At 36.7% G+C, this 72089-nt stretch overlaps 3 protein-coding genes and 1 long non-coding RNA gene across 6 annotated transcripts in view; 2 read left to right on the top strand and 2 right to left on the bottom strand.

The window, feature by feature from the left end:
- LOC129447520 (uncharacterized) overlaps positions 1-8433 on the bottom strand; it is an 11708-nt gene extending 3275 nt beyond the window's left edge. Inside the window, exons 1-2 of one of the 2 annotated variants that reach the window (XM_073874700.1) lie at positions 8365-8409; positions 3584-3718 (exon numbers count right to left, since the gene is read on the bottom strand). The gene's annotated coding sequence lies outside the window, so the exon portion shown is untranslated. Of the gene's footprint in view, positions 1-3583; positions 3719-8364 lie in introns of both variants that reach the window. The other variant, XM_073874699.1, reaches the window with a different exon arrangement.
- A 28608-nt stretch (positions 8434-37041) lies between these two features.
- On the top strand, positions 37042-39415 carry LOC141369133 (uncharacterized). Its single transcript, XR_012372697.1, has 4 exons — positions 37042-37492; positions 37704-37807; positions 39125-39196; positions 39286-39415. It is a non-coding gene; the product is annotated as an uncharacterized lncRNA (long non-coding RNA).
- A 12746-nt stretch (positions 39416-52161) lies between these two features.
- LOC129422116 (G2/M phase-specific E3 ubiquitin-protein ligase) lies at positions 52162-61573 on the top strand. Of its 2 annotated transcripts, XM_073873796.1 has the most exons (10): positions 52163-53173; positions 55620-55667; positions 55758-55883; positions 56049-56214; positions 57052-57401; positions 57485-57795; positions 59150-59328; positions 59456-59628; positions 59738-59952; positions 60402-61573. In XM_073873796.1, exons 4-10 carry the CDS (start codon positions 56155-56157, stop codon positions 60653-60655), a joined length of 1542 nt encoding a protein of 513 aa, XP_073729897.1. In that variant the 5' UTR covers positions 52163-53173; positions 55620-55667; positions 55758-55883; positions 56049-56154; the 3' UTR covers positions 60656-61573. The 2 variants fall into 2 exon arrangements, with proteins under 2 accessions (XP_073729898.1, XP_073729897.1); XM_073873797.1 differs by lacking the exon at positions 55758-55883 and having other exon boundaries at positions 52162-53173.
- A 318-nt stretch (positions 61574-61891) lies between these two features.
- LOC129422463 (uncharacterized) lies at positions 61892-71433 on the bottom strand. The gene is made up of 4 exons (XM_055178409.2): positions 70469-71433; positions 66503-66738; positions 66235-66419; positions 61892-62899 (listed from the first exon to the last, which is right to left on the bottom strand). The coding sequence occupies exons 1-4, from the start codon at positions 70719-70721 to the stop codon at positions 62122-62124; spliced, it is 1452 nt and encodes a 483-aa protein (XP_055034384.2). The 5' UTR covers positions 70722-71433; the 3' UTR covers positions 61892-62121.
- Positions 71434-72089: the final 656 nt, after the last annotated feature.

The following is a 72089-nucleotide window of genomic DNA, read 5'->3' as shown; positions in this document are numbered from 1 at the left end:
TAGTCGAATCTACTGGTATGTTAACATCAGGCACCCAGCACTGACTCGGTTGGTACTATTTTCCACGCAACAACTCCTTGGCATTTTGACTTACAGACACCGCTACTAGCATACAACACAATGCACATCTCTTCTTTCTGCCTCTCGGTTGCGTGCGCAAACCAGTTAATGACGTCGCCGTGCAACCCGTCTATACACAGCAATGCACAGCAAATTCATCCAACACCCAAACATAAAAATATATCAATTTAACACCGCAAAGTAATAAATACACAATCAATTCAATAAATATCATTAATATCACTCAAGCTAAAGACACAGCCTTCGTCAATTACGGTAAAATTGATATACAAAATTGATGGAATAAACAACCTGCACGCAACCCCTGTTTACATACAAACAAACAATGAAATGAGCGCCGGGAGACCGTGGCATAACCTCACATTCATCAAGGTCTCCACGCCAAGAAAACCCACCGTAAATACACCACATTTTAATACAACATAAAAATTACTGCTGGCTTCCTTACCCGCTACCGGACACAGGGCACAGCGTTCGGAGAAACATTAAAGAGTGTGCACTTCACCGTCAAGTTATTTTCCTTCCGTTGAACATAATAAAAAAATGACTGAATCTCCACCCGTCGAAACTAGCTTTCTGTTGCTGGGAACCTTCCTCTGAAAAAGAGCTTGCCGTTGTTGACGCTTCCATTTCCCGATCTGTCTTTGAGTGTGCCGCTCTGTGCTGCTGGCTGCCGGGTGTCGACCAATCGGTGATGGTAAATGATACCTCGTACCAAACTTAGACCAATCACTGTTCCATTCACGCCCTCCTCCCCTTCCCTTTTGTTATCTGTGTTGTGTGCCTTGTGTGATGAATGTGCTACTGGCGAATGTAACGCAAGTAACTAGCTCGGGAAAACTGTAATAATATTACCATTTTCAGACGGGTAATGCGTTACACTACTAGTTACTGAAAAAAGTAATATTATTACAGTAACGCGTTACTTTGTACACCCAACACTGTCTAGTGGTGAAATTGTATTTTGCATTCAAACAAATAGTGCTGTCTAGCATCTCGTTTTTCCAAATGCGTCTTGCAACTACGGTAGCCATTACGTACTCACTGATCTCCTTGTCCATTTCAGCTGGTTCACGTGATGCTGCCTCTGAACGAAAACGCGTTGTGGAAATGCGTTGGGGTAGGCTAGTGATTTTTTAATTTTTTTTTTAATTTAATGTATACAAATGTGTGGGCAATATATTAATAATACAATTTGTATTGTTACGTCCCGTGGACGTATTTGTTCATTATGTAATATGGGGTTATGATGACATCTGTTAGGCATGTGTTTTTCTCTCGCGCTCTCTCTCTCTCTGTGTGTGTGTGTAGCAGGTTGCTAATTGGGCTCCAGCTGAAGGGCATCAGTGAGTAAACGCAACTCACCAAACTAGCATAAAATAGCAGTGAAACCAAGTTTGAGTGCTGACAGCAACGCTCCATTACAAAGACCAAATAACAGGTCACAAAAGTTAACGTTAACAACACAAGCCTCAAAGCAAGGCTTCATTTGGCACGGCCATTTATTCTCGACACGCACTCCAAAGCCTCTCCTCAAATAACCCATCACTACTGAGGACTTTCTTACTTTCTAAGAATGCATGTTGTTCTCAGTTTATGTAAATACTAAATTTCTTTATGTTGACGAGCGGTAAGGAGAAGGTGCCATTTAATTTGTAAACTTTTGTAGATGTTTATGTTAGTTAGGAAGGAAGGTAAGACTCCATTGTTTGTTTTGTTTTTTTTCTCTGGTAGTTATTTAGAGGTTATCTTTATTAGTTCAAACTGTTTTGTTTGTTATGTTGGCCTTGCCCTCTCCTGAAGCAAATAAACTATTAGTTCATTGGTTAACTTTGTGATGGTTATTTATCTTTCTGGATCAGAGGATTGATGTGACTGTCAGTCATTTAATATTTTTTATTATTATTTAATTGTTACAACCCCTCCTTTCCCTAGACTTAAAGAAAGGGACGTAACAGTATGTTATATTATTTATGTACTATAATTCAGGTATTGTCCTGCTCAATGAAACTCACGTATGTCCAAAACGGTTACTTTTCAGAAAGTTAAAAAAACACCGTATTTCAAAAGCAGTTGAATGTATCGTTGTCATACTTGGTACGGCATATTTACATGTAACCATATTCTTGCCAGTGTAATGATATAATCCACATTTAACCAAAATTGAGTTTAAATGGACATGCGTGCATATTTTACAGTAACTGTGGTCGATACACGTTCTTCCGATCATTAATTAGAAAGCCAAGTCACGTTTCATATTGACAGGTGAAAACGCTCAGTTTATTAAATAAACTAAGCGTATTTAATAAACTAAGATGTAGGCTATTTTATATTAATTATAAATGTGTTAAATGTCTCTTGCAAACTATGAAGGGACAATGAATCAATACACTGACATGGTAATGCTAGACAGATACTTTGTTTGCACAGTCCTACCGTAATTTTGTCACTCCTAGACGTATGTCTGGCGTCAGGGGGGAACGTTTACCTCGATGAAGAAAATCATTGTCTCACCAGGCTATGTTTATTCGGCTATCCAGTGCTGCGCTTCGATGAAACTTCACGATACCGCCGAGATGCTTCCACAATCCGCGGCGTGATTGACAGCTTTTACACCAAATGGATATACGTGAAAATAAGATGACATGATTTCACATCTTTTCATTGGCCATTTAGATATGTGAAGCATACTGTATACGGAAATGAAATGAAATCCATCTCAAAATCGGCAAAATGGACATACATGCTTTTCACCGAACAGCGACGGTATAATAAAAGTATATTTATAAATGTTTTAAAAGTGGGCTCAAGTGTGCTTCAAGTTGTAACTAAATATTTTAGAAAATAGCACAGTTGAGTACACTTAGATGGTCTTAAGAAGTACTAAATACTTAAGTAAATAAGTATAAATAAGTTTGCTTAGTAATTTCTATCTATTCTATCTTCAAAACTCTGTCTACAAAAATGTTACCCTGTCCCTTTCCTGAAAAAAATGCCAATAACCAAATAAGTTTTTTTCACATATTTTCACACATCTTTATCTTCTTTACTACACTTTGCTGTGCAGGCTCAGCAAATGCAGGACTTTCAGTTAATGTGAACTCCTGCTAATATTGTTGCAGTCAGAAATAAGTTATATAAGAATAATGCCGTTTGAAGTAAACTTATTTAGGCACTTGCAGGTAGGTATTCTAAAGGATTGTCATCTGAGAGGATTTCTTTGCTGTCTGTCCTGTGCATTGAAGATCAATGGCTATCAGAAGCAGTTGGACTTTATAATCTTTATAATATAATAACATTTACATTCATTTACTGCACATCATACTTCATTTACCACATTATTGGGAACTGCTGAAAGTGCAGGTGTATTATCCGCCATTCTTCCCGGACGCATCCTGGCCAGGATTTCGGATGCGTCCTCGGGAAGTCGTATTTGTCGACCGCATACGTCATAGAGGATTATTATTATTATTATTACAGAAAATTGTAGTTTCATTCTTACCTTAAAATGTAATGGTTGCTTTTATGTCTTATGTTTTTAACTGAATGGCGTATGCGGTCAACAAATACGACTTCCGGAAGACGCACCGAAATCCTGGCCAGGACGCGTCCGGGAAGAATGGCACGTATGGTCACCCTAACCAAAGAGGAAAAAACACCATCTTTTAATAAACTACAAACAAAAAAAGATAATTAATTTCAAGTTCATTTATCAATAATGAAAGTGTTGCATTGTCTGGGGTTTTAAGAAAAAGCAACTGCCTCCAGAGATGATCTGTACAAACAATCAGTTTAGAGACATCACTTTTGTAAGGACATCACATGAAGATCCAGGACCACCACCTGTTTTTTATTCTGCTTTTAAGGTTGCTGTTATAAACAGACAAAACAGCAATTTAACCGTTTAAGTTAAAGTTCTTTAGGAGCATCAACGTTTGATTACAATCATGATTTTAATCTTTGACATGAATATTAAAGATATCAAGATTATATTTTCACAGAATATGTTACATTATGTAGGGTGATTTTATGTACAAAATAGCTTTAGCTGCTTACAAATTCAGCATCATAAAAAGTGAAAGGGGTGGTTCAATGGTTTTTCAAGGATTCTGACTTATTAACACAGTTATAGAGTTGTTTCCTCATGCTAAACGTAGGCAAAGTGTCAAAAAAGCAGTTGGGCATATTACAGAGTATTTCTGGCCGAATGCACTTCGCCAGGGTTCGTACAAGTTTCAGAAAGTTTTTTTTTCGATTACAGGTCCAGCTGACGTTTCAGGGGTTTCTATACGTATCACTGCTTTATATGGGCACTACCCCCGGAAAACCCAGCCAACTCGTCAATCAGCGGGAGACGCTAGAACTTGTAAACATCACATCACTCGACACAGCTTTGTTTAATTTCAACAATGGCACAAAAGGAGAAGTGTGTTTTTGGATGCAATGAGAAGAAAGCCAGCCTTATGAAAATAATAAATATAGTTTATTATCCGGGGTAGCAGCGGAGTTTTGCTTGTGTGTTTGATACGCTGGATTTTCCCAACCAGGTCATGAGTTGCATGCGGTAAGTAAGACTTCTGTCTTATGTTGGAAATAGGCACTGTGCATATTATATAAATGACACAAACATGTAGTGAATCATAAGTTATAAGTGTTGTATAGTGTTGCATGACTCGTACTCACTCCTCCTGCGGTATAACTCCTCCTTTTTCATTTTTTCGTACGTTATCGGAAAGATTCAGTAAAGCTAATCTAACTATTATAAATCTGATTAAACTAAATACTCTTCAGAGATATAAAGGATGTAATACTTAGGGCTGACTTCTTATAGTGAACCTCAAAGTCGAATAGTAGGGAAGTAGTATGTAACCAATAAGCAGCAGCACTGAGAAGCTTAACCGCATGGATGACAAGTAACCGCAACAATTGCGCCTTTCACGTTAAATTCAAACATTTCTTTTCAAAATTTAATACTATGCAAAAGTGAAACTAAAATGACAGAATAACTGTAGCGTTGTCTGCATCTAGAGTAGAGTTTTTAAAGATTAAAAGTTTTAAAGATTAAAAGTACTTTAATTGAACTGATCAACACAAATACATAATATAACATAATATAAATTATTGCTTACCAGCATTAAAACCGCTTAAAATAAAAACCTTTATAGGTTTTTTCTTTGTATTCAGCGTCCACTCCGTGAATAAGGGAGCTGCAGCCAAAAACGCTGATGGCTTTATTATTAACTGACTGAACACTTGACTCTTACCTGGACATTTAGATATAAAAAGTTTTTCATCAACAGCATCTGCGTGAAACATTATAAACATTGAAAATCACCTGCGTCTCGAGTGTTTCAGCACGTCCACTATGTTGCAGAGAGTCCACTTAATTAACGGCTTTCCGTTCAGTCCACGTGAGCTAAACATTTTTGTTCTGTAATTTTTTACTCGCATAGGCTATATTTCTACATATTTTTGACCAAGTAACACTCTGATATAATGTAGGTTGTTTTGTAATGTAAGTTCATTTTAACTTGCTCTGAAATGATGACAAATCTTTCTGACAAAAAATGATCTATCCAGCTTAATTTAAGCAAAATAATGATTTATTTGTTTTCATACTTTATATATACACATTAATTTATCTACTAATATACTTGCCTTCTGTACAGGTGCATAAATACTGTCTTAATTTTAATTTCTTTAAGACATTGCTTTGTTCTGTATTTACCCATGCTTTGTAAGTTTGCACTTAAAAAGCCTTCTTGTTAAGAAATTTTTCTTTAATTTATTTTTGTTTTATATATATATATATATATATATATTTAGCTGTAGTATAACTTGTTAATCTTTTTCTCATAAGGGGAAAGACATGTAGCCAACCCTGCTTCTACACCGGTGCACCTCGTTGTTTTGGATTTAAATAATAATTTTATTTTAGTAAATGAAGGCAGTTAAACCGCATAGCGCTAGTGAGTCACGCAAAATCACCGCAAGGGAAATTCCTTCACCGCGACAGCCCTAGCTGCCATCTAAAAAAAAAAGGTTCGACTATCAGTCGACCAGTGGCAGCTGGTCACTGGGGGGCGCTGGGGCGAGTTAGCCAGAGAAGAAAGCTACTTCAACATGTTTCAAAAAAGTTAAATATATAATGCAAATTAATACAAATACAATCATTTAGTGGTACATTTCACTGTTAGTCATGTTATCATTCATTTAAAAAAATTAAAAATCAAATCTGAGTTCGCTGTGTGTGTGTGTCATGTTTGTGTGTCTGGGGTGCACCCCTAATGAGTGTCTATGTAGGTTAGGAAAAAGGGTAAAAACATGTGACCTGAGGCTGAGCTCTAATTGGCTGGTTTCTGATCCGCCATGGGGCGTAGGGCTGTGCGCCCCAAACCCTCCCACTGATGTTGTAAGCGAATTAGAATAGGTTTTTTTATGTCTTTGACCTCATGTGATTGGATTGTTTTCAGAGTCTCATAACCACGCTGCAGATTGCCATGTAACTGCTAGATACATTAATCAGTGAAAGCAAGTGAAATACCTTGAGATAAAAGAAAATATGTTTTTATGCTAACAAAACCACCCTTTACAAGACATTCAGTTGAAGAATAAATAAAGGATTAAGGAGCTTGGACCAGATTGACCAGCAGGAAATGATCATGGTCGAGTTTACATGCTTTTCCAGGACTTATGGCAAATGGAGTTGCTGGATACTATGTAAGTCAAATGCAAATTCAATTCAGAGTTTTACACGCCTGTTGCTATTTAAATCGCAATAGTATTTTGTGATTTGATTTATTCATATTTGCCTGTTCAGCACAAAGTGTGTTTTATCGCCTCAGCTGTGTGTCACTGCGAGAAAAAATTATTCATTAATCTGCTTCATGTGATGTTAAACATGTAAAGCACAATGTTCTTTTCACAAATAAATAAACACATTTGAACTTGAATGCTCGTCTTGTAAGTTCATGATTAGAAATGAACAGGTGAAGGAAAACAATTCCTATCATTAAAACATAAAATGAAAGATACTTGACTGTCGTTTTTTTCAAATGAAATAGTCTAACGCAAACTCTGGTGTGTGTGTGTGTGTGTGTGTGTTTGTGTGTGTGTTTGTGAGAATGATTACAATGATTAGTTCATTACTGATAATAAACCTACATTATACAATATTTGCACATTCATAGTAAATTTATTTCATGCTTTAGTTGACTTCAAGAGTAACATTTTCAGCATTTAAGCTAAGCAGTAATGACATTTATCACCTGATAAACAGCTATTTACAGACCTGCATTACCACAGTGAAAAGTTTAATGTCAAGTTTGTATCCCCCCCCCATTTTTTTAGCACTAGCCGCCACTGCAGTCGACTACGGCAAAATCTAACAAATCAGATTCGACTATGAAAATCCTTAATCGAAAACAGCCCTAGTAATACTACTCTATAGGTACTCCAGATTAACATCAGAAATGCAGAAACAGCATGTGTTACGTGAGTTTAACAATAACCTTCTATCAATAGCTCGCACACCACAGGGTTTAAAAAATGGAACAACCGGCCAATTACAGCGTCTTTGATCATTGTTTCTACTATCGATATGTATTGTCTTTTCATGCGGTACACGAACGCGCAATGATCTCGAATAATTCAATCTAGCTATACTAATCATAAGCGGCAGGAACCTAATTAGCCAGATCATGATGAGCATGATGATATTATTTTGGATGTCTCATTTGATCTTGGATGTTTTAAGCAACGTACGAATAACATGCCCCTTGTGTATGAATTAACCAGTTGTGAATATAGCCATTGATGCTGGAATGGCGTAAAGAATAAAGAAAGAAAGAATTTCAAACTGGAATAATTAAATACTACCTAACTTGCCACAGGCACCTTTAGTTTGTTCATTGGCTGATATTTTCTCATAACTTTTGATTTAAAAATATTTTTATATTACAGGGACGTGATCTGCCCTACAAAAGCAAAAGACCTTAACTCGCTAGAGTGTAGAACTGAGAAAAATGACTTTAAAGTTTAGTCTTTTAAGTGACTTTAGTTGTTAGTTATTTTCTTCTTTTTTTTTTTTTAAACTAAACAAAAAAATTGACTCAATATACTTATCCACATGATAAAGGAGGTCTTGAACTTCCAAAAATATCAATAACTAATTTTCAACCAAAAACAAAGTTACTGCCTTTTGCCTTTGTAGGGCAGTGTTTCTCTAAAGCTGATTTACAACAGCGAGCACTGGGAAAGAAGATATGAACATTCATTACTTACCTAGACAAGTGTAGATAACAGCACTGGTTCAGATCTTCTGCTCAGTCTGAGAGAGAGAAAGAGAAATACTTATCTGCCAGACTGACACTTTAAATACTCTAAAAACTCTAAAGAGGGCTGTAAAAACAGCCAAAACACACCCACAAACCTCAGGGCAGAGCTGTGTGTAACATGTTTATCAAGGTTTATTAACCCTCTGGTGTCTAAGAGGTTTTTAGGGCCCTGGAGAAGTTTTGACCTGCACTGACATTTGTGCTTTTATCAGTTGCTTATAAACATAATAATGGCAAAAGTCTCATAACACTGCTCAGCACAAACTGGGTTACAATATTATATGAGCAACATGTATGTACATGTTTGTATTATTGAGAAAAAAATGTTTATGCATGGTTTTTAAATTTTCTAAATTTCTAAGTCTGACTGATACAGATGTGGCCTTTAAAAATGCACGTCTCGGAGAGAAGAATGCCGCGAGCACTTCCGAAATTCTGCGGGATCCTGCAGAAGGAGGATCAGGGGTGTGACAAAGGAAATTCTAAAACCTGTAGACGGCATTCGTGTTTCATGTAGACAATACTGACGACAATATGTGTGCTCAAAGTCAAGCTGAGCATACTGTATAATATTGAAGTAACACCCTTACGAAAATTAACCATGGTTTTACTACAGTTAAGACCAAAAAACCATGGTTACTGTAGTAACACATCTGAAACCATGAGTCATCATGGATTATTCCTTTCATGGCTTTGACTATAATCACTGGTGGTTGCCAATTCACTCCCTAGCAACAATTGAGAATACCTTATCAACTGTTTTTGCAAAAGCTATATCTCTGCATCAGAACATGGTAGAGACACGGGATGGTCTCTTTTGACTAATTAAACTTGTTGAACATGATGTGACCCATGTTTTGCCACTGCAAACACCACTCACATGTCCTTCAGTGCTCTAATGTTCCATGATTGTCAATAACAGAAAGACGATTGCAGTAGACAAGAACTTCGATTATTTTTGTTGATAACTTTTTTGTTTTTTCATCTAAAATTATTAGGTTTACCTAGGTTCTTCAATCTGCTTTTCCAATCTCAATTTTACATCCTTTTGTGCCCTTTTCGGCTTGACCCCGGTATTGCTGCTTGCAGCTATATTTAGGGGTCAAGCCCCAAAGGGCCGTAGAACCCTATTGTTATTGTTAGTTTTCTTATTATTAGGGGTCAAGCCCAGAATGGGCGAAGACCCCTATTGTATCTGTTAGTTTTCTTTTTAGGGGTCAAGCCCAGAATGGGCGAAGACCCCTATTGTATCTGTTAGTTTGATTTTTTTTAGGGGTCAAGCCCAGAATGGGCGAAGACCCCTATTGTATCTGTTAGTTTTCTTTTTCTTCCTCTGCCATTGCGGTCTATGGCAGCCTATAGAACCGTACGTAGGAAAGTTATGAAATTTGGCACACTGATAGAGGACTGTCCAAAAAGTCTCCACGGCAAATTTGGAGTCTTAATCTCTAACCCGGTAGTGCCACCAACAGTCCAAAGTTGCACTTATGTTTTTGCTTATAACTTCTGATCCATAAGTCCTATAAACAAAAGTATTGCTTCCTCTGATTCCTTGGCTCAAGACGATTCGACTGGACCCTATGACGTCATTTTCTGCCATTTTGAATTATTCGTAAAACCTACTTTTGCGAACTCGTCCTAGAGCTTTTGCCCGATTGCCACGAAGATCAGTATGAAGCATCTATAGACACTCAAGGCAAAAAGTTATTAAAAGAATTTTGATAAACCAATCCGTTGTCATATAGCGCATCAACAAATTTTAAGTAGAGCGCAAAAAAAAACAGGTTTTAGTCTGTATCAATCTTATGCCTATTGACACGACACTTGTTAGTTGTGATGCCAGTCAGGAACTGAGTGTGCATGCACCGTTTCTTCGCAGCGCCACCTAGTGGTCATACTTATGTTTTACATGCCTATAACTATGGCTCTGATCGGTGTTTTTTCACGGGACTTGTTTCCCTGAAGTCCAGAACAGTTGCCGAGTCCAACGATACCAAACATGCCAGATTTCGCCTTAAGGTTAGCCCTGCGCAGCAAAACAGCACTTAAAAAAACATGCGCCAATATCTCCGCGAGCGTAATTCAGATCGACTGGAAAACACCATAGGAAGAAACTTACCTTACCTTCTGAACAAAAAGTTCTATTGGCATTATATTAAAATTTCCATCAAAAATGGCCAAAAATTGCAAAAAACTAAAAATTACCTTTAAATTTGGTGTTTTTTTTACACATAAATGGTTATAACTCTGCAACAAAATGAGATTTTTACACCAGATTTGATACACTGATGTATGAGCACATTCTGAGGCTACACAAAAAAAATTGTATGCTTGCACCACTAGTTGGCCTTATAATTGAACAAAACCTTTGAAATCAAGCCACCCTATGGTCATACAACTGTTTCTTCACTAAACTAAAGTGTATAGTCATAAAACTAGCTAGATGTAACACAGTTATGACCTGAGGTTGCATGCACAACTTTGTCATTGCGCCACCTAGTGGTTTTGAGATAGAAATATGGTATTTTTGCCTAAAACTACTCCAACAGTTTATCTAAAATCTTGGGTCATCATGTATTATTCCTTTCATGGCTTGGAGATCATTGGTCCATGCCAATTAACTCCTTAGCAACCAATTAGGATACCTTATCAACCCTTTTTACAAGAGCTATATCTCTGCATCAGAACATCGTAGAGACATGGGGGTGGTCTCTTTTGACTCATTAACACCACTGTAACATTTTGTGAGCTGAGAATTGCCATTGCAAGCACCACTCACATTTTCTTCAGTGTTCTAGTTGTCAATGCTCCTCGAGAAGAGAGGGAGAGATTACACTGAATGAAAACACAGCTTTTTTGCTGATGACTGTTTATATTATTTAGTCTGAAATCAAGAGATTTTCCTAGGTTCTTTAAACTGCTCATCCGAATTCAACTTTACTTTCTTCTGTGCCCTTTTTGGCTTGACCCCGGCATTGCTGCTTGCAGCGATATTTAGGGGTCAAGCCCCAAAGGGGCGAAGACCCCTATTGTATTTGTTAGTTTTCTTATTATAATTATTATTCTGCTTCTTCCGCCATTGCGGTCTATGGCAGCCCATAGAACCGTACGTAGGAAAGTTATGAAATTTGGCACACTGATAAAGGACAGTCCAATGTGTCCCCATAGTGAATTTGGAGTCTCTATGTCTAACCCGCTAGCGCCACCAACAGTCCAAATTTGCACTTATGTTTTTGCTTATAACTTCTGATGCGTAAGTCCTAGAAACGAAATTCTTGCTTCCTTTGATTCCTTGGCTCAAGACAATTCGACTGGACCCTATGTTGTCATTTTCCATCATGAAAATTTTTCTGCAATTTTGAATTATTCGTAAAACCTACTTTTTCGAACTCGTCCTAGAGCTTTTGTCTGATTGCCATGAAAATTGGTATGTATCATCTTGAGACACTAATGGCATAAAGTTATCAAAAGAATTTCGATACAGCAATCCTTTGTTGTATATCGCCTTAACGAACAGATTTTAGGCTGTATCTTCGTCAAACTTGTGCCTATTGACACGACCCTTGGTACTTGTGATGCCAGTCAGGAAACTGAAGGTTTCGTCACAGCGCCACCTAGTGGCCAGACAAATGATTTATGCACCTATAACTTTGGCTGCGATCAGCGTATTTTGACGGAACGTTTTAATAGTCATGTCATGATTAAATAAATGATCAATGTCCACATTTAAAAGCTGCAGTGCTTACCTGCAGTTCCACTGTGTTTCCGCGTTCTGAGAAAAGAGATCGCTCCAGAAAAAAAAGTATTGTTTACATCCCTCTTTCCAAGAGTTAATCGTCCACACGATGTGACAAGACATTACTCTTATTAAGTTTAACGTAACATCCAAGATTGTGATCTTTGACGGAATAATTACTTCCGATTGGGATTCACAGACTGGTTTACGAGCTAGTGAACTAATGAGACACACGGAGAGTGTTTAAAAACAGCGCGTCTCTGTGTGTCCGTGCAGTTTTTCCAATCAGAGAGCTCTTAGCCAATCAGATTTGAGAACCAGAAAGAACTGTTGTATAATTAAAGATAACGACCCCCGACTTTCAAAAATGTTAACACTAGCTGAATTTAATGTGGCGTTTGGGATTTACATAGACGTCATCTGCGAAATCTATCCATCTCGTAGAGCCGAGCTTGACACATAATTAGCAATCATTTCTGACTTGGCTTTGAACTCTCTTCTATGAATATCATAAATCATTCTCTGCAGAAGCTGCCATGTTCATTCAACGTTTTAATCAAAGATTGGACTGGTCTGTAGTTGACATAAGCAGACACTGGTTATCAAGCTCTCTCCTACTCGATCTGTGGCTCTCATTCTCACACTCTCAATCTATGCCCAAAGTCTGCATCTCCTCCATCTAAGCCTGGTTTTCAAACTGTTGACTCTAATTTGCTACTCCATTGTGTTATAATTTTAATAAACATTTTTGCAAATTCTATAATTGTAAATATGTTCATGCTTGTAGTTACTGCGGGGACGGCCACCCAAAATCTGTGTGCCCAAGATGAACCTGCTTTATGAAAAAGGACAAAAACAAATAAAGCCATCAATCCCAGTCAACAAAGCTGAGAAATCATCCTAACCGCTGCTTCATCAATTATTTAATAACTGGACTTATCCAAGATTTTTTTTCAGGATTGTCTTGGTTGCCTAATCAATCTTTTCTCTGCAATAGTTAGCTTTCTGCTGTAAAAGAACCTGAAATTATCGATTCTCTGTTGGAAAAAGAAGTTAAGAAAGGATTTCTTATTGGGCCTTTTGATAAATCTCCTTTCTCAATTTGTCGGATTAATCCTATAGGGATAGCTACTCAAAGATATTCAGGAAAGAAGCGCTTAATTTTTTACTTGTCCGCCCCTCATAATGACGCTGCTCAAAGTATTAACAGGCTCATTCCTCTATCTCCGTTTTCTCTGTTTTACACAAGTTGACGACGCAATTAAAATGATTAAAAAGGCATGTACGGGTGCATGGCTCGCAAAGGCAGATATTTCAGATGCCTTCAAAGTTATGCCTTTACATGAGGGGAATTATATTTTTCAGACAGGCTCACTTTTGGCTGTCGCAGTAGTCCAAAAATATCTGATGCACTATCAGAGGCGCTATGTTGGATCCTCCTTAATAACTGCAAATTACCGCATGTGATAAAATTGTGCCCGATGAAACCCTCACCATCTTGCGCCCGCCAGTTTGAGAAACGCTGCATGAGGTGAAGTCCGGTCAGTTTTATTATGCCAGTTCATAACTTAAATAAATCAATCTTTTTTATTCTGATCTCTGTTCAGTGCTTAGCTAATGTTATAGTTAATTACCTTACATGAAATTCTACCAGATTTTACTACAAAAACAAACAAAAAGACAATGTCAGATGTTATAGGATATAAGGGTGGTTTCCCGGACAGAGATTAGCTTATGCCAGGACCAATTAGGAAATATAACTAGTTTTTAACAAACATGCCTTACTAAAAACATTACTTGTGTAATTGTTTCGGTCGTGACATCAAATGTTCGGTAGTGACGACCATATTGGATTGTCCATATTTTGTGTAAAAAAAAGTAATTAGTTAGTCAAAAATGGTTGGCATTATGCAGTCAAAACATACAGCACAAAGAATATCTAACGCAACACCACATAAAAGCACTTTGCACTGAAATTACGCTGAAGAGATGGCGGATATAGTTCAGACCTTGAAGGGATGCAAGATGCTGTGTTGATTTTCACATGTCTTGAGAAAAAGATGACATAATGTATGTCCATATAAAACTTCAGGCCCACAGTATAAACTACAGAATTTGGTGTGTGTGCACCCATGTCCATCTGTAATGTTGGTGTACACATGTGTGCCTGTTTTTCCATTACACATTCTAACTTCTCTAAACCTCCTTAACTGATTCTCTTGTTGCTGGGTTTGACTTTTTTGAGTTTGAAGTAAACTTAATTTTTTATTTGATTTGAGGTTGGTTGAATCAATTTTCATATAAAAGAACCAGTGAACGACCGATATATCGGCCGATTTTAGCGAGTTTTATGTGTATTGGCCGATTTGTGGCTGCTGTGTTCAGTGAGTTTTTCCGGCATTATTTACAGACAGAAATATAGCTTTTTAAGTTCAATAAATGTTACTTTTTTAAATTGAGACTTCTAAAAATGACACAATGATGCCAAATGTTACAAGTAAACTGAGTGAGCAAAAGAAGTATCGGCTCAAGAAAATAGGCTCTCTCAGTCTGTCCGCTCTACTTTCATCTTTCCGTCTATGCATGTTGGTGATTCCTCTCTCTCTGTAGCTATCTCTACAAATTAACCAAAGATATTTACATTTACATTATTAGTGTGAGCCTGCCATGTCTACACTTAACAATGACATTTCAATTTACAATGATACTGATAAGTGCTATCTGTTATGTCAATTATATAAAGCAATCAGTCAAAGTCCCGCTTAATTAGCGCAGAAAGTTTTCCTAGAGACCAGAGGTAGAATCATATAGCCTTCATTTATATCAATAATGAGTCAAGCTACTATTGTATGAATTAATTAAATTAATCTAGCCTAGTTCATTTTATCTTAGTTTGTAGTCCTAGTCAAATCACGTACAACATTACAGAAATATGACTGACAAATTATTTGTACTGAAAAAGAATATATGTGCACTTGAAAGTTTCTATTTATTTATTAAAATAAAGAAATAAGTGTAATTTTGTCACTACCGAAACAATCACGTCACAACCGAAACGTCAACAAATGTTTCGGTTGTGACTGTTTCGGTAGTGACGATTTAAGCTAACTTTGATCCTACTGCTAAGATGCTAATCAGTATGTAGTTAGCTAGCACAGTTCTCAACATTGAAACATGAGTAAAACATAAATGAGCAGTAGAAAAAATAAAAAAATCTGAATTAATCATTGAAAATGTGTGATCGGTAGTGACATTCATAAATGTCACACACTGATTTCCAAACTTTTGATCACATTTACTTCAAAACCATGTGACTGATCTAATCACCATGTCACCACAAGGGAGAGAGGCACAGACAAAGTTTCTGGTTCAAAATGGAGGGGAGTGGCTTAAAGCAGTATTATATTATTGACCAAACTATGCAATGTTTCGGTAGTGACGTGAAAATGCGGGGTTTTTTTACATGATTTTACATGATTTTTACTGAAAATATCGAATAAATATATTTTTGGTTTTAATTAACAAAAGTATTCAAAATGATACTTCTTAAAACAATGATAAAAAAAATTAAAAATTATTTCATATTTTTTTTCCTATGGTGAAATTCAGACCTTGGGGTTTGGGACAACCACCTCTCAATTGAAAGCACCATATAAATGATGATATTGTATATATAAAACCTGACGCTACCTCAAATATTATTTTGGGTTTTGATTGCTATTTGCTTATATTTTTTTATTATCAAACATTTTCCTACATTTTCCTATATTAATACTTTTTAAATTAGTTTTTTGGTTCCGGGACAGCAATTTGCATGAATTCGGTAGAATGGCCCATATAGTTCAAAATCAGCAAATCAGGTACTGATGTTTTACAGTGAAACTGGGTGTGTGTGTCAGGGATATTTAACAGATTTCTGTGGAAGTTTCTGTTGTTCACAGGTCTTTCTTCTGCAGAAGCTATGTAGACAGCCTGGGGCTCAAAGTTATCTGTTAGATTATTGCGTGGTCAGATGTTTAATTCTCAGGGAACACACATACTGATAAAATATAAAAACAAATTGATGAATTGACTTCAGATGAATATATTAAATAGCCTACTGTGTATACACGGATAAGCCAAAACTGTATGACCACCTTCCTAATATGCACTCTAAAAAATATCATGCATGTTTTGCTAAAACAATTGAGGCATCTATTTGCATAAGCCTTTTGAGTATTTTAAACTATTTTTATTTTAGTTTGACCTGTAAGACGTGCGCTTTTAATTAATCGTAACATAGTTTTTTTCCAATTTATATAGTTTTAAGTTTGACAAACTTAGTTTTATAAGTTATATTTACTCATTTATCCTTATTGTAACGGATTTGCCAGGTTCTAGCCTCAATCATCACCCACGATCCAGAGTTTTTATCTCCGTCACCACTCACTATTTAAGTTACAGACAAACACACACTCTTCGTCCCATCTCATTAGTGCAAGCCAGTGTTGTAGTCGAGTCACCAACTGTCGAGTCCGAGTCGAGTCTCGAGTCCCAGTGTTCGAGTCCAAGTCCGAGTCACCATTACCAGAGTTCGAGTCCGAGTCGAGTCTCAAGTCCCCAGTGTTCAAGTCCGAGTCGAGTCTCGAGTCCCGTATTCGAGTCTGAGAGTGCCTACATGTCTCCACTCTGGGACCTTCAAAAAACTGATTAAATGTATTAAAGAGGTTCTACATTAAACAAAAATGTCACCACTGTCACGATTGCAAAGGGAGAGAGAGAGAGAGAGAGAGAGAGAGAGAGAGAGAGAGAGAGATTGTGTGGGTGACCTTGGCACAGTGACTAGCAACGTCTGTTGATAACTTAAAGCGTAACTATACCCCTGGTCAGAGCCTGACTCCACCCACTGGGAAAATTTGAAAAAAGCAAGAAAAGTGGGCAGATCCCAACGGAGATAGAGGAGACGAACTAAGCTCGTACCAAGTGTGTGGTGAGATCGTAACAAGGGTGTGGTAAGCTTGAACCTGCTTACGTCACGAGTCATTTTTTGGACCCAACATCCAATAGGAAAATTCAACTGCAGTAGCCACCGTTCAACCTGAAGAGGGCAGCACTCAGACGTTTTTAAACCATATATTGTAGTATTGAAAAACTTTATATCCAAATGTCAAAAAACGTACATCAGGATCAATGAACAGCACTAGTGGACCATCATTCTTGCTGATCAGTAACTGGAGAGACTTGGATTGGGGTTTGGTTGCTCTTTTTAAGTTATCAACAGACAAAAAAATGCTGTAATCTGAACCAGACATACATTAACCATAGCTTCTTCTGTTTGTTATATATTCATTAGTCAGTAATATTTTTTGAAAAAAGCTAACGTTAGGCACTGGAAAGCATTTTACTTACTTTTCTGGGTGCATCTGTGTCTGTTAAAGTTTGAGGTTGTCCCAGTCTTTTCCTCAATTGTGAGATTACACACACAACATTTAGCGCTGCTCTTTCCAGCATTAGAAGCAAAATTCGCGTAGGCAAACTTCACGATCCGGGGCACGTCTTTCTGCATTTTACAAATATGAACATTTAGCCCGCGAATCATGCATCATGCATTGCATGAGCGTAAAAGTGAGTGACGTCAGTGAGTGTGTTGTCAAGCAAAGAGAGCGAGAGGTAGCAGTGTCTGTGAAGGGAGATTGCGACCGGTCTTGGGCAGGAAACAGGAAAAGTGTAACACCTTATATAATTTTTTATAACATATTTAGTCAAAAACAAAGTGATGAATGCTCAAGTCCGATTGTATATATCCTCGAGTCCAAGTACAAGTCATCAATCCGCGAGTCCAAGTCGAGTCACAAGTCCAGAGAATGGATTCTCGAGTCGGACTCGAGTCCAAAGAATAGTGACATACTAAGACTGTTTAATAAACATCTCGGTTTTTGTATCTCTGTCTCCGCCGTCTTCTGTACTTGACACTCCTAAGCCACAGGTTACTTACTTAATAAATACAGTTACTATCAGAATTACTATTAGAACCCAATACAGTTTGAAATGATTTTAATCTCTTGCAAGAGGCATTACCGTCTGCACAATTCAAACTGGTCGGTCATCTGAACAACGCTTTAGGAAAGTCAAATATGTGTTAAGGGCTTTCGTGTATAAAGCGATGTGTGACAGAAGCTTAATATTTAAAGTCTTGAATGTTTTTAAGTGGTTTTACAAACATGCTGTTGGTGCATATTTCCGCAATTGTGACGCATATCAATCTAGAACAAAGTCAAAGTCGCATGAATTGCGATATGACTTTTCAGAATGATGTCGCATTGCAAAACATCTGACCTGTATCTGAATAAGAACCACCAGGGGCGATTCTAGGATTTTCATTTTAGGGGGGCTCAGCCCCGAGTAAGGGTATGATTAAAAAAAATATTATTTAACTATTAGGTTGTATACTACTAACCTTATTGCAATCCACTATTCCATTGTATTCCCTGTGTGTCATATATGGGACTAGAAATTTTTCATTTGGGAATGGAGATTTTTTACAATGAAGACTTACTGATTCATTATTCACTGTGCAAATACACGTACACATTTCCAGTACAAACACATCATTTTACTGTTTGCATTTCTATGCTCACATAGAAACCTTAGCCAAGGATTTTTTTGACAAAATAAACTTTTAACCAGAAAATAAGATAAATGTGTGTGTTAACATAAATGTAAACATAAACCGGATTTGCTAATCTTATAGGTTAATATTATTAGTTGATAGCCACTGTGTTAATCTGGGAATTATACAGATCTAAAATATAGAAAAGGGGAATGACCAACAAGTGATCTACCTTAATACTGAGTTGTCAAGATGCAGTATGATGTGGTTTTCAGGACAGGGTTTAGATTAAGCCAGGACAAGGCCCCAGTTCTATCAGGATGTTTATGTAGTTTTTACAAGCATACCTTACAAAAATATTACAGGTGTGCATCTTGAGACAAAACAATGTGACTGATGTATTTTAAGATATGTTAGTGCAAGCTACTTTTAGTTCAAACAGGCATTTTAGTCTTGAACTAGACTTAAGCCCTGTTTGGGAAACAGCCCCTATGTCTATACTGTAGGTCAGGGGTCTCCAACCTTTTTATAAGCAAGGGCTACCACAATGGATAAAACAATCTGGATGGGTACTTACTACTTTCTGATATAGTTTAATCAAAACTTTTTTCTTTTACTTGTTGTTTTATTTTATTTTACTTGTTGACGTTTTAGTATTGTTTAAAATGTTAAGATAGGTAAACCAAGCCAAGCTAATATTAAAAATACCACATTGAACCCTCAAAAACTTACTAGGAATACACAATGCCAAAGACAAATACAGGTGCCTTACACTTTTTAAAAGGAAGGAGTTCAAATGTTGAAATATTAATATTTTAAATGAAATGAAACAAACATATTAATTAAGCTATACTTTACTTATATTGTTAGATTTTAAAAAAGTTATTTTACTGCAAATATAACGTGAAATGCTCATTAAAAGCTCGATTTGCACGTTTGATCCAGTTTTTCCACACAAAAAAAAACTAGTTTTATAAAAGGATACACTTCACAATAACCTGGTATTTCGCTGCATGAAATTATCTGACTGATGCGTTCAGTACAACAACTGTAAAGCAATGCATCACGCCAGCACCTGACTTAAAAACCTGTAACGTTAATAAGCAATATAGATGCGTGCTTTTACTGGTAACTTGACTGACCTGCTCCCTTCTTGGCGAATATTTCTGTGATTGATTTTGCAGCATCTCGCTGCGTTTGTCTCTTTCTGCGTCTCCTTTGCGCTGCATATTTGTTAGATAAAGCCAAAAAGCAGTGGCTTGCCGCCGTTTGGTCATGTGGTGGCATTTTCTCACCGCGATTGACTGACTCGTAGATTTTAAGAGGTCCGTCATTCATTCATATCATATTATTTCACATGTCAACCTGAGCTGACTGCACTGCAGGTTATAACAGCCGCCAGGTCAATATGGACAGTCCGCCCTGTACTACTGATGTTCGCTCTGCTCGGCCCCCCTGCGGATTGAAAAACGCGCTAAATCCATGCTGACTCAGATCAGGGGAGGAGCCGAAACTTGACGCAGCATGCCGCCTTTTCTAAAGAGTTTTTATAGGGAACTGAAGCGATCACAAATTAATGAATCAAATATTTTTTTAGGGGGGCTGGACAGAATTTTAGGGGGGCTGAAGCCCCCCTAAAATGAGCCTAGTGACGCCCCTGAGAACCACATAGGGAAGTGGCTCAAATCAGAATCGAAAAGATCAGATTCCATGTTGTTTGTGCTGTTCACACTGTCGTACAAAGAGACAGACATGGGTCACATATGAGCAGAAAATCGGATTTTGATAGCATGGTGAACGTAGTCCTAAAGTGAGCGTGCGCGTGTGTCAGATGACCCTTCCCTCCTTTATTTGCGGCACCAGCTAAAGGATTTCACTTTAACAATAAGGATGATCTGAATAGATCATTTAACAAATATAATGTTCAGCATCAGTTCAGGCAGGCCGCGTAGTCAAGCTCGGCTACCAGCTGATTGTCAAAATTCTAACCCAGCCCTATAAGCTGATCCGAGTCCTAAGCATAAATTTGTCCCTTTCAAACAGGGCACCCTATTTATATGCAATTTCAGTCTGTCTGCTTGGCTGTTTCCACTGCAACGAGAGGAAGCCATTAAAGGGGTCATATTGAGATTTTTTTTAAGATGTAAACTAAATCTTTGGTGTCCCCAGAGCGCGTAGTTGTAGTTCTAGCTCAAAATATCCCACAGATAATTAATTACAGCATGTTAAAATTGCCACTTTGTAGGCCTGAGCAAAAGTGTGCTATTTTTGGGTGTCATTTAAACTGCAAATGAGCGGATGAAGTGCAAACACTGATCACAATGATGGTGCTTTGTCGCAATTGAAACTTTTAACAAAATTATTTTCTCTCTCTCTTTCTCTCTGTACTAAATAGCTGTGCCGTGGTTGGACAGTGCAGATAAAGGGAGCAGTATTATCCTATTCTGACATCACAATATGAGCCAAATTACTAGGGCTGTCCTTGACTAAGGATTTACATATTCGAATCAGAATTGTTGAATCTTTTCATAGTCGACCAATAGTCGAATCATCTATGTGTGTGTGCATGGGTTGGGAGGGGGTCAGACCAGGTACAAATTGATAACTTTTATTTTCTTTCACAAGCAGCACACATAAACAAGTTTCTGATAAAGTGACCTAAACTGTCTTTCAAGTGATGAACGAAGACAAAACTGACGATGCATTTATATATTTTTAATGTAAAATGTAAGGCAACATTTGTTTCAGTATTCCTCATAAATTTTTAAAGCCACGATCTACAGAACATTACACAAAAATACATTTTGATAACTAAACCTAAAAAAACAACAAATGTGATCCTGCCTTGGAAACCTCAGCTAATTCAGTGTTTTTATTTAATTTGGAGATTAAGCGCGTCAAAACAGTCATGACCAAAAAAAAAATGACAAATGAGAAATGACAAATAATTTGTGATTGTTACTGCAAATTATAAAAACTAAGCTTTGTATACGATTCATAAAAACACTGAAATTAATGATTTTATAGACACTACACGTTACTATTTAGCACAGAAATACCTGCTTGCATGCTTTCACTTTGATCATCTCCATTCACTTTAGTGATGTCCAGTTCGTGAACGAATCGTTCTTTTGAACCAGTTCTTTTCAGTGAACGTCTTGAATCAGTACACCTAATCGGACTGAATCGTTTAAAAAGTTTGTATCTCGAGACAGCAATGATCCACAAGTTACTCACTTTCAGATGTGCTCGACAGTCATTCCGATTCTAATTAAGAGAGAGTATTCCGTATCTTAACTCGTAGAAGCTCTCCCCAACAGTATCACTGACTGAACCGAGACATGGTGAACTTTGTTGATACTGAGCATGCGCAACAAACATACTGGTATTCCAGAGTCACCGATAAAATGAATACCTGAATCAAGAACGGTTTCTATTGGACGCGTCCGACTTGATGAGCCGTTAATACTGCGCATGTGTTACTGAAAAGCACGATACAGCGACTCTCGAGACAGGAACAGCTTGCTGCATTATGGAGTCACCAGTTCACTGATTTAACCCTCCTGGATGATAGAATTAGTTGCCAATGACGTCATTACGTAAAGTACGTTAAAGAACTGGTGAATCGGTTTTTTGAACCAGTTCTTTGAAACGAACTGTCCGAAAGAACTGATTCATAAAAAAGAGTCGGACTTCCCATCACTAATTCACTTTAGATACAGAAACAACTGATGATATTATTTATTTCAGGAATCTCTTTTCTATCATTTGAAAGTGAACCCCGACAATAATATTAAATCACAAGAAAGACAGTCGTGTCAGGCATAAATACAAATATTTTGCAGATATTTTCCGTTTCATCACCGAAATTTAAAGAAACGGCTTACCTGTTTTGTAGTTTAACTTTTGAAAAGATAACCACAATGTTTTAAATAAATTTTAAAAACTTATACCCGTCGAAAACATCCGTTTTTTAATGTTTTAGTTTGATGAACTTCTAAATATGAGACGAAGAGCACCTAGCACGTTCGGCTAAATTGCATGCGCAAGCAAGGCCAGCACGCAATAGCGCAACATCGATACAACGAAAAGCAATCCGAGTTAATCATGTATTCCTCCCAGCATCATTGACTGCCCGCTGCTGAAGTTACTGGAAACCTTGTACAGACACGAATTCCCGGCACCGACTGGAGCTACGCATAAGGAACTGTTTTTTTTTGCGCTGTGAAAAATTGGCATCCCAGCAGCAGATGTTCCTCCTCCTCCATTCTTCATCAAGAAACAGAAGCAGAAGAGAAAGAACCTCGAACCGGCTTCCATTTCGGCTGATGTTGCACCCAAGCGGGCAGGTGGATCTGAAGTCTCAACCTGAGCAATCTACCCTTCTTTAGTGCAAAGCAGCAACCCAGTGATGTCAGCTTTGTGTATCATTCAGTTTTCGCTTTCCGACATGATCTCAAGAATTCAAGCTCTTGAGTCCGGTTCAACATCTAAGTCCTCTGCAAAGTTTTCCATCTCTGGTCCGTCTTCCGAGAACTCCTCGCGCAGCTGCCCGTGTTTACTCCGCAGCAGGATGATGACGTCGTCAATTCAGTGAGTTTACCACAAAGAAACTATGGGAAGTGCAGTTTCTGTGACTACAGGTTCTCAATTCTTTCCTCCAGCTGCTGCGATTTCTCATCGGTTAAGAAGCCAAATCATTGCAGGTAATGATGTTAACCTCGTGAAAATATTGCTGTGCTCAAAAATGAGTGAGAAGCGTGTTGTTGTTTGCGGCGAGGTGTCTGTTATGCTTAAGCAATATCGCTCGAGTAGGAGTGTGATATAGCTCTATATCATCACGGCTGTGATTAGGCCAGAGGCATGAGGCCGTAGGCTGAGTGCCGGAGGCAATCACAGCCGTTATGATATAGAGCTATATCACACGACTCCGAGAGTGATATTGCTTTTATACAACAGTTCGACGGCACACGTTTGAAAAAAACCTAGAAAACAACAACAGAGTTATTTTAAAAGCCTCTTTGTTCTTCCGCCACGGATTTGAGAGCGGCCAGAATGACAGGTAAAACTTTCGGCTGCTTTGAATCTCATAATAACTCAATGGACGAAATAGACATTTCTTTATATTAACGTTTCTTGGTCACAAAGTGTAGTTTTAAGATTAGTTAAGTCGAGAATATATATTTATTATATCTAAATCTGCAGTCTATTAGTAAAGATAGCGCCTGTTTGAACGTTTGCTTAGCAAGATTCGGTACGAGAACCAGAGCAATGAGCGGACATCTGTGTTCAATCGCCCCGCTGACCACCGCCCTCTCTGGGCTACATCTCTGACAGGGATTCCCTGGCTCTGGTGTTGGCCTTGCCTGTGTCAAAATGGTCAAAAACGAGATCAAATCAGCACTATTTGGTGTCATGATGAAACTATTACTTAGTTTCTTATTCATATTTAGTGTCTTTTGTGTTGTTATTGTTTTGGCGCGAGGTAAAAGTAAAAAACGATACTTATATAATGTTACTATTGCTTTCCCATTTAATCTTAACGCGATACGAGCACTTGATTATTATTAGACTTTGCTCTGGTCAGTACTATATAAAACTGTTTTTTATAAGTGTCAGAGAGATGTTTTTGCATGCTGCTTATAAATATATCAGTGGCGATATCTCATAACATGTTTTAATAGTCACGTCACGATTAAATAAATGATCAATGTCCACATTTAAAAGCTGCGGTGCTTACCTGCAGATCCACTGTGTTTTCGCGTTCTGAGAAGAGAGATCGCTCCAGAAAAAAAGTATTGTTTACATCCCTCTTTCCAAGTGTTAATCGTCCACACGATGTGACAAGACATTATTCCCATTAAATTTATTGTAACATCCAAGAGCGCTGATCTTTGACGGAAAAATTTCTTCTGATTGGGATTCACAGACTGGTTTACGAGCTAGTGAACTAATGAGACACACGGAGAGTGTTTAAAAACAGCGCGTCTCTGTGTGTCTGTGCAGTTTTTCCAATCAGAGATGAGCCTGTTTAAAGGACCTCCATTCACTAGGTGGCGGAATGATACGAAAGGTGAAGTGGTTACTGTGCCGTTATCAGTAGAATATCGCATAGCTCTTAGCCAATCAGATTTGAGAACCAGAAAGAACTGTTGTATAATTAAAGATAACGACCCCCGACTTTCAAAAATGTTAACACTAGCTGAATTTAATGTGGCATTTGGGATTTACAGAGACGTCATCTGCGAAATCTATCCGTCTCATAGAGCCGAGCTTGACACATATTAAGCAATCATTTCTGACTTGGCTTTGAACTCTCTTCTATGAATATCATAAATCATTCTCTGCAGAAGCTGCCATGTTCATTCAACGTTTTAATCAAAGATTGGACTGGTCTGTAGTTGACATAAGCAGACACTGGTTATCAAGGTCTCTCCTACTCGATCTGTGGCTCTCATTCTCACACTCTCAATCTATGCCCAAAATCTGCGTCTCCTCCATCTAAGCCTGGTTTTCAAACTGTTGACTCTAATTTGCTACTCCATTGTGTTATAATTTGAATTAACATTTTTGCAAATTCTATAATTGTAAATATGTTCATGCTTGTAGTTACTCCGGGGGCGGCCACCCAAAATCTGTGTGCCCAAGATGAACCCGCTTTATGAAAAAGGACAAAAACAAATAAAGCCATCAACCCCAGTCAACAAAGCTGAGAAATCATCCTAACCGCTGCTTCGTCAATTATTTAATAACGGGACTTATCCAAGTTTTTTTTTCAGGATTGTCTTGGTTGCCTAATCAATCTTTTCTCTGCAATAGTTAGCTTTCTGCTGTAAAAGAACCTGAAATTATCGATTCTCTGTTGGAAAAAGAAGTTAAGAAAGGATTTCTTATTGGGCCTTTTGATAAATCTCCTTTCTCAATTTGTCGGATTAATCCTAAAGGGATAGCTACTCAAAGATATTCAGGAAAGAAGCGCTTAATTTTTTACTTGTCCGCCCCTCATAATGACGCTGCTCAAAGTATTAACAGGCTCATTCCTCTATCTCCGTTTTCTCTGTTTTACACAAGTTGACGACGCAATTAAAATGATTAAAAAAGCATGTACGGGTGCATGGCTCGCAAAGGCAGATATTTCAGATGCCTTCAAAGTTATGCCTTTACATGAGGGGTGGGGAACCCTGGTCCTGGAGAGCCACGGTCCTGCAGAGTTTAGTTCCAACCCTAATTAAACACACCTGAAAAACCTATTTAAATCTAAGTCTTCAGGGGTGTATTCCAGAAAGCAGGGTTAACTTACCATCAGATTAACCCTGAACTTTGGGTTGATCAACCCCAAACTTGCTTACTCTGGGTATGTTGGTTCTAAAAACACAGTTTAAGAGTTAGTTCAATCAACCCGCTGAAAGTAACCCAGAGTTAATGCGCGCTCATGGTAACAACATAAAGGCATTGTCAATGGATCACAGATTTCATGAGTCACCATGGAAACATCAGAGAACTTTAAAGTTTTTAAATGAGAAATAACATTATAAACCAATACTTTCTGTCAAAATCAACGTTTTATAACGTTATATAAGTGCGTGATTACAAAACAGATAAAATTAATTAATTAATACGAACCTATTTTACCCCATTTAAGTCCAATATTATATGTGTCTCAACGAAAATACACATAATATTATTTAAATATTATTTAAAAGCCTGTAAAAATAATCATAGATTGAATATATGATTTTAAATATATTAATTATATCTAATTAGATATAATTAGACATAATTAAGATTATCTTTTCTCTTATAAAAATTAAAAATGGTTTTACTACAGTTAAAACAAAAAACATGGTTACAGTAAAACCATTGTGACCACAAAATAACCATGGTTTTGACAACCATGGTTTTCAAAAACCTTAGTTAAACCATGGTTAGTGTAGTAAAACCATGGTTTTGCTGATCAATGCCCCCCCCCCAACAAAACATGGTTACCACAACTTTACACCAATAAAACCATGGTTAATTTTCGTAAAGGTTGTGGCACATCAAGTGCATAATCTGTCATAAGGCTTACAGTTTTTTTTTTAGATATGATTGTATTGTGTATGCATAAAATGCACTATGATTATATTCACTATATTGTACTTATTTCACTTCTGCTCCTTTGGGTGACCCTGTTTAGTTTTTGGACTTTCCAATGTATGACACTGTCACCTTGGAACTTTAGATTAATCTCAAATTATGTAGTAAGTGAAAGATGAGGTTATTTATGAATTGACAAAATTGATACGGAAATGTACTTTATTGTTAACATTAATTAACTGATGGAAATGTGTTTCATACATCCACTGATATTTGGAGATATATTAATAATGAACATAATTAAATGTATAGTATTTAGTCCGAACACAAATATGAATCAATTTTTATTAATAATGGACATAATTTAATGTATAGTAATTAGTCCAATCACAAATATCAATCCATGTTATTACAAAACTGTTTCTTTAAAGAAAATATCATAATTTTTTAAGAAAGCAATAAATATTTGCGGCTGTAAATGTAATAAAATAAATGCTTTAACATTGTAATATTATGCTTCCACGCCCACTGCACGCTCATCATATGTACACGCATGCGCAGACATCCTCCGGAGCCTCGTTTTATTAACTAAAATGAACTTACCCTGCAACATAACCTGGTCCGGAGCATGGTTCAGTTGCTATGGTTACTTACATAACCCGAAAGTTATTTCCGTTTTTGGAACCGAAAGCAGAGTTTATCCGCTTACTCCTAAACTTACCTAGGTAAGTCACATAACCTGCTTTCTGGAATACACCCCAGGATTACTCGGAAATGAAATTCAGGTGTGTTTGGTTAGGGTTGAAACTAAACTCTGCAGGACAGTGGCCCTGCAGGACTCCTGCTTTACATCCATCGCAATGGCATTTATTTGGCATTAATTGGATGGAAAAATTTTATTTTTCGGACAGGCTCACTTTTGGCTGTCGCAGTAGTCCAAAAATATCTGATGCACTATCAGAGGCGCTATGTTGGATCCTCCTTAATAACTGCAAATTACCGCATGTGATAAAATTGTGCCCGATGAAACCCTCACCATCTTGCGCCCACCAGTTTGAGAAACGCTGCATGAGGTGAAGTCCGGTCAGTTTTATTATGCCAGTTCATAACTTAAATAAATCAATCTTTTTTATTCTGATCTCTGTTCAGTGCTTAGCTAATGTTATAGTTAATTACCTTACATGAAATTCTACCAGATTTTACTACAAAAACAAACAAAAAGACAATGTCAGATGTTATAGGATATAAGGGTGGTTTCCCGGACAGAGATTAGCTTATGCCAGGACCAATTAGGAAATATAACTAGTTTTTAACAAACATGCCTTACTAAAAACATTACTTGTGTGCATTTTGAGCCAAAACAAAGGTCACTGATGTATTTTAAGATATGTCAGCACAAGTTGTTTTTAGTTTGGACAGCTCTTACATTTATTTTAGTCTAGGACTAGTCTAGTCCCGGTCCAGGAAACCGGCCCATAGAGTTTACAAAAAAATAGGACAATTTGGCTTTTGACATACATTTTATATATATAAGATGAATAGAGAAACAAATGAAACTCTGTTGTATGGTACCATTCTAAGATCCTTGGGACCTTGTGCTGTATATAGTTCTTAATCAGCAAATCAGGTACTGATGTTTTACAGTGAAACTGTGTGTGTGTGTGTGTGTGTCAGGGATATTTAACAGATTTCTGTGGAAGTTTCTGTTATTCACAGGTCTTTCTTCTGCAGAAGCTATGTAGACAGCCTGGGGCTCAAAGTTAGCTGTTAGATTATTGCGTGGTCACATGTTTAATTCTCAGGGAACACACATACTGATAAAATATAAAAACAAATTGATGAATTGACTTCAGATGAATATATTAAATAGCCTACTGTGTATACACTGATAAGCCAAAAGTGTATGACCACCTTCCTAATATGCACAGTAAAAAAATATTGTGCATGTTTTGCTAAAACAATTGAGGCATCTATTTGCATAAGCCTTTTGAGTATTTTAAACTATTTTTATTTTAGTTTGACCTGTAAGACGTGCGCTTTTAATTAATCGTAACATAGTTTTTTTCCAATTTATATAGTTTTAAGTTTGACAAACTTAGTTTTATAAGTTATATTTACTCATTTATCCTTATTGTAACGGATTTGCCAGGTTCTAGCCTCAATCATCACCCACAATCCACACGATCCAGAGTTTTTATCTCCGTCACCACTCACTATTTAAGTTACAGACAAACACACACTCTTCGTCCCATCTCATTAGTGCAAGCTAGTTTCTACTGCTGTATCTAACTGCCTGACTCCTTTCAATCCCAACCAGGACTTTGCCTGTGTCAACCCCAATCGTCATCGAAGAGTTTCTATGTTGGATTTAAGGAAAGCACTTTGTCTAAACTGTGGGGAGAAAAGTGTGTGTTGGAAGTGTCATCTGGATTCATCTTATCTCAGTATTTTTTCTCGGCACATCTGCTGGTTTATGTTAAGACTGTTTAATAAACATCTTGGTTTTTGTATCTCTGTCTCCGCCGTCTTCTGTACATGACACTCATAAGCCACAGGTTATTTACTTAGTAATTCTGATAGTAACTGTATTTATTATCAGAACCCAATACAGTTTGAAATGATTTTAGGATTAGGATTAGGATTCTTTATTGTCACTCCAAAACATTTACATGAACTGGAACGAAATTAGTTTCTGAGGTCCGGTTAAAAACCATTCACAATAAAAATAACTACTACACGTTAATAAATACAATAAATATAAATACAATATAATTAGGACAGCAAGTTCAGTTTGTCAGATTCTAGCATTGGCAGTGTTAAAAAGTCTCACAGCGTCTGGATAGAAGCTGTTTTTTAACCTTGATGTTCTAGTTCTGATGCTACGCAACCTCTGTCCCGAAGGAAGAGGGTCAAATAGTCCATTGGCAGGGTGGGAGAAGTCTTTCATAATGTTTACAGCCCTGATCTTACATGCATTGGTGTATATATCTTCAATTTCAGGCAGACCGCAACCGATGACTTTCTCTGCCATCTTAACCACATGCTGTAGGGCCTTCCTATCTGTTACAGAGCAGTTTCCATACCACACTGTAATGCAAGATGTTAAGGTGCTCTCCACCACACACTTATAAAAAGATGTAAGAACTGCAGTTCCCAGGCCAGCCTTTTTAAGCTTCCTCAGAAAAATACAGTCTTTGATGAGCCTTTTTTACCAGGCTGCTGCAGTTGAGTTTCCACTTAAGATCATCGGTTATGTGTACTCCTAGATATTTGTAGCTTGAGACAATTTCCACCTCAACCCCTCCAATACAGATAGGAGGGGGGTGAGTCCTATTGATTTTCCTGAAATCCACAATAATTTCTTTGGTTTTCTTCACATTAATGCAAAGATTGTTATCCTTGCACCAAGCCACCATTTGTTCCACCTCTGATCTGTAGGCTGACTCATCATTCTGAGAGATGAGTCCCATCAGAACTGTATCGTCTGCAAACTTGACAGCATGGTTGCTTGGGTGTCTAGCAGAGCAATCATATGTCAGCATTGTGTACAGCATTGGGCTCAAAACACAGCCCTGCAGCAAACCGGTGTTGAGAATGATGGAGGAAGAAAATGTGTTATGGATTTTTACAGACTGACCTATTTGTTAAGAAGTCCAATACCCAGTTCCACAGTGAATAACTCAGTCCTAAAGTTTCCAGTTTGTGTATCAATGTCTGGGGAATGATTGTATTAAAAGCTGAACTGAAATCCATAAAAAGCAGTCTCACATAAGTGTCCTTGCTGTCCAAGTGGGTAAGAGGTAGGTGTAAAACTGATGAAACAGCATCTGCAGCAGACCTATTCTTTCTGTAAGCATACTGATTCTGATCAATGCTGACATCTATTTCCTCACAAATTTGAGTCATGACTCATGACCAGTCGCTCAAAGCACTTCATCACTATGGGAGTAAGTGCTATTGGGCGATAGTCATTTAAACATGACACAGTATTAGTCTTAGGCACAGGAATAATAGTGGTAGATTTAAAACATGATGGTACAACTGCTTTTGACAGTGAGATATTAAAAATGTCAGCCAGTACATCTGAGAGCTGATATGCACAGTCCTTCAGGACCCTGCCTGGGATGTTATCTGGGCCTGCAGCTTTCCGTGGTTTTACTCTCTGAAGAACCCTCCTTACATCCTCTGTGGTTACCCTGGGCGGCTGCTCATCAGATGGTACAGTGAATCTTGTGCTATTATTGGTGTTAGAGGCCTCAAAACGAGCATAAAAATTGTTGAGTGCATTGGGAAGAGATGGATCTGTGGGACATTCAGTATCTCTACTATTATAGTCAGTAATGCTCTTAATACCGGCCCACATTCTCGGAGGATCGTTAGTAAAGAAATGGCCCTGTATCTTTAGAGGATAATCAGCTTTAGCTCTTTTAATACCGGTCCTCAAGTTCCTTCTTGCCACTCGAAGCACCTCCATATCACCATTCCTAAATGCTGAGTCTCGTGCTCTCAAAAGTGATCTGACCTCAGCAGTCAAGCAGGGCTTCTGATTAGGGTGGACAGTTATTGTTCTGGTGGTAGTAACATCATCCACGCACTTACTTACGTAACAGGTGACAGAGGACGCATACTCCTCCAGATCCACCTCTCCAGCATCTGTTGCTGCCTCCCTGAAGACCTGCCAGTCAGTACTTTCAAAACAGTGTTGCAACTCAGAGGCAGTGTTACTAGGCCATACTGTGATTGACTTTTGTGTTGGTTTCATTGACTTCACAACAGGGCTGTAGGAGGGGACAAGCATAACAGAAATATGATCAGACATCCCAAGATTAGGAAGGGGAACTGCTCTGTAGGCTCCACGTCTGTTGTGTACACCCGATCGAGGGTGTTTTTCCCTCTAGTTGCAATAGTAACATGTTGATAAAACCTTGGTGTAATGTCCGTCAAATTAACATGGTTAAAATCTCCAGAGATCACATAAAACGCGTCCGGGTGCTTGTCCTGAAGACAGACTATGTTTTTATGTAGTTTCTCTAATGCCTCATTAGCTTCCGCGCTCGGGGGAATGTAAACAGCAACAATAAACACCGCTGTAAACTCTCGTGGTAGATAATACGGCCGGCATTTGATGGTCATAAATTCAACATTTCCAGAGCAGTAAGTGCTAATAATGGAACAGTTAGTGCACCAACCTTCGTTGATATACACGCAAAGTCCACCTCCTCGAGTCTTCCCCGACAACCGACTCCTGTCGGCCCTATGAAGTAGCATGCCACTAATCTGGAGCGCCGAATCTGGAACATTGTCATTGAGCCATGTTTCCGTCAATAGAAACACACAGCAATTTCTCATCTCCTTGTACATATTAATCCGCAGCCTTAGTAGATCCATTTTGTTATCCAGCGCCCGAACATTGGCTAGAAAAAGAGATGGAATCACCAGTCTATTGTTATTAGCCTTTAGCTTAGCCAGCAGACCGTCTCGCTTGCCCCTCTTTTGCCTCCATACACACCGCTTCCTCTTGCCTCTGAGCCGGCGTATGTTGCACTTCCAAGCCGTTGTCCTCAAAAGTCCCCTCCTACCCAGATCAGACTTCAGGTTCTGTGATAGTTTTGCTTCATATTTGCTGTTAATCTTGCAGAGTTCAAGTGGGCTATACTGTACCTGAGAAACATCCTTGCACACATAACTATAATTATAGCCCTCGAAGCCGGGGACATACTAATAAATACAAATAAAAACCTAATAAAACCTCATAAAACCGGGAGCTCAAGAAGCTGCTGCGCAGCTGCGCGCCGCCATCTTGTTTAATCTCTTGCAAGAGGCATTTCCGTCTGCACAATTCAAACTGTGCAGAGAAAAGGCGAACTTCTGTTCCTTGCTGGCACGTTTATATTCAGCCGCTTCCGTTTTAGCTCTTTCTATTTCAAGAGGTGAGTTTCACTTAGACTTCGTTCACACTGCAAACATTAATGCTCAATTTTGATTTTTTTTGCTCGATCAGATTTTTTGGGTTTGACTCTTTACATTGCGTGACTAAAATCAGACAGCTGTGTGAAGCGTTCGCGGTCCTGAACTGCATCGCATGCGCAAAAGAACAATGATTTGTAGCTCGGCTACCAGCCAATGTAGCTGCGCAGACTGGCCAGTCGGCACGTTTCATCTCAATTCCGTGGGAGCGAGCAATACGAGCCGAGGCAGTCTGCTCCCGGGTCACGTGTGGGTCGGTCATCTGAACAACGCTTTAGGAAAGTCAAACACGTGTTAGGGGCTTTCATGTATAAAGCGATGTGCAACAGAAGCTTAATATTTAATGTCTTGAATGTTTTTAAGTGGTTTTCCAAAAATGCCGTTGGTGCATATTTCCGCAATTGTGATGCATATCAATCTAGAACAAAGTCAAAGTCGCATGAATTGCGATATGACTTTTCAGAATAATGTCGCATTGCAAAACATCTGACCTGTATCTGAATAAGAACCACATATGGAAGTGGCTCAAATCAGAATCGAAAAGATCAGATTCCACTATCGTACAAACAGACAGACATGGGTAACATATGAGCAGAAAATCGGATTTTGATGGCATGGTGAACGTAGTCCTAGAGTGAGCGTGCACGTGTGTCAGATGACCCTTCCCTCCTTTATTTGCGGCACCAGCTAAAGGATTTCACTTTAACAATAAGGATGATCTGAATAGATCATTTAACAAATAAAGCATTCAGCATCAGTTCAAAATTCTAACCCAGCCCTATCAGCTGATCCGATTCCTAAGCATCAATTTGTCCCTTTCAAACAGGACACCCTATTTAAATGCATTTTCAGTCTGTCTGCTTGGCTGTTTCCACTGCATTTATTCTTGCAATAAAACGAGATTAAGCTTTTATTTTGCTGTAGACCATGTCTACCGCCGCATATGATACAGATCTATGGCAAGTTGAATCCACCGAAGTATTCCAGCAACAAATAAGTAAACGAGAGGAAGCCATTAAAGGGGTCATATTGAGATTTTTTTCTAAATCTTTGGTGTCCCCAGAGTGCGTAGTTGAAGATCTAGCTCAAAATACCCCACAGATAATTAATTACAGCATGTTAAAATTGCCACTTTGTAGGCCTGAGCAAAAGTGTGCTGCAATTGCCACCCCAGACGAAGTCCTTGCCACCCCTGTTGCCACCCCGCTGAAAACATTACTTTGTTTGATTTTTACGAACATTTCTCAAATCTCCCAGCGGACGTGAATGCATCCTTACGCAGCACGCACAAGCGTGTTGTTGCTGCTATCTTTTCATTACGCTTGTTCGACTTCATGCGGCACCGCAAGAACCGACTGCCGGATGACGTCAAAGTTCCGCAAGAGCCATTTAAAAGCAAACTCCTCCGTATGATTTCGCGAATCGCTCTCGCGGTACTTTGATGTAATGCAGCTGTCTATTCTTGCGGAGCCGCATGACGTCGAACAAGCCTATTGGTTAAGCTGACACGCAGCTCCTTCATGCTCCAAAACATAACGCGCCAGCACGCACAGGATCGATGAAGAGCATTTTGCTGGTATGTACGGCTTTTATTGGTATTAAATTAAACAAAGTACTGTTTTAACAGGAAGGAAGACATTGCACTGTAGTGCTTAGCATTAATACTTCAATGAGCATTACTAGTCTTGTGAAACTGACTAATACTGTTGTGGCAGTACGAGTTAAACTCGTAATTACTTTGCACTCTTTTGGCCAATCGCTGTCCCTGGCTCTCTCCATAAATACACGTCGTAGTCCTGTGGACTGCTGTCTTGCTTACTGGTGAAGGAAGTGCGTCATACTTCCGAGTCACTCACTCCGTTTGTTTTGCTGCTGCACAACAGATCTCCGGTTGGTTGGCTAATCCTCTGCGCGGTCGCTCAACGCATTCAAAAGCGGATGTTACTGAAGGATACCTGTAGTGTTTGTACCCTTTGAGCTGTCTTCTCCTGGGTGATACAAAACGATGCCTGATCGAGATCGGACTGGTTCAACTGGAGACTGACTTCAGCTGCAGAGCATTTATTCATTAGCTGCTGTCTTGCCTGGATTATTGTTCGTGTAGCATGCATACTTCGTTATAGTAACTTTAGTGTTAGCTGTGCTGTTCGATGGTTGTACGTTTGTCCCGGAGGACTGGTTGCGTAAACGTGCGTCTTTGAAACATTATTATTATTAACCACCTGACGTGGCTGTCGCACGCTCGCCCTGTATTGCTGTGCGTGTGCACGGGCGTGCTGAGAACCATATACTAGACACTTTATTTAATCTGCATACCTGCCCTGGACTGTTGCTCGTGTACGTGCATGCTTTGGACATTATACTAATTATTCCATGTAATCGCAAAACGCCCGCTTTGGAGTACTGGGTGAGACGTGCATGCTTTGCTGTCATTTCAGATATTCTATTCATCTCAGCTATTCTATTCGAGTATGACATGCCAGTTTGATTGCTGCTGTTAGCGATAACCGTATTCTGAACATTGTGTCGGCCACCTTACTGCTTTTACGTTTACATGGGCAAGCCTCCTGTTATTAGTATTTTAACTGTTGTATACTGTTGAAGGGGTTTGCTTCCTGTTATTATTTGGTTAATTAAGTGTTTTCTTTGTTTTGTTTTGTTTTCTTGTCTGTTAAAAGTTGTCTTTATTTGGATTTTGTTTTTTTCTTTTGTTACAGTACAAATTAATTTAGTTAAAGTGTTTAATTTATTGTTTTTGCTCTATTAGTTTATTTTCTCTGATTTATTCTATTTGACTTATATTTTGTTTTTGTTTAGTGATAAGTTTATTTGTGTTATTCTGTTTTGATTTGCACTGCCTTTGTGGAGCCATTGTTGGCCCTGGCAGTTTATTATATATTTTGTGATTTAACTTTATTTAGCTTTCTTTAATATTGAGTTTCGCCTGTTGATTCAACTCTTTTGTGTGTTTGTTTTTGTTTCAGTTGCTGAGAGCTGAAGGTGGTGGTATTGGTGTCCTGGGTGGTGGTGTCCCTTGCCAGTGTGCTGTGGCAATTACCCCGTTGTCGCCATATCCACTGTTGTGCTGTGTGTGTGTGTGTGTGTGTGTTCACCTGGGTGCTTTATTATTTTTTTTTTGGATTTCTCTAAGCCCTTGTGATTCCTTTTTCCTCCACCGGTAAGCCTCCCCAGGTGAAAAAAGGTAGTATTTAATGTATTAAAAATATACTTAAAGTTTAAGTAATATGCTTTTAATACATTTGTATTTCCAACGTGCTTATTTAAAGTGTATTAAAAATATGTTAAATAGCTTTTAAATGTATTTCAAAAAAAGTGTACTAGAAATACGTTGGTAATAAATATATGCTTAATTACACTTTTTAAAAGTATGCTAAATTCAAGCATACTTTTAATGTTTTTCTAAAAAGTGCACTAGATGTAAGCTGGTAATAAATATATCTTTAATTACACTTTTTATAAGTATGCTAAACTCAAGTATACTTTTAATGTATTTCTAAAAAGTGCACTAGAGGTACACTGGTAATAAATATATTTTTAATTACACTTTTTATAAGTATGCTTAACTCAAGCATACTTTTAATGTATTTCTAATAACTGCACTAGGGGTACGCTGGTAATAATTATATTTTTAATGTATTTCTAATAACTGCACTAGGGGTACGCTGGTAATAATTTTAAAAATTATGCTAAACTCAAGCATACTTTTAATGTATTTCTAAAAACTGCACTAGAGGTACACTGGTAATAAATATATTTTTAATTACACTTTTAAAAAGTATGCTAAACTCAAGCATACTTTTAATGTATTTCTAAAAACCGCACTAGAGGTACACTAGTAATAAATATATCTTTAATTACACTTTTTATAAGTATGCTAAACTCAAGCATACTTTTAATGTATTTCTAAAAACTGCACTAGAGGTACACTAGTAATAAATATATCTTTAATTACATTTTTTATAAGTATGCTAAACTAAAGCATACTTTAAATGTATTTCTAAAAAGTGCACTGGAGGTACACTGGTAATAAATATATCTTTAATTACATTTAAAAAAAGTATGCTAAACTCAAGCATACATTTAACGTATTTCTAAAAAGAGCACTAGAGGTACGCTGGGAAAAATATATCTTTAATTACACATTTAAAAAAATATATGTTAAACACAAGCATACTTTTACAGAAGTTTTAGTGTATTGAGAAAAAAACATGTACATTAATTTTAATAGGCTAACATTGCAATTTCAACATCATATCATTGAACGTGCATTATATATTAATTTTACAAAGTTAATCCACATACATTTGTTAGTTTTTATATTCAAACAAGACACGTGACGGACGTGACTAAACCTCATTGGTTCTTGGGATTCAGTAGATCACATTGGCTTCCTGATTCTGTTGTTCGATACCCAACGTGCGTGATCGTTGGTAAATGTGGATTAAAAGTTGAAACTAAAACTGTTTAATTATATATAGTGATCATCAGAGGACTTGGCTGAAACAACGCGATTCACATGGATTACTTCGGCGATGGTTTTTATTGTTGTTGCGATTAACTTTTTGAAATGTGAGCAGTTTTTAGTTCAAGTATCAAGTGGATCTGACATCGAGGGGAAATATACGTTTCTTGGATTTCATTAAAGTACCTCGGTTTTTGTTTGAAGATGAATGAGAGAACATGAGGGTAAGTTAAGTGATGACAGATTTTTGCTTTTTTATTTTTAGTGAACTATTAAATAAGTAGAACATTTAGTATTACAGTATGTCTTAATTTCAACACGGCTTCTTCAAGCGTGTATGTTGTGTGGCTTTTGGAACATTTTTTTGTGAGTAAAGTTAGGCATTTAATTTCTCTAGTTGTATTTCAGAAATCATAACAGCCTGTCTTTTTTTAGCACAGCGGCATTCAAATTGACCAATCAGAGCTGAGAATTTCTAATACGTCAAAGTAGAGATGAACAGATGAAGATACAGCCCATAAAAATACTTATTCTTGGAGGTAAGTTTTTAGTTCTACAGTATTCTTATAACATTTAGATCACTTTTACGTTTTTCTAATGCTAATTTTTAAAGAGTAACTAAACCCTAAACCAACTTTTTTTAGTTAATGATCTGTAAGAATGATTCTTTATTAGTGTAAGTTTTGGATATAAAGTGTTTCAATACTACAATATATGGTGTAAAACATCAGAGTGCTGCCCTCTTCAGGTTGAACGGTGGCTACTCCAGTTGAATTTTCCTGTTGGATGTTGGGTCCAAAAAATATGTCGTGACTAACCAGGTTCAAGCACACTACACCCTTGTTACGATCTCACCACACACTTGGTACAAGCTTAGTTCGTCCTCTCTATCTCCATTGGGATCTGCCAACTTTTCTTGCATTTTTCAAATATTGCCAGTGGGTGGAGTCAGGCTCTGACCAGGGGTTTAGTTATGCTTTAATGCAATGCTAGTACTAGACTAAAAGTTATGTTTGAGCTGTCTTCTCTGAAAATAACATCTGTGGTTATGAATTTTACCATAGTCCTTTTTGCTTTGTTTTTTACATCCTCTAGTGTTTCAAGATACTAACCCAAAAATATCCAAGTAAAAATGTTTTGACAATCGGCGTGAATATACCACAATAAAACAGTAAAACTCAGAACAGAACTCTGAATGTCACATTTTACACTATCAGCATCATATCATAATATGTAATTCTGTTCATTTAGCTTTTTCCTCATATAGCAGTAACAGTGAGATCTCACTTGTCTCTCTTATTTTACCTGACACTTTTAGACAACATTACAAAGACAATAATATTTTACTAATGTGATTAGCCTGCTGGATGAATTGTAAAAAACAGCACAATGTAAGCACTGCTAGTACAGGCTAGCTGAATTTATCTTAATGATTACAGAGATAAGACAACACATAAAACTTGCAACCTTTCTCAGTTTGCACATCTGGACAATTCTTCACACATCATAGGTTGTAAATTTGGGTAAATCCAGCAAAGAGTAAATTTTAGCGATTCTGCTGTCATTCTGCTTTAAATCTCCCACATCGGAAACTTAAGTGCAACCTTGAGTCAAACGTGGAAGTTAAGCGTGCATAGAGTCCATTGGCATGACTTCTGATTTCCTTAAATCTCCTTAAACAGAGGCGAACTTTTCTTGTAAGCAAGACCACAATAGACATGTCAATGGAAAATGCCCTTGGTTAAAATAAAACACAATTATCAAAGTAAAGCATATCCTGTAATACACACAGGTTGCATTATATCAGTGAACATAGGGTTATAGGAGGCTTAACTCACTGACAATGTAACTTGTAGAGTGCCATGTAGCGACGGATCAAACGGACACTCATGTCAAGCTTGATGAGGACACAGTCAAAGCTTTAAAAGGTAAACTGAGGAGTTAACAAAATTCTAATGCATATCTATGTTCATTAATTATTGGTTAATTTTGTATATATTCTGTATCCCTTTCACAGACCTTGTGATTAAGTCTTCAGTGTCTGAATGGCAAGAAGAAGTGACCCTCCACTTAAACTGCGCTGTGTTTTGGTTCAGCCATTTGCAGGTTTATCTCGAGTTAGTTCAAATGCACTTCTGCATTTTTCCCAGTAAATGTTTGTTTAGAGAATTACATTATTATGATTATATTCAATGGCTGCATATTCATAGTGTACTTTTCATATTGATGTATAAATGTTCCACAATTTGATAAAAGTAGCTCATTGCATTTCACTGATCTTTTTTTATATTGTAAAATCATTTAAATAGCAGTAAATACATACTTAGTTGTTTCTTTAACATTTAAGTAGTTGTTAATGATGGAAGAAACCGGTTCGTATGTATGAATACAGAATAGGTATCATTTTAGAATGAGTTAAAACATGTTTTGGTGGCAAACATCCAGGTAAAATAGTACATTATATAACATTCTAATAGTATACTTTACTGTAATTCAAATGTCACATACAGTACATTAGAAATGATTTATTTTATGTGTACAAATGTGTGGGCAATATATTATTATTTCATTTTGTATGCTAACGTTTTTATGTAATATTATTATTATATCTGAAATTATTAAATTATATTTATAAATGTTTAAAAGGTGGGTTCAAATGTGCTTCAAGTTGTAACAATACAATTTTAGAAAATAGCACAGTTGAGTACACTTAGATTGTCTTAAGTTTGTCTTAACAAGTACTAAATACTCCTTTTTAGTATATTAAGCACAATTTACTGCACGAAAATAAAGCGCTTTTGGTACCTTAAGGTTGTGAACTTACAGTGTATTTTAGTGAACATTTTCACCTGGGAATACATTTGGTATATTATTTTAACATACTACTAGTATATTTTAAAGTAGATTCGTAAATGTTTAAAGGTGGGTTCAAGTTGTAATTAAAGATCTTTTTTAAAATACAGACCTAGTATATTAAAATGACATTTTAGTTCAACTTCATGGTGTCTCAAAATAGCACAGTTGAGTACACTAAGGCTGCGTTCACACGGTACCGTAATACGGTTGTCAAACCCGTATTTGAGTCCTTAAGACGGTTCCGTTCACACGCAGTTCGGTTATTTACGGGTTTGACAACCGCATTCTATAACCGACTTCACACCCGTAACTTTTCGGGTTTCACAACCGTATTTACAGAGAAGCTGTGCCGTGTGAACGGAATCGCACTGGACATCCAGTTGTCTGTCACGTCATTCGTTGCTCTTGTGTTAAGATAACGTTACAGTGCATGAAAATGACTGCAACTACGCACCAGAATTGCTCCATAAGATTAATGTGATATTATATTACCTTCATAGACGCCACAGAACATATTACATTACGCATAAAATTGCGTGCAGCCCAGTAAGTAAGATATATAAAGTTTAAACTTTAAAAGTGGACGATTAATATAATGGTAAGTGTATAATAAAAGGGATATAAAAATTAGCTGTTTATTTACTCACCTTTTATCTTAAGTAGAGCAATAAAAAACCCATCTGTGATTCATATAATGCAAGGCAAAAGATGCGTCACTTTGAGAGCTCAAAAAGCAGATATATCCAATACAAAAGTAATCTCCATGACTCCTGGTGACATTTTTGGCTGCTTGTGAAGCAAATCGGTCAGTTTTTGCAGGATATTGAACGTTGTTTACAACATTATTAGCGTCCATACAGAACTGTGGCAACATATAAAGTGCGCTTTTTACACTCCCGCTCTTTAGGTGGCGCTAAGAGGCTGGTTTTGCCTGCCGTTGGTAAACCATACTCTCTGCGCCCATAGACAGTAAAAGAAATGGACACAGCGACCCCGTTGGATTCAACGGAGACAAGTGAAGCCAATTAGAAGCTCACACTTCCGGGGGGTCGAGCGTACTGCGCAGACTCAAACTGAGCTTGGTCACGCGAGCAACCTGTCTGACAATTGTAAGACTTCTAATAGCTGTGCCAAGAAAAATCTGAATCACCCACCGAATCTTGCAGAAACGGCGAGCGTGAACAGGAGTACATTTTGTATTAAGTATATTTAGTATTCTGATTAATTACTTTGTCATTTTGCATAGTATTTATTTATTTTAAAGTTTAACGCCAGTACGCCATATTCTACATGCGCTTCTCCTCCTGTCCATACGGTAATTTCTCAACTGTGCGACAGAGAGTCGCGTGGTTATTACGCAATCGTTAGCATAGTTTTACTAAAACTGCTTTTACTGGGCCATAACGTAAGATAGAAGGTAATGTAGCCTTTTATACATTTTTGTGTTTCTTTAGAAATAATTGATGCACAAATTGAGTCTTTAAACGCCTCAGATGTAAAGTTATTCACTGTCAAAGTGACGCCAAAATGAATGGGAGTCAATGGAATGCTAAGAGCAGGTGGGGGTCCGCTAGCTAATGGCGGTGCCTAGGGCGGCTTCAAGAAAATATAAAACCCTGCCCCCCTGTCTGCGCCACCTACAGAGCGGGAGCGTAAGCGCACTTCCTATTTGGCTGCGTTAATGGTTTAAATAAAGTTCGATTTCTTGCAAAAACGGATCAATTTGCTTCATAAGTCATTATGATTACTTTTATATTTTATATATCTGCTTTGGTAAAACGTGCAGTTGCTGAACTGATTTTATGTTCATTCGTTTTGGAAATTAAAACTTTAATAAGGAACCACCCTTGTTTATTTTTCTCTGCACAATGGTAAGCGTTACACCAGCCAGCTGTTTTTGTTAATTACATAAATAAAGTTTTGCCCATTGCATAAATAATACTTTTTTAAATATATTCGTCCGTCACTATGGTTACAGGCGCCGCGTGTAACTAATACGGGTTTGAGGTCGGTTGCTCGTTCATACAGGCAGTGTTCTATTTGTGTCTTTAATTTGCTGTCTGAACAGGACACTTCCAGACTCACACCTGTAAGTAAATACGGTTGTCACTCCCGAAATTTTGTCGTGTGAATGCAACCTAAGATGGTCTTAAGTTCATCTTAAAAAGTGCTTAATACTACTTTTTAGTATACTAAGTTCAAAATTAGTGTGCGAAAATAGAGCACTTTTAGTATAATGTGGAAAGTGTACTTAAATAGGGTATTTTAGTGAACTTTTTTCACCTGGGAATACATTTGGAATATTATTTTAACATACAATTAGTATACTTTAAAGTATATTTAAAAATGCTTAAAGGTGGGTTCAAGTGTACTTCAAGTTATAATTAAATATATTTTTTTAAAATACAGACCTAGTATGTTAAAAATACATTTTAGTTCAACTTCATGGTGTCTCAAAATAGCACAGTTGAGTACACTAAGATGGTATTAAGTTCATCTTAAGAAGTACTAAATACTACTTTTTAGTATATTAAGTTCAAAATTAGTGTGCGAAAATAGAGCACTTTTAGTATATTGTGGAAAAGTGTACTAAGTGTACTTAAATAAAGTGTATTTTAGTGCACTTTTTTTTCACCTGGGCCTCCACACACAACCAGTTATGGGTTACCAGTGTTAGGAGTTCCTTTTCTCGTAATGAGTACTCCTGCTTGTGGTCGAGGGACCTCACAATGGCTATAATGGTCTCTATAGCTCTTGCCCATAGCTTTTTAATCTGTAAACATATGACAGAATTTAATAAATAATTTTATAAAATACAAATATTTATTACCTCTTCCTCTGGATAGTACACCTCAGCGGGAGAGTGAAATGCATCTTCATGTGACACTTTCAAGCATACGGTGTCATTCTTGTAGTATTCAACCTGTTAAATAGTTAAATGAAATATATATATTTTTCTATAATAAAGAATAATACTTCATTGTTATGATCTTATTGAAATTGCCTACTGGAATACATTTACCCAGCAGCTAAATGTGTTATTAATAATTGAATTGCCTCTTCCTCTACAGATCCTTCCTCTGTGGGAATGCGAGTTGTTTTGACATTTGGGTTGGTCATGCTTTTTGTGGCAATATTCTTGCAGGGGTGCAAACTCATCAGGGGTGAAAAAGGTGACACAAGCGTTCATATATATAATATTATATTTTTATTATATATATTATATATTTTTATTATATATATATATTATAGATTTTATATTTTTATTATATATTTATTATATATTTATTATATTTGTATGTATCACATACATACATGCCATACATATTATAATTTGTAATTTATTTATTGTAAATATGATTCATTTTAGCATTTTAATTTGATTTTAGCATTTTAATTTAAATCAAATTTGAAACTGTTAGCATTAGTTAATGAAACATCAATTACTAACACCAATTACTGTAATGACATAAACAAGAATTAATAAATTCTTATATACAATATTATGTTCATACTTCGTTCATAATGCATTTACTAATATGAACAAATACAACCTTTTTGTAAAGTGTTACAGAAATTTGCATTTTTATTATTATTTAGTAGTACACATAAACAAATAATTTAGTTTTTTTCTGTTCCAGTCAATAGCTCTAATAGAATATGAACCCTGAACGAGCAACTCGAATCAAACTCGTGTAAAATTCGACGTACAAATGTTATTAAAGGTAGAAAAGTGATTTAGTTAAGACAGGGGCGCCGTAAGGGGGGGAAAGTTAGGACGATTCTAAGGGCCCATGAACTTTTGAGGGCCCCAGCCAAGGACTGTGCCGCAAACACAACCCCCTTAAACTGAGCCCTCTTAGCTCCGCCCCGTCTTTACTCTGCGTGTTACCGCCGTCTTCAATCCATGGTCTCACAGTTAGTGATGGTCAACCCGGATCTTTTTAAGCATTCGGGTTAATCTGAGTCACTCACTAATATGATCCGGGTTGTGCGAGTCACTTGAATCACTTGGTCAAAATCTCCCAGTTCCAATCGCTAATACTAATGCAACCAAGCAACTCAGATCACGCATGCAGCTACGTGTCTACGACTCCTCTGCTCGCAAAAAAGGGCTCATGTGACCTGAGGAACTTGTTAAAAAAACATGCATGTCCGTGGTAACATTATCAATAACATAATTGTAAAAGTTTGGTGTGTGTGTTTAGTTTCATTTCATAACGACAAATATATCAACACCACTTTTAAAAGATATGAGGCTTTGTTGAATTGGGACGTGAGAGGAACATGTCCTGTTTCAGATTGACTTACAAGATCCACGATAGGCTTCCGTTAATGCAGCCACACAGTCACTCATCCGCGCATGATCTTGTGAGTGAGTCCCAGACAGAGCCGTTCGCCCGCTCCTGCACGGGTCCTGTGAGTAAACCACTCACGTCACTCTGAGTGACTCAGTCAACAAGAGGAGCCGTGTACGTCTGTCGGTGGCGGATCTTTACAGCAGCACTGCTGCAACAGTCCTCGTATTTAAAATTTTTAAACATTTGCAGCTTCTACCCAAAACATTGTGCCAGTCAAATATTGCAACAGATTAGCCTACATGAGTCAGTGGGTTAATAACACGAGCAAGGCTCGTCGGATTCAAGCTCTATGAGTTGAGTCACTCTCTGTGTGAATCCCCGAGCCGCTGACCAACTCATTGTCGCGCGCACCGCACGCATCCCTTTGTACTCGGACTCGGAGCTGCAGAAAATTACGAGTGAGCTTTTGGCTCACTCAGTACCCCCAGTCGACATTTGGTGATGTAAATTAACTCGTTGTTGCAAGTTATAGAACATATGGCAGCTTATGTAGAGTTATGTGTTGTAATTCTGTTGTAAACATTTGAAGAGCTTTGTGTTTGATCCAATTTCTAATTTTTAAAGCAAAATCTGAGAGGACTCAACTGACTCGGGTTAATGGTCACTAAGGACTCATGGTTCTCGAGTCATTTTAGGGATCGGGTTAAATGATCCGAGTTTCGAGTGACTCGCTCATCACTACTCACAGTGCGCGTGAACTTCACAAGAGAGCAAGGTGTGTGTATTTACTGCTATTTGCTATGATATCTGCATATGTGCGGTTCCTTACTATAAATGCAGTTTACACAATGTGACGCTGGAGCATTACAATGCAGTTTTCTTTACACTGTAAAGTCTTCGCTCTGTTCACCTCAGTTTAAAAAAAAAAAACAAGGTGATTTACGTTCCCTGTTTTATGTTATGATTCTAACGTGAAGTCAGCCCTTATAAGCTGTTTTAATTAACGTAGCCCGTACAAGCTAATTAACATAAACTAGAAATGCGATCGGTTACACACTTCAATGCTTTGTAATGCAATATGCCAAGAAAAGATTTTTATGCAGTCGTGAATCTAGTTGATTGTGATAAAACTGATTAACTAGTCCAGTTATGTATATTAAAGCTTCTCACCTTGCAACAGGTTTAAGAAATCAATGGAAATCTATGTCGTAATCTGCTATAGTTGTCATTCATTTCATTTTAGAGTCCGGTTGATTAAAAAACAGTCTGAAGAAACGTTTAATAACAGTATAGCTGTTTTCTTAAGTTCACGGTTTCAATGATCTGTCGTTATTTTTTCTTTAGTTTAGCTGCTGGTGTGTGAAACCTGTTCTTTACCTTATAAATAATGCTAATAATTATAATACAGGCTTTGGTCAAGCATTTTTGACCCAGTCTTATTTGAGGCAGAATGTAAATGTATAGAAAATATGCACTGTTGTTGTTCGCCATTTTTAAATGTTACAATGTCATTGATGTGCATAACAGCTCAAGTATACAGTATGTCACTGAGACTGCCTGTGAAAATCAGACTAAAGTCTCAAATCTTATTGTAAGATAAAAAGCATCACAGTTTAATTTCAAGCATTAATTTCACTATGATTTCAAGCGCTGACATGACATTACTCTAGATATCAAGTTTATATTTTCACAAAATCTTCTTTACATTATGTAGGATGATTTTATGTGGAAAACAGTAAATTACAAAGAAAAACTTCAGCTGGGTTTTCACAGGCATGGTCACATTTATCTTTAATCTTTAAGAATGTTGCATTTTCTCTGAATATTTGATTAATGTACTGTATTTTTCAATTAAATTTACATTGCACAATAAATTATCTTAGCTGCAGACATTTTAGATATCTATAAATACTGATAATTTTGGTCATAACAATAGCAAAATAAATAGTTCTGTATGATTAAATTACAGACAAAGATTTTGAATAGCTACATTAGGTTGGATTGTATGTTTGGTGCGAAATGGGTATGGTGGGGGCCTGACCCCCTATTCTTTCATAGGGCCCAAAATTGCTAGCGGCGCCCCTGAGTTAAGAGCAGTGAGAGATTTTCTCTCAATACTGTTTGATTAACACGAGTGACAGACAGGAGCAAAATTAGGTAACCTCCACTTTAAGACCGAAGTCCAACTCCGGATCTAATATACTGTTTCAGATGTGTTTTCTCTTTTAGCTGTTTACTTTCACTTAAGCCCTGAATTGTCGTGTTTATGAGGACAATTGCAAAAACCGGGAATTTTGACGCATGTGTGTATTAAAGGCTAATACAGCGGCAAAAATACTCACAAGCTTAATGAGAAGCGGATACGCGGCTTCCACGCTCCTCTCAAACAGATACAGGTATATAGCGCATATAGCACTGTTGTTTGTGTTTCAATGGCTTAAAATCACTTAATTTAAAACTGCGGTGTACAAATGTTAAGCTTTTATGACCACGCGCACAGCAACGTGACGTGGGCGCGTAACCTCGAATGAGAAAATACTACGAGTTAAGTTTGTGCGCTCAATCTGCAGACTGCTTAAACTTCGGCAGCAAATGAGGTGACGATAAATTGTAAAACATAACCCGTCAAACTGACATCATTACCACAATAGCTGGACATGATTTTCATAATTTCATTTACTGCTACCCTGTCGCAGACCCCCCTCACCCCTCATTTTCAAAAACTCATTGGATCTAGACGAATTACAAGAATTACCTATTTTGGATCAAAAACGCAGAATTTCGCAGAAAGGTGACAAGTTTGCACCCCTGTTCTTGTGGATCATATTTTCTCCTGTTAATCACGAAAGTTATGTAAAATAGGAAACAATACATCAACTTTGTTAGCAATTTACAGATATTGCTTATCTGCTTACATATATTAAATTTCTAGTTGCATGTTTAAGTGTATGGTTTGTTTACCTCCTTATCTGTAGGAAGTTCCTCTGCAACTTGTCTTGTGTTATTACTAAAAATTGTCATGGTGTTTGTCTCATCTGGATGTGTGGTTTTTGAAATCGAAAATAATGAATCAGCACTTATGTTTCTACAAACATTACATGTTACCTTAACTGAATAAATGCAACAGGTATTTTAGTCTGTAATAATATTAAAATAAAGTGTACCAGTGAAAACACATGTGACCTTGTCGATGAGCTACTCACTGAATTGGAAAAGGTTATGTTTTTCACATCCTTGCAGATCTTTTTTTTCCTCATGGGGAACAGGAACCGTTTTTGGAACAGAATGTTTGAATTTGGAGGCTGTGAAACGTTCTTCATTCTTCTTTCTCCAAGTTTGAGTCTGCTCAAGGTTGATAGGTGGCACGGGTTTAACCAGAAGGCCTTGAGGCAGATGATGGTGAATTACTTGGTCTGTGTATCTTGTTTGCAGAGACTGATACATTTTTCTAATGAAGGTTCCTGGTCTGACATTTTTCTTGCTTTGCCTTATGGGACTTTAATGATGCCTAGACAAAAGTATGATTTTTTTTCTTTTCTTACACTTGTCTCACCTGCAGCTTTTGACACTTTCCATGTTTTGTGGAGTTATTATGAGCAGTGTACACAGTGCATGGAACAGAACTTTTGCTTCAGTCATGGAGCTGACATTCTGTAGTCTGGCAAAAGCAAATATGACAGTATCTCTCAGTCCTTTGTCATCTGTTTGTCTACAGACTGCCTGTCTGACAGCTTTCAAAATGTGTGCAGAGCAAATGTGCAAGACAGTGAATGACTTAATTTCATCCCATGTGTTTTCCCCATGCACAGCTCATGAGCTCTGTTCTGGTATAACATGATGTGCTTTGTATTAAAAGCACACAGCATGCCTTGTATCAAAGCCCAGCTGTAATCAGTCTCAATCTGGTGAACAGTCAATTGTGTGCACTTATACAAATGCAAAGAAAATTGCATGAGCCAAAATGATATTGGTGGTACAGTGTGTTCATTGGACAGCCTTTCACAAATGGGAAGAGCTGGTGCATCTCGGCCCTTTCCTGGAAGAGTGAGCGCATAGTACAACGCACGTTTAGGCTGGTCTGGAATTCTTGACACAACTCCACCAGTGGCATCAAGATAGAAGCAAACAGGTAACTTGCGTCGCAAATGGTGCACAAGAATGCTGATTCCAAGCGCCGTATACAAATGGACAATGAAAGGATTTGTACAAACAAGTTGTATGTACCCTGGAATCTTGTGGTAGTTACTGTCACAATCCTTTAGTATGCTTTGCGTTAGCTGGATTTCTATCAGGACATCACTGTGACCATCCTGCTTTTTCCTCATTTCTGAGCCGATTCACTGTATGATGTGTAGGAAGGAAGGCAGGCAGAAGATCCAAGTGCAACATTTATGTATAAACATTTAAACAAAACAGGGAAATATTCCAACACAAGTAATCCATGACACGAAGACAGAAACCAACCATACATCAACAACGACTGACACAAGATAACTGAAACACTGGTGTTATATACACATGGGTTAACAAGGTAACAAGACACACCTGGGAAACAAACAACACAAGGACCAATGAACAAAAGACTACAAACATGGCAAACAAAATAAAAGACGTGACTAGGGAAGACAGAGAGAGTTCATTACACCAGCCAAAAGTTGCTCCTTTGGTGTTGATTGAAGTTTATTGTAGTAATAATACATAAGTGCTGTGTTTGTTCACAGAGTTATGTTAAAATTAGGTAAATTAAATAAAAAATAAGGAACTCCCTGGATCAGTTTTTTTTGCTCTTCTTTCATTTTTTTTATGTATTATAGAAGTATCAGATCAGGACTCCATATCGGTAGATACTCAAAATCAAATGACTCGGGAGGAAGGCAAAAAACCTGATTGGGACATCCCTAATGATAACTAAATTATGTACACGAAACAATTTCTCTCATGAACTCTTGTTTACCAGTGGGACATCTTAAACCTCTGTGTTTGTAACAGGTTTTAGTTAGAACAAATGTGTGGCATGAACCTAGCAATCTCCTCCTGCACTGTTACTTGACCCTGGTCTCTCAGGTTCTGCCTTGAAGTGTTCACTGCATTGAGCAGCAAAGACACCAGGTTCTTCGCAGCTGACTCGATTTCTCCATTTCCCTAAATAAGTTTAAGTACATTACGCTTTTCACCAGAATAACAGAAACAAGCTCAATAAACTAAAAAGTACAGTGGAAAACCGCCACAATACAACCTTTATAGTAGTTTTTGTTGGGTATATTACACTCTTAAGAAAAATGGTTCTATATAGTACCAAATAAGGGTTCTTCCGCTTGTAACAATAGCAGCACCCTTTTTGGTTCTATATGGAACCTTTAATGTATCAGATGTCAGGGAGTTATTATATTCACTTATTTTTACTTTTTTTGTCCCATTTTAAAATGTTTTACAGTTAAAAATAAAAACACAAATACTTTTATTTATCAAATACTTTTATTTTGTATCATTTGTGTTTATAATATGAGACATTAACAAGAAATATAAACATATATATATATGGCTGGCAATGTTATACACTCTCTTTAAATGGATGTTTATGTAATCTTTGTGAGTGTCTGCGTGCGTAACTGATATATATAAAAACAAAAACAACTGTTTGAGTGAACAGAGCCCAACTTGACAATTTATGAACAAACACAAAAATGCATGCCCTTATTTAAGACTGGCAGAGAAAGTTGAAGACCCTCTTCACTGACATAGGAAGAGTTTTCTCTTCCTTCATCTTAAAGACAAATCCCTCAAGGAAAAGCATAGTCTTTCTGAGTCCCTTTGGGTACTCTATTCCAAAGACAAAATATGTACAAAAGAGAAGGCTAAGTGCTAATAATATGTTATATCTTGTTGCGATGGTTTCGCTGTCACTATTTTGATAGATGTGTGACTCAGTAGTTGTCCCTCTCTGCAGCTGATCAGGATGTAGGGTGTTAGATTGTCAGTCTGCATAGAAATATAGAAATTAAAAGATGAGACTACATGACATTTTCTCCTATAATAATTAAAGGTCACGTTCCTCCTGATACTATTTTTTAAACCCTAGTTAGTGTGTAATGTTGCTATAATAGCATAAATAATACCTGTAAAATGATAAAGCTCAAAGTTCACTGACAGGCGATATATTTTCTTCAATAGAATTCCTCTTTTAAAGCCTACAACGAACGGCCGGTTTGGACTACAGCCCTCTATTTCCTGCTTTAATGACATCAGTAAAACAGTTCGTTGACTAAACACCGCCCACAGGAATACGTCAGTCACCAGTTTTGGCTCAAACGGCTCTGCTAAGCTAAGCTGCTATCGAATCACAGCACACTAAAAACAAACTACACAATCAGAACTCGATACGTATTTCTGAAGGAGGGACTTCACGTAACAAGGAAGATATCAGCCTGTTTTGAGGACAGTGAAAACAGCGCTATACAGATAAGTAAATTGTGTGAAAAATACCGTGTTTTTTTACACATGAAACATGAACACATGTTATATTGCCCACTATAAACACAATCAAAGCTTCAAAATCACAGACAGAACGGGAGTTTTAACATTAGGATAAAAAAATCTCCTGTTATGTTTTACAATAATGAAAGTAATAATCAAAGTTTGAAAAGACATAAGTTTAAGTCATGGAAGCCTTGTGTGAAGACTTGGTGAACTCATTCCCCGCCAGCCTTTTTTTTTAAAAGTTGCCTGCTAGCATTTTTTGTGATTTTCACAAAGTTTCACAAAATGTCTTCCAAGAAAATGTTCTTCTTTAAATATATAAACATACAATATATCAAATGAAAGAACAGACTCACTGCTTCAAAAACAAACTAACACACAAAAATGTTTCATCCTATCTTCATTTGTTCTCTTTTTATAACCTTTCAAATATGGGTAGGTTTCTTCAAAAATACAAAATTTTGTGCAATAAGCTCAAACAATTGCAATTTTGTAAAAGACTTTTGTTAGAGATGATCAAAACATACAGAGATTGTTGTTAAAATTGCTGATGCATCAGTTTTTTATCATTTGGGTAAGAGCGTCACCTAGTGGATAATAGCGGAATTATAGATTACAATAAAAACTCTTCATGAAAGCGTTATTGGCGGGGAAAGAGTTAAAATAATGAACAATATTCATTTTATATATTTTTTATTTAAATCACAACTCATTAGACCAGACATTAGAATTGTTCTGTGTAAAAGCCTAAAGCAAATGGTAAAAACTGAAAGACACAAACATATTTGATGAAAATGAAAGTATAATGAAAGTATTTTTATGTATCGTGCATCACTTACTTGCTTAGTGGAGAACAAAAAAGAAGAGTCCTCACTGAACAGACCCGGAATGCATAGTACTGCTGCTTCCAACTGCAGACCTATGACGCAAGGATTAAAATTGATATTATTATTATTGAAAAGGGGGTACACAGTTTATAAGGTAAACACTTCAACACTAAATACTTTTTTACCTCTTTTCACTGGTCCCATGACCATGTTTGAGGTTGTACCAACAGGACAGATCGAGAAAAACATTTGGAGTATTATCGTATTTCAAAAGTTATTAAAACCAGGGAAAGGAATGCAAGAAATTATCAGAGGAGGTTGCTTGTGGTTGGCAAAGCTCAGGAAAAATAGTATTGTATTAGAAATATGATTGAAGGACAAAGTATAAAACAAGAATGCGTCTACTTGTCTACTTGTTGTGCTTTATTTAAAGAGTATTTAATATGTACTTTTAGTGTTTGCACAAAATGTACTTAAACACAACTAAAATTTGCGCTGCAATGCCTTAATGCCAGTGTGTTTAATTGCTCATAACAAATTTTCTATTATAATGATAATATTTTTAATAGTAAATGGTGAAAACAATTATTGCTTTTATTGTTTTACTGTATGCTTATTTTACTGTAAAGCACTTTGGTAGGACACTGACTATTTTAAATTTGATATATAAATAAAGCTGACATTGACATATGGGCTCGGCATGAAAACCAGGTAGTTTATTATATCGGGATATGCAACTGAAGGAAGAATCGCCGGGTCGTCACGGATCCTAGAAGAGGGAGCTAACTCGTAAGGATCTGCACCGCCGAGAAATTGTAATTTCTTGAAATATCGTGCCTTTTCTTGTGGTCCAAGTCCTTCCCTATATGCCTTTGCATCTTGGACGCGTTTTCTGTTGTTTAGACATCTCTACATTCACTAAAAGTATCCAAAGTGCACAATACTCCATTGTACTCCGTTCAGCTCTTTACACCGAGTGCCTCCACAATGGCCGCACATCCGGGTTACCGCCTAGAACGTGATGTCAGTGAAAACCCTCTACAGGGGGTGAGTCGTCTTCCTGATGTTTGCCACGTCACACGAAGACATCCAAGTCACATGAGATACTAATCTCGGCCTACAGCCTTGCCCGCGGGAGAAATGAAAACTATGACCCGCCCACAGCTAGTTAGTGTGTGTAAACATCAGCACACGTTGTGTTTTCAGTTTGTGTTGTTTTCACTACCAAAGGAGACTTTTTCAAGGAGGGATATACTAAACGTGTCTGGCTGTGAAGAATCAGTGGTTAAAATTAATTTTTAAAGGAGGGATTTAGACGTTTGCAAATGAAAGATGGTTCAGTACCCACTTTATTTGGAACAACATGCGTCTCCTAACCACAACCTCTTTGCGGCATGAACAAGACCAAGAATTTGAACAATCTTTAATGGCAGACAGAGAAAAAGTAAGTAACTGTATATTCATTTTCAAACAGTACATTGCAATGAGCAATTCACCAAACACCTATATTTTTTAGCAAGTTTACATCAAGGAAACATGAATATATATTTAAAGAAATTTGGTTTGTATCTCATTTAACCACTGTAACATTTTCTGATCTGGCATTAAATGTCCCGTTGTTTTCGAAGCTTTGATTGTGTTTACGGTGCAAAGTCCCTCCTTCAGAAATGGGAAACGAGTGTACTGTGTACTTTATTTAGTGTTGTGATTTAACAGATTAGCTGCCGTATTTGTGTAGGCTGAGAATGGACAAAAATATAGAAAATGGACGTCATATATTTGGGAAGTATAGGGCTGTTTTTTATTGATTGATTGGGTTCTTCTTTGTTCTTGCCAATCAACCACGTACAAGGTTTTGAATCTGTGATAATGTTCCCATGTTTCTCACTGCCTTTTATCTATTCCATTAATTGTAGAGGGCAATAATTAAAGGGGCAGTTTCCCGGACAGGGTTTATCTTATGCCCAGACTAAAATACATGTTGGAGCTGCCTTAATTTAAAAATAAAAATTGACACGTCTTAAAGAGCACCAATAGTCTGGTTCACAATTTTACATTTCCTTTGGGGTTTGTCCCTTTTGCACATCGTTAACCTGTATTATTACACACCAAAGAAAACAATGACGCGAGTTATTGTCTCTAACGTAAATCTCTTTTCTTGGACTACAACAAACACACGGATTGTAGGCAACAGTCACTTTTATTAGTACACTGCTATTATTTTGAATATAACCGTATGTGACATTCTAGCTCATAATGCCATATAAATAATTTATTATAGCATATTAAAATTGCCACTTTGTAGGTGTGTGCCATTTTGGGATGTGTCCTCTTAACCCAGGATTTGTCCGGGATTGTTCGATTTTTGGTTCATTCACACTGCCAATGATTTGTTTGCTTATTATCTGTTATTTCTCTCTCCAGAACCACTTGTGTGCATTTTTGTTTATGATAAGATTAAAGGAGCGCATGATGCGCCGTTCTATGCTGGGAAATGATCTCCGCTTCAAACTGGATATTTGTCGAGCTCCCTGATTTCTGCTTTAATCCAGTTTGCAGACATTTCTCATCGTGATTTTAAAGAGCTGAACCATAACTTCATTGTTAAAGGCACTCTAAGTGAATCTGTGTGATGTCACATCTTGTTGACGTTCGAAGTGTTTTCAACCAAAGGGAGCGTAGCTAACTCCTCCCCTCCCCCTCCCTTCTGTGCTTTCTGAACGAGTCATGAACGCGCCTAACCCCCACTCCCAAATCCTTCTTGTCGTTTATTGGCTGGAACACTTTGTTTCGTGGTGGTAGGTTTGACCACTTTGTTTTGATGCAGTTTGCGAAGCCTGGGCTGTCTACAGAGACCGCGTTTTTTAAATGTGTGTTCAGAGGTCAGGCAGCTAGTGAGGAGATGTTTACTGTATGAAACAAAAAAAAAATGTTTTATGGCCTAAAACACGTGAATTCGCTTAGAGCACCTTTAAGATGACATGCGTATCCTCATTACAATACGCCCATTACGGCATTGTTTCTGCGTCTTTTTCACACTGAGGGCTTTCTGGGTATGTTCTTATGGCAATTTTACTAGGTCCGCTTTCCGGAAGGGATCAAAGAACATTTATGTGACGTGTTTGCATTCACACAGAAGCTTGTCTGCTAAATATTTTTCACTTCTGACTAGTGATGCACCAATGTATCAGCCGCCAATATTTATCGGCCGATTTTTGATTAATTTGAAACCATCGGCATATCGGCAATAGCACGAAAAAGGCAGATACCGATTTTTTATTAATTAACTGCATAAAGAAATCCATTATATGTAAAAAATGAGTTAATGTTGTTAATAAAATAAATGCTGAATAGCAAAAACCACCTTTGAAGGTTGTCATGCTGTCTTATTATATTTGTTTTAGCTTAATTTGTGCCTCTCTTATTATGTTGGTCAGTTGAACGTTAATTAGATCCAATCCATGTTCAGAAAAATAATTTGATGCAGAAATAAACTAGCTTATAGACCAATTGTATAGTATTGTATACAAGTGTTTAATATCGGTATCGGCCAGAAGTTGTTTGTTTAAATCGGTATCGGCCCAAAAAATCCTATCGGTGCATCCCTACTTCTGACATCACAAGGGAAGCCAAATTTCAATGACCTAGACTGGTTTACTAAAAATAAGTTACTAGGTAGATCTTTATCACATTTTCTAGGTTGATAGAAGCACTGGGGACCCAATTATAGCACTTAAAAATGGAAAGAGTCAGTGGCTCATAGAAAGCGCTCTTAAGTAATAGGTTCATTCATCATTGGGAAAAGCAGCCTTGGATGGTGTAGTAATATGGTGTAAGAAATATACTTATCTATTTACATTGAATACACAAATCTTTTTTATCATAAACAGGAGATGAGACGCCAAATTGTAGAGACACAGGAAAAGAGTCGACTTCAGGTAAATGTTACTTTAAAAACAACTCTTAATCATTTGTTTGGTTGAAGTAAAAAAAAATAGTGTATTCACGCTTCCTTGGTTGCATGATAGGCAATTGAAGACAGAAGAAAGAGAATTTTTAATCAAGAGGAACCCATTGATGGTGTGCCCATCAAATTCAAGTTTCCAAATGGAAAGGAAAAAATTCGAAAATTCATCCTGTCAGAGACAATTCAAGTAAATGACAGATGATTTTTAATGAAAGTATAAACAAAAATTATAGAAAACACTCTTTCTAAAATCTTTTTGGCAAATAATATAAAGAATATATGATGAAGAAAGATAATTGTATATCAATTCCACCAAGTGTGATCTACCTATATTTTATGTACTTCTTTTCAGATCTTATTTGACTTTGTTGGTCAGGATGACCTGTCCAGTGAAGTTTTCTACGTTCAAGATGTGACTTCTTCCACACCTCTTGAAAACAGCCTCCAAGGAACCCTTTATGATCACAAACTTCAAGGTCATTCAACTCTCTATGTTCTTTGGACCAGTGGATGCACATGTGAGTATCTTTTTTATGCATAGTTTACAAGTCTCTAGATATGTTTCCATTTACCTATTTTATGTGCATTTTGGAGTATTTAATAAAGAAACGCTGGATGAAGACAGCAAGATAAATCTGATAATGCGTATGAAAAACATAAGCGCTCAATTGATTTGGATGTATTTCTTATCCGTTAAGAAAACATGCATATTAACTATGATGGAAACACTTTGGGGCAGTTTCTCGGCCACAGATTTATCAATGTCTAGGACATTTAAGTCGTTTTTACAAACATAATTTACAATAAGTCATTGCAAGCTGATTTTAGCTAGGACAACTCAAACAAGCATTTTAGTCTTGGACTAGACTTAAGCCATGTCTGGGAAACCACCCTTTAAACCGAATAAATCACTAGTAGATGCACATCAAACAAAGTCACATGACTTTGCGTGTTTGGCAGCATAACTGGACTAACCATCTTACAGAAGTCATTTGCAAAGCATCTCAAATGCGGTTTTGGAAGTTCTGAAATGAACGGGTAACGTCTGTCATCTGAATGGTTTGGTAATATTACTTTACCAGCAGGTAAAATGTTTAGCTATAGTGTTTCGTTTGTGTGCTTTGAGGTGATTATACACGGAACTGGTTAAATACAGAGGTTTTATGCGTTTCTTACTGATATTTAGTGCCAGTTTACCATGAAGTGACTATTTTGTTCTCTTCAGCTCACTGGGTGGAAATGCTGCTTTATTCGCAAATGTTTAATGCGATACTCCAATTATGCGCATCTTTGGATGGAAACATAGCAAACTATTTTATTTTTTTATATTAAAAATAATTCATCTATATTTACAGGAAAGTCAAGGTAAACAGAACGAGGCAAGCACTGAAGTGAATTCTGGTGAAGTCCATTTCTCTTTTTCCAACCAGTCACCTGCATCTCCACATGAACCGACTTCTTTTATGCCAATGAATGATTGTCATTCCCCAACCCCCCCAAACTGGTCACCTGCTCATTCACCTGCACACTGGTCACCTGCTCCTTCATCTGATCCTTCAACTGCACATTGGCCACTTGTTCCTTCACCTACACATTGGTCTCCTGTTCCTTCACCTTCTCACACACATCAGTGGTCACCCGAGCATTCTCTTCCCACTCAACCTTCCTCTCTAACAACTGACAATTGTGAAATGATTTCGACACAGTATGTTTTTATAATTTAAGGAAATTTTAGGCACTTAACTTTGACACATTAATGCTAAATAATTTTACCTCTTTGTGTTTTAGAGTTGATCTGCAGATGATTTTGAAGAAGCTACATGACAGAGTTGATCTCCAATGTAGTCCTATTAGCAATCAAATTAATGTTAGTCGAGGCAACATTTTACAAGGTAGTCTGCAAGCTTTTAATAGAAAGCGCTTTAAACCAGAAGCAAGGCTGGATGTGATTTTTGTCGACTCTGATGGGGTTGGAGAAGGAGCAGTAGATGAAGGTGGACCAACCAGGGAATTCCTACGCTTGCTGATGAGGGAAATCCAAATGTCAAAAATATTTGAAGGACCAGAAGATAACAGACTACTGGCTCTTGATAATCATGGTGAGGGTTATCTTGTTTGCTTTTTATATTTTGTGTGTGTGCGCGTGTGTGTGCGTATGTGTGTGCGCGTGTGTGTGTGTGTGTGCGTGCGTGCGTGTGTGTGTGTGTGTGTGTGTACAGTGGCAAGAAAAAGTATGTGAAACACTACAAATGAACTGGTTTTACATAGTGATTTACTATAAAATGTGATCCAATCCTCATCTAGGTCACAACAATAGACAAACACAATGTGCATAAGCTGACCACACACACACACATACACACATAGATATATACATATATTTATATGTGTATGTGTATAATGTATGTATATGGGTGAGTGTGACACAAACTAATGCAGGGTTAATTGTAACACAGCTTTACATAATTAACATTTATTAAGGGCCGAGCAATCTGTGCTTTTGGTCTTTTACTGTCAGAAGATCTGTGAATGCGTTTTGGTTAAGATATTGAACAAAGAGTGTTTTGGAGTTATTTTGATTTTTGAGTTGTAACTAGTAACTGATATCTGGGATTGAAACCTTTTTACACAGCGGGATTAGTTGTCACACAATTAAGCCTCAGGTATACAATGATAATGAAATGAAAACAATTTAAATACTATTCATCAAGATGATAATTGTTAATACAATATCAGGGGAAATAACTCGCTATTATGAGTTTTGGTCTTAATTGTGCAGCCCTTTCAATAAAATCTATTTATATGCATTCACTCTTTGAAAGGATGTGCTATCTTTTTACACATCTTTTCGTGTTAAGCTTTTAACACATTATGTTTTATTTTAACACATTATGTGTCATTTTGTGTTAAAATATAACACTAGTTGTGTTAAAAATAAAACAAAATGTATTGTTTCAATAATAACACAGAGATGGGTGGATTCAGTAATGTGTTGTTTTTAACACATCCATTCTAAGAGTGTTGATACAATGATGGTTAGATGATGGATAATGGATGGATGAATGTGAGGATATCTATCTATTATAGGCAGATACTGTATATAAACAGTATTCACCTTTAGTACATAGACAGAATTTGTTTAAATTTTTGATCAAACAAAATTTTTTGTTTAAACTACATTTTCTAGCAGGTGTTACAACAAACCCTCTGTGTGTTACAATGAACCCCACCTATGGGGTAACGTTTGCACTCCTGTAACTTTCAGTGTAATTGTACGATAACAGTCAATCCCACAAGCAAAGTGTTCATTTGTAGCAGATATGTGTGTATTGATTGTGTAAAAAATTATTAATCTAACTGAAATTTTTCGAATGATAGAGCCAAAGCCAAAAAGCGCATGTTTATGCCCTGCTCTCCCCTCCCCTATATATAAATTTTGTATATGTTTTTCAGCACTCGAGAATGGCTTGTACATGGCCATTGGAAAAATGATTGCAGTGAGCGTAGTTCATGGTGGAGTTGGCCCTCGTTTCTTTTCTATTCGTCTCTTTAAGCAACTCTGTGGTAAATGTACACTTCCTGTCTCCCTTGAGGAAATAGCAGACATCAGCTTCAGAGAAAAACTCTCAAAGGTGATTGTAAACTTTGAATTTTGTATGGACAAGTCTAATCTCATTTATGCAGCGACGTTTTATTTTTCATTTGCAATTGATGCTTTGGGATTTCATGGCATAACTTTTTCTAATTATTTACTTGTAGATTAAAGAAGCAGACTCTGTTGAAAAAGCTAATTCAGCTATCTCAGATGCTGGGGACAGTCTGAACATGATGGGAGCACTTAGGTACGTCTCATCTCTTAAAGAGAGGGATTCGCTGGTCCAATCTGCAGCAGAATACTTTGTGAATGGGCGGACAAATTTGGCTCTCAGACAGTAAGTGTCCATCATGAGAACCATGTAAATGCCTTGCAAATGAAAAATTTAGTAAATGAAAAGTTTGGTTGTGACTAAAATCTCATTAAGACTAACTGTCATGTGACAGATTTGAAGAAGGTTTCCAAACTCTTGGTGTGATTGAAGAGCTCAAAAATTATGCGGACATCTTGGAAGACCTGTTTGTCAATGCAGTCAGACCACTGGAGGCAAAAGATCTCTCCACTCTTTTCGAAGTGGACTTATCACCCCTTGGAAGCAACAAAAGGCTGCTGGAAAGTAAGATGATCTGTTTCTGGAGAGACTGGTTGATCGATGTAGAAGGTATGGGTTTTAATGCTTTATCAATGCTTTAAGATGTTTTAAGGCCATGTAGTCTTCAGAGTTTTGTGGCCAGGCTTTATCAAGCCAACATTAAAATTAGTCTTGGTTAAAGGCAATGTTTGAAAAACGCTTTGGCAAAGAGTCGGGCCGACTACCAAAGCACACTTGTAGCCAATCAGCAGTAAGGGGCGTGTCTACTAACCGACATTCTTACAGGGGTTGCATATGTGTGGGGCGGGTCAGTCAAAAGAAGGTCCAGATTCTATTGGGGTAGGGGCGTGTTTGTTTAGGTGATTTCAAATGTCAACATTGTTTTTCAAACATTGTGCACTCCGCCTTTAACTTTATCTACCTATTGTGCCTTATTTAACTACATTTTTATTTTTAGTTGGCTGTGAAGTTTCTTTATTAATGGCATCCCTAATGTTCTCTAATCTGTGTGACTACAGAAGGTGACTGCGATCCATTGACACTGGAAATGGTGTTGGAGTTCGCTTCTGGAGCCTCATCTGTGCCTCCGCTAGGATTCCCCCATCAGCCAAAAATTGAATTTCTTTCTTCATTTGGTCAAGAGAATAGAAAATATCCAGAGGCCAACACATGTCTTGTTATTCTCAGACTTCCGTATCACCGTACTTATGATGATTTTAAAATCTACATGACCGAAGGTATTTTGCAGTCGCCAACTTTCGGCACCATGTAATACATTATGCACCTCTTTCATGTAAAGGTGACTAAAGAAATACTTTAAGAAATACAGGTTCACAAATTCTCTTAAAGGGTTAGTTTACCCAAAAATGAGAATTCTGTTGTTGATTAATCCCCCTTGTGTCGTCCCAGGCCCATAGGACCTTCATTCATCTTTGGAACTCGAATTAAGATATTTTTGATGAAATCTGAGAGCTTTCAGACCTCCATGTAGACAGTAATGTAATTTCCACTTTCAAACCCCAGAAAGGTAGTAAAGAGATTGCTAAAATAGTCATTGATTGCAGTGGTTCAGCCTTAATGTAATGAAGTGGGGAGAATATTTTTTGTGCACAAACAATAACAACTTCATTCAACAATCTCTTCTCCATTTTCATTTGAAGTTTTTCACTTTTTGCGTACAAAAAGTATTCTCGTCACTTCGTTACATTAAGGTTGAACCACTGTAATCACATGGACTATTTTAACGAATTAAAAGTGTAATATTTAGTGTAAAGGTCTGAAAGCTCTCAGATTTCATCAAAAAGATATTCATTTGTGTTTCTAAGAGGAATGAAGGTCTTGCGGTTTTGGAACAAAGTGTGTGTGTGTGTGGGGGGGGGGGGGATTTAAAGACAGAATTTTCATTTTTGTGTGAACTAACACTTGATCACCCTTATGCCATCTCAAACACAAGATTTACTGTTACTGTGTTCACTGTTGTTGTGCACACTGTTGTTGTGCACTGTTCTTACCTGAAATGTGTGATGTGTAATTGCAGTTAGAGATACGTTACTTCATTTACTAATTAACATCAATTATAATTCCTCTAAATTGAAAAAGTGTACAACATAAAACAATGTTACATCTGACATCTAAATTTTTCACTGAAAAAATTGATAAATGGAACAATAAAACTTGAAACAATTTGTTATTGCATGTGTCTGAATATTTTTTTCAAATTACAGTCTAGTAATCCTACTGAAAACATTATGGGGTGGTTTCCCAGACAGGGATTAGGCTCGTCCTAGACTAAAATAAATGTAAGAGCTGTCCAAACTGAAAACAACCTGCACTGACATATCTTAAAATACATCAGTGCCCTTTGTTTTGCTTTAAAATGCACACAAGAAAAGTTAGGTAAGCCATGTTTGTTTAAACTTGATATCATAATTAAACTAAGGCCTAGTCCCGTTTTAAGCTAATCCCTGTCTGGGAAACCACCCCATGTGAAAGCATGAATTAGACAGTGTGATGTTTGCCTGAAGGCATTTAATAGTTTTTGTTTTCAAAATACAGACCAAAATCAGGAATACAGACAGAATTTGTTAACATTTTTTTGAAGGTAATACACATTAATGCATGTATAGTTGCCTGCCAGCTTACATCCTACAAAAAGATCCAAGTATGACATTTCTTAAGAGTCTGGGCTTATTACTCAAGAGTTCACATTGCTAAAAAACATCTTGTATAAAATGTATATCAGCCATCTTGTAATGTGTTTGCAAGTTCTCTGCAGCATGTCTGATACTTAACAGTAGTATCTGAGATAGTCTCAATTGCTTGCATAATGTTTTGCTTCTGCTGATGGGTCAGATTGATTCTGGGTTGCTCCACAACTACAGCTGGAAAGTGATCTTCATTGTCATAAGTGACAGGGAAGTTTTCTATACCATGTTGTGCCAAAAGCTCTTCTAGAGTTTGTGTGCTGTAAGGATCCTCGCCAAAAACATTGCTGATGGCTCTGCAGTTTGCCTCCATGTTTGCAAGCATTCCTGCAGTCCAGATTTGAATAGGTGTTTTGTTGTTTTCTGTTCTGATTTTGTGGTGATTCCATCCATTCCTGAATAGATCCAGTCTCTTTAGGATCTCTGGCAGGAAGACAATTTGTAGGGACATCTTGTGGACATCATCGTCTGGATCAAGGACCTCGGAATCCTCTAGAGTGTAGAACAAATTGTAAAAGTACTGGAGCACATGCAGGAAAACATCTCTCCAAAGCCGTTCTATGCGCTGATTGTGAACAGATTCTCCTGTTATGTGGCTCCTTCGTTCCACCCCTTGAACAAGATTCATGAAGAGGGCGATTTGTGAATTTTCCCCCCCATGGTCAGATCGCACTCGTGAGGGGAGACCATAAAGACATGTTGCCTTCACAAACTGGGTCAGCACAGTGGAGGCACGGTTATTTGTGTTGCAGCTCAGGTAGGTTATAAGGCGAGATTTACCATCGATGGCCCCATGTACAACAAAACCCCACCTTGTATAAAATAAAGCATAGAAACACAAGGTTAATTAAGCAATAAAAATATGTGCATCCATAATATCTTAATCATTATCTATGCTACACTATTTAAGTTATTGTGTTGTAGATTAGTGGAATGGGGCATTGACAAAACTTATTTCTTGATATTATCTGTGATTTTGTAGATAATGATAGTTCCACAAAAATGTGTTGTCAGTGTATTTTTGTGCCGTTACCTTTTCTGGTTTAGGCCTGTCATTGACAGCTTAAAGAAAATAAAAAGTATTTGCTAAATATATTACATATTATATTCCTTTAAACATGACTAAAATATAAATATTATAGTAACTGCATTATAGTTATTTGGGTTCTTAATTTTAACCTTGAAATTCTGTCATCATGTTGTTACAAACCTGTATAAATTTCTTTGTTCTGATGAACACGAAGAAAGTTGTTTTGAGTAATGTTTGTAACCAAACCAATCATGAGCCCTATTCACTTCCATAGTAGGAAAAATACTATGTCAAGAACGGTTTGGTTACAAACTTTCCTCAAAATATCTCTTCGTGTTCATTAGAACAAAGAAATGTATTAAGGTTTGTTACAGCATGAGAGTGAGTAGATGATGACAGAATTTTCATTTGTGGGTGATCTATCACTTTAAAAATCCCAGAATGTTTCATTGACTTTGTATTGCGAGAGGCCCCTCCTTGTCATTTCTGGCTTATAACAAAAACAGAATAATGCCTAAAAGCTGCTGTGTGACTAGGGGCCCGTTCTTCGTATGTCGCTAACTCAGTTAGTTGGATTTGATTGTTGACGATTTGGCATGATCTTGGATTGTTTGGTTCTTTGAAACTCATCCTAGACTTACTGTCATAGCAACAGGTCCGTAAGCTCAAACCTGCTCAGAAGCAGGTTTACTTCATGTAAACAAGATTAGTTGGTACCTTTTTAAACGGATGTGATACGGAAAGTCTGACGCAGTCACGTATTCTCCATTATACGAGCGCAATCTGCGTAAGATGCATGATTAATATAAATAGCTTTTCAAATTCAACACGTAATAAAAAGGATATTTAAATTAATCATAAAATGGCCCTGATGTGTCACTAGACATTAAGAAATAATTTTCATTTCAAATACTTATATCACTGACAACAGTGGTCCGGCCAGGATATTGTCATTTAAAAAGTGGAGTTTCAGCCCTCAACTGATGTTTATGTTGTCATTTTGTGTATTGGCCACCAGTTGTGTAATTGCAGTACCAGTTTAAGCCACAAGGTTTCTGACTGCAATACCAGTTTTGGCCACAATCCTACATACTGTTCCTTTAAACGAATGAGAAGACAAACATGCTGATCACATTCATTTTAAATTTGTTTGAACTTTCCTTAATACAAACAGCAATCAATCATACCCAGCACTAATAGATGTTATGTACAATAAAGACTATTACTCAGTATGAAATAATTTTCATTTGAATAAACTAATCTCCTATTTTAGTTTTGTCTTTAGATTGTCAAGTAGCTTACAATGTCATGCACGAAAGGGCTTTCGTTTAGTAATTTCTATCTGTTCTATCTTTAAAACGTTGTCTACAAATATGTTACCCTGTCCATTTCCTGTGACAAAAATGACCAAAATAACCAAATAACGTTTTTGCACATATTTTCACATATCTTTATCTTCTTTACTACACTTTTCTGTGCAGACTCAGCAGATGCAGGACTTTCAGTTAAAATGGAATACTTCTAATATTGCTAATATGGTCAGAAATCAGTTAAGAATAATGCAATTGAAGTAAACTTATTTAACTACTTGCATATAGTTTCTCTGTCATCTGAGAGGATTTCTTTACTGTCCTGTGCATTGCTATCAGAAACAGTTGCACTTTATAATCTTTTGATGTAGAATAACATTACCATTCGCTTACTGCACATCATACTTAATTTAACACATTCTTGAGAGCTGCTGAAAGTGTTGGTGTATTATCTACAACTGCACAAAAGAGAGGAAAACACAATCGTATAATACACTACAATTCAAATTGTATTTATCAGAAATTAAATTGTTGCATTGGCTGTGGGTTTATGAAAGAGCAACTGCTCCAGAGATGATCTGTACAATCAATCAGTTTAGAGACATCACTTCTGCCAGCACATCACATGAAGATGCAGGACTACCACCTGTTTTTTATTTTGCTTTTTAGGTTGCTGTTAAAAACATACAAAATAGCATTTAACTGTTTTTAAAAGAGACTTAAAGTACTTTAGGAGCATCAAATTTTAATTACAATCATTAATTTCAGTCTTTGACAAGAATAGTAAAGATATCAAGATTATATTTTTACAGAAAATTTTACATTCTTTTTGGTGATTTATGTACTAAAGTATAGCTTTAACTGGACAGAAATGACAAGGAGGCAGCCTCACACAAAAAAAGTCAATGGAGACTAATGTCAAAGTTTTGAATAAATTTAGTTAGGCCAAATGACAGAACAACCAGAGTGACTAACGCCATAATAGACTTCATAACCTCTAAGATGATGAAAAATAACGTGATGTACAAACTAGGACATTTAAGCTTATTTTACTTGATGTAATATAGAGAAACGTTCCTACAATTGCGGTTTAACTTATATGAGGAAAACACTAAGATCTTTTTTTTTATTCTGGTCTCATGCTATTCGCTGGTTTAAAAGAGTTTGTTTTTGATAAAAAAAATAATAATGTAATAACATCTACACGTGTAGAAAACTACCAACTTTGACAATCCCAATAATTAAAACACTGGGTTTTGTAATTTCGTGAAAAGTATGCACACCTTAAGTATGAAATGCAAAGATTTAGGCTAGAGATGATTTCATATACACTATGAAAGCAATCCAGTTGAATATGTTTTCAGGAAGTAGTCAAAAGTAGACCTGCTTTAAACGTTTTAGACCCAATTACACACATTTAATGTCAACCACCTGTGATTAATCAGTTTAGTCAAAATGCATCTTAAGGCAACACTATGTAGTTTTTTAACCTTTAAATAATGTCTCTCAAATTATTTCAGTAATATGACAACTTTTAACTGGACAAATTGTACTGTTGCTGCAACCTGAGCAGCCTCCTAGCTGCTACAAGCACAATCTGAAAGTGGCGGCGGAGGGTAGAGCACACAGCCCCGCCCCTCCCCCTGCCTGCTGATACCAGGCACTGTTGCGCTTTTCAACCACATGGGGGAGCTGTAAGTCATTTTTACATGAAAACTACATAGTGTTGCTTTAACACCAGGTGGAAACAGGGCCAAGTCCACCTAACCACGTGTTTCTTTGTTTTGTGGGGAGATGAGTGTATTACCTAATCAACCGCATATTTCCATCTATGTGCCATAAACTGTTTGGATGAGGAACATGGTAGACTCTTCTGGCAATGGCACTACTCCACCTGCGTGCAGTCGCAGCTGGATCGATTTGGGTAAGGGCTTCTCTGACCCTGGACCGCTGGACAAACAGCCCTTCTCCACGTAGCAGTCCCCTCATGATCTAAGAAGTAATAAAAACACACTAAATAATTTTGACAATATGAATGCAGAATAATACATTTGAATTTCCTTTGCCTAACACACCTCACTTCCGGTGTTGGGGTAAAGACTGTGAAGTCTTCTGACATGCTGAATGAGCTCGTCCTCAGTTACTTGTGTTTGCAGTTTTCGTACAGGAATTCCGAGCAGTTTAGATTTCCTATAAAGAAATGAAGATGAGCAGCCCAGAATCTTGGCAATTTGCTTAATTGTGTGTCCCTGTTTCATTAGAAACTCAATTTGCTGCTTTGAAACATTAATGGAAGGTCTTCCACGTACACCTAAGACAAAAAGAAACAAAGAACAATTGAAGAAGTAGCCTAACACGGGTATGTTAATAACAATACATTATAAGGCATGGTGCGGAGAGAGCATTCCGACTTCATATATGGAAGCTCGACTATAGGAATTAATTGAAAACGCACTGCTCTGCATCGCGATGAATGGCTGTGCGCATTTTAAATACCAAATGTAAAAATCACAATTTAAATGACTACATATACTGAAAAGTCAAGCTAAGAAGACCAGCATAAGCTGGTGATCTGAGGGCTATTTCATAAAACAAGATTACAGAATAAGCCAGGCTTATTTCGTTAAGTCCGGCTTTTTGCCGGTAGATTTCGTTTCATAAAACAAACTTGAACTAGTTCAACCCCGGTTACTATGGAAACTTATGCTTGGAAACTAGCCTGGGCCGGGTTTCCCAAAAGCATCGTAAGGCTAAGTTGATCGTAAAAACGATCGTACGAATCATCTTAAAATTACGGGCCATTTCCCAAAAGTGCATCGTAAGACAACAGAGTTACAAGGTCACCTGCAGGACAACCAGCAAATTGCACTACTGCAATAACGATAATGGAATGTCTTAAATGTATATTTATATATTGTTTTTTTTTTTTGGTTTATTTTTTTAAATTACTTTAATATAATATTTTTAAAATTCAAATGAGAACTCAAATTTAAATGACTAAACATAAATTAATATAGTAGGAAAACGTATTTTGTACAAGTTGGTAAATTTTTTTTGTATTTTGGTAAAAGTTGGTAGCAAATTGATAAATAGTTCCTTCCGATTACTGCTATAATTAATCGAAAAAGAGTTTGAAGGGAAATTGCATCTAATTAAAGAAACCAAATTATATTTAAGGTACAATGCAATAATCCATAATAATAAATAAACATAGATAATAAACAACAAATAATAATAATATAAACTATATTAGAAATGCAGAAGGCATTTCGGAGTGGGACGAGTCCTAACTAAATACGGAAAAGAATATTTCATTATGCACAAATTATTAAAACATTTAAAAAGTAATTGAACAATAATGAAAAATATTATAAGAAAATACACATCGGCTGAAGGTAATTAGCCTAAACAAGCTTCTGCTACAAATTCGAGTCATTCTATTGGTGACATTTCAGCACTTGACAAACGGATAGCGACTGGTAAGTAGCACTTAAAACCCAGCTGCGAATGATCGTTTTACGTGTATCTTTGGGAAACGCAGGTAAATGAACAACGAATGTTCGTTAAGTAGCTCGTAGAAAGCGCTCTTAAGTGCTAAGTTCAATTGTTATCGGGAAACCCAGCCCTGGTCCGGGGCAGGCTAACTGTCAGGCTGGCTAAGCCTCAGTTGTTGCTTAACTAGACTTCCACTAACACTGAAATGTAAATGCAATAATATTATAGCTGACTCTTTGACATTTTATTTAACTTTATTAACCACTATTAATCTAACAATAAAAGAAAATCAACTTATATATTAAATTTGATAAATTCTGTTACAATAATAATTAATACAATACAGACATGTGTTTCATAATATGGTATGTTATAGGCCTATCAAATGTTGAATATAAATGATAATCTTAACTACCCCAATATAAGGATAATAGTCACAGCAGTAAAATTTGTATCTAAATTTAAGATGTATCTAAATCCATATAATTGCAATGTATTAGCCTAGGCTATTAATTTTCTTGGGCACACGCAGGAGCCGACTCACAAGATTTTAGCTTAATACAAAATTAAAACAACATAAATGCGACTAAATAATTACTACGGAATTACCATTTTTCTCACTACAGTCACAGAAAAATAGTATAGGGATTTTAACCGTATTTCATATGAGAAATATTGATGTTCTGTCAGATTTTGTATAAAATAATTATCAATCCTTTTGTTTTTCAATAATTGCGCACGCAGCGCGATTCTACTATGGAAAAGGCATGAACGGTCAGGGCCGGGTTTCCCGATAACGATTGAACTTAGCACTTAAGAGCGCTTTCTACGAGCTACTTAACGAACACTCGTTGTTCATTTTAACACAATGCACGTTAAACGATCGCTCGCAGCTGGGTTTTAAGTGCTACTTACGAGTCGCTATCCGTTTGTCAAGTGCTGAAATGTCACCTTTAGAATGATTCGAATTTGTAGCAGAAGCTTGTTTAGGCTAATGATCTTCAGCCGATGTGCACTAATGTTTTTTTTTATAATATTTTCATCATTGTTTAATGACTAAATATTATAAAATTTAGTCATTAAACAATTATTTGTTTAAAATTATTTAAATGTTTTTATAATTTGTGCATAATGAAATATTATTTTCCGTATTTAGTTAGGACTCGTCCCACTGCGAAATGCCTTCTGCATTTTATGTAATAGTTTAGATTATTATTATTATTTGTTTTTTTATTATCTATGTTTATTTATTATTAGGGATTATTGCACTGTACCGTACATATTTATTTGATTTCCTTAATCAGATGCCATTTCACTTCAAAACAATTATTTTTACTGTAGATTAATTATAGAAGCAATTGGTAGGAACCATTTATCAATTTAATAGTACCAACTGTTAGGACTCGTCCCACTGCGAAATGCCTTCTGCATTTTATGTAATAGTTTAGATTATTATTATTATTTGTTTTTTATTATCCATGTTTATTTATTATTAGGGATTATTGCACTGTACCGTACATATTTATTTGATTTCCTTAATCAGATGCCATTTCACTTCAAAACAATTATTTTTACTGTAGATTAATTATAGAAGCAATTGGTAGGAACCATTTATCAATTTAATAGTACCAACTATTACCAAAATTTACCAAATTTGTTTTCCTTCTTTATTAATTTATGTTTAGTAATTTAAATTTGATTTCTCATTTTTATTTTAAATATATTATATTTAAGTCATTTAAACAAATAAACAAAGAAGAATCAATAAATATATACATTTAAAACATTACATTATCGTCAATGCAGGAGTGCAATTTGCTGGTTGTCCTGCAGGTGACCTTGTAACTCTGTTGTCTTACAATGCACTTATGAATTAACGATTACTCCAGAGCACTCGTAGATCTACGATGATTTTCAAGTGCTACTTAAGTTACGAAGTTTTTGGGAAATGGCCCGTAATTTTAAGATGATTCGTACGATCGTTTTTACGATCTACTTAGCCTTACGATGCTTTTGGGAAACCCGGCCCAGGGCAGTTAGAGTCTCGTGTGTAAAACAAACCCACACATATTATGCTTAATATGATTTATATATATATATATATATATATATATATATATATATATATATATATTATGATTAAAATGGAATATTGATTTTGTGACGAACATTCTCGGTCTGTTATTTTACCCCTGGAGTACTAGCCTATCACCAACATTTTCTGCAGTAACGTTATAAAAAAGACTTAAGATTATTAAGTCTAATATACTAATTACTTGTATTTTGTTTAAATACATTTTTCACATTTTTACATTTCATGAGCCAGTATTTGTAGTTTGTAACAAAATAGTTTTTGATGCATTTGTGCCCACCTGGTTATGTGTAAACGCATAAACACAACGGTGCTGCGACGCATACTACACATAATTGTACACATAATTCTTAATGAATTGAAAAGGCCCATTTGCTGTAGTTTAAATAATGCAAATGTTTTAAATTTAACAGATCTCGTATTTGAATAACTTAAAGAGAACAATTCTACTCACCTAAATATACACGTCCGGCAGAGAAGGCCCGGTCTTGCTCTACATTTTGCACCAGCAAAATCCTTCTCAGATCGATGAGCGAGTCTTTAAGTTCATCCGCTGTCTCTGTTCTTAACAGACTGGCAACTCTTGATAAATTTCTGAGACATGCATCTATGGCACGAAGATGTTGTTGACCGCAAACGCCATAATGATATGTCCTTTCAATGGCATAACATTGCCGTTCAATTTGCCTCAAAACCTCCTCTGCCATTGTCAGCTTGTTCACACACCGCCATTTTGAGCATGCGAAAACGTCATGATTTTATTTGAATGTAGTCTCATTACTATGCACATATCCAAAAAGGAATTCATTACTATGCACATATCCAAAAGAGATTCGTGATATCAGCAATAAAAATGTTTACTAGTGAAAATTACATTTTAACATGTAAGAATTGAATTACAGATATCAATAATTAAATTACAGATATCACGAATTATGTTTCTTACTAGTTTTAATTTAATTTGTGATATCATAAATGTATTTCTGCGAATGATGAGGTAATTCTTTATATCAATAATTCAATTCCTGATATCAACAATCAGAATTTCTGATATCAAGAATTGAATTGATGATATCAATAATTTAATTGTTGATATCCACAATTCATATCCTACACGTGTTTAAATGTTAAAATGGCGACAAAACTATTACAGATATCAAAAATACATTTCTTACTAGTTGAAACTCCCATTTTTGATATCAGAAATACAATTCTTACTAGTAGCAATTTAATTATTGATATCAATAATTACATTGTTACTAGTAAAAATGTGAATTCTTGATATCAAGAATTCAATTGTTACTAGTTAAAATGTTAATTCTTGATATCAATAATTTGATTGTCACTAGTAACAATGTTAATTTCTGTTATCTGAAATTGTATTTCTGATATCAATATCATTCTAGATATCTAAAATGACTTTCTTACTAGTAACAATCCCATTCATGATATCAGAAATTATCGAATTATTGATATCAAGACTTAACATTTTAACTAGTAACAATTGAATTCTTGACATCAAGAACTCGATTGTTGATATCAAGAATTGAATTGTTGATATCAAGAACTGAATTGTTGATATCAAGAATTAACATTGTTACTAGTGGAAATGTAAACAACGAAAGTTTTTCAATCCGAAGCGTGTAGTCTGCTAAGGTTGCTTAACGTTACTGTATGTAGGCTGAACTGCACAAGCCATGAGCATATTAAGTTACATGATAGCAAATATAAATGGTATAGCTGTGGGCGTGACCAAATTAAAGATAATGAAGTAAGCCAGGAAAAACGGTACTTTCTTTACTTCAATGCAGATTACATAAACAGGCAATATTTGTTTTTGATTATATTTAGCTTGTTTAAAAGTAGACATTTCAGGCTTTCTTTGGATGTGTGTATCATGCTTGTGTGACGAGTATTCGCGGAGTTTCAATTGATTTTTGTAACGTGTTTTGAGAGACAGCTGGCGGAGACAGAAATGTCTGGATGCACACCCTGTTTATTTTCTTTATTTGACAAAAACACAAAGATCTGTTGTTATTGTGAATGAACACATATTAACCCCCTGGGGTCCAAAA

This window comes from Misgurnus anguillicaudatus, chromosome 12 (assembly GCF_027580225.2).
Source record: "Misgurnus anguillicaudatus chromosome 12, ASM2758022v2, whole genome shotgun sequence".
In the NCBI taxonomy this organism is placed as follows: domain Eukaryota; kingdom Metazoa; phylum Chordata; class Actinopteri; order Cypriniformes; family Cobitidae; genus Misgurnus; species Misgurnus anguillicaudatus.
This window is presented reverse-complemented; position numbering and strand designations above follow the sequence as displayed.

Excerpts from the sequence above, each read along its gene's own strand:
- LOC129422116 (XM_073873797.1), top strand. The coding sequence starts at position 56,155 with ATGATCACAAACTTCAAGGTCATTCAACTCTCTATGTTCTTTGGACCA. Across the intron at positions 59,329-59,455 it reads TCAGAGAAAAACTCTCAAAG|ATTAAAGAAGCAGACTCTGT; the intron begins GTGATTGTAAAC and ends ATTTACTTGTAG. Across the intron at positions 59,629-59,737 it reads ACAAATTTGGCTCTCAGACA|ATTTGAAGAAGGTTTCCAAA; the intron begins GTAAGTGTCCAT and ends GTCATGTGACAG.
- LOC129422463 (XM_055178409.2), bottom strand. The coding sequence starts at position 70,721 with ATGGCAGAGGAGGTTTTGAGGCAAATTGAACGGCAATGTTATGCCATT. Across the intron at positions 66,739-70,468 it reads TGCCGGACGTGTATATTTAG|GTGTACGTGGAAGACCTTCC; the intron begins GTGAGTAGAATT and ends TTTTTGTCTTAG. Across the intron at positions 62,900-66,234 it reads GGAAATATGCGGTTGATTAG|GTGGGGTTTTGTTGTACATG; the intron begins GTAATACACTCA and ends ATTTTATACAAG.